We start from the raw sequence: 72089 nt of genomic DNA, 5'->3' as shown, positions 1-72089 counted from the left end.
TCCATTCTTTTCATTCCTTTTTCTTCAGTATACTCACCCTGTCATTGATGGTTTTTAGGAGTGTTCCTTTTTCATTAGTATGTTATATGTTATATTATGTATGGTTGTAGACTTGAGCATATGACCTGTATAACTAACAAGCCCCAATAAATTTATGGGCATATGACTTGCTTAGCTAGCAAGCCCCACAAATCTAATGGGCATATGACTTGTTTAGTTTATGGTGACATATGTTATGATATGTTTTAGTATATGTTGATATGAATATTATGTATATGATTTATGTGTTAGATTTTCCTTGATGGGCATTAGGCTCATTCCCTTATGTGTATATGTGCAGGAAAATAGCTTTGGTGGCGGGAAAGGTTCTTGGAAGCTTGGGGATGTGTATTGAGGCGGGATGGAATCGATGGACCGAGAGTTCGATTCGAGGATGAAGTCTCTTTAATTATGGTTTTCTATGTATTTTTCCGCAATTGGTTGTAATAAGTTTTAATTAAGTTTTCATTAAGTCAAAGTTATGTTTTGTTTCAAACAATGGGATCCCAATGTCCTACTTATGAATTTTATATAGTTTTAAACCTTTACCTTATAGTTTTGAAATAAAGATATGTTATTTCAAATGTATGTTTTCGTAAGATTAGTATAGAAATTAGTAATGGTCCAAAATCTAGAGTAGTTGGGTCATTACAAGAAGACCACAAGCTTGAAGCTTATCTTTGTGAAGAAGATAAGACAGGGAGCGCCTATCGTATGGAAGCTGAAGCAAAACTTCTTTGTGCTCCTTCATCGCGTCCGTGGGGGTAGGATGGTGATAGTTGGTTGAAGAATTGAATACATTATGAATGGTTTGAGCTTGAGCAAAAATCGAGCATGAAAGGAAAGGGAATCATATACTTATGAATTCGTCTGAATGAGTAGTATTTTGAGGGATCCAGGTCGTCTGTCCAGAAGAACACCAACTTGAAGTAGGGGGATGGTTAGGTATATCCTCGAAGATCTTCTTCTCTTTGGGATAGCTCGACAGGTAGTAGAAGCCATCTCCTCCCCGAGCTCAGGAGGGGTTGCTTTCAAAACAAAAGAGATATAAAATCTCCCTTGGCGAAGGTCATTCCCACCTCAGTTCGTGGTACAGCGACCTTAGGGCTGACAAGACCCTGTATGAATTGGTTTGGAGCTGGAAGGGCACAAGCCCAACAAAATCCAGAAAGTCTTTAAAAAAGGACTTCAAGGGCAATAAAGCCCTTGCCTTCATATGCTCGCGACTCCAAGCCACGAGCTTGAATTTATTGTCAAGGTGGCCATTGCCCGGAGCAAAGCAACTTCGCTCGTTGGATGTGGGAGCTCGACATCTCAGCGAGCCAGATAATCCTAGGCCATGGCGAGCTAGGATGTCAAAGATCTATCCGAATGACGACACCGAGCTCCAGTAATGTTCGGCCTCGAGCATTTCTCCCCTAGAAGTAGGAATGGAAGTAGGTTTCGAAGTGGAGGGACGGTTTAATGAATCCTCCATCAGTGTGAAACTGAGATCACCTGACTTGAAGGCAATAGTGACTTTGAGCTTAGGGTCAACAGGGACCGGTCTAAGTTTGGGGTCTGGATCAGTATAAATTGTGACCCGAAGTCTTTTCCTTTTCCTCTCCTCAACTTCATCGATTTGGCGTCGGAAGTGAGCTCGACTGTCTTCTTCTTCACATCTCAATTTGTGCTCGCGAATAAGCCACTGATTTCGAGTAAAGGGTGAAGGCCACGCATAAGAAATAAGAACAAAATTTTAAGTAATTCTAGCTCAAAGGCCCAAGGTCACGGAGTAAGTTCGATCGAGATCGAAGATCTTGAAGGAGCGGGTAAACTCGAGAGAACCCCTGAGCCATTGTAAGGCTCGAGCTTCGAGTGTGTATTTGACGCGGAAAAGGGAAGTGGATTTATTTTAAAGAATCCCGGATTTTCAGGGAAAAAGTTGCCAGTTACTCAAAAAGGTTATAATTTTGGGAAACTTGCAATTTAAAAACCCTAATTCCATACCCCATTTCTTGGTCTACACGATATGATATCTGAAACTTAAATAACACAATAAATGAGCCATATTTGTATCTTTTACGCAAAAACTAGGTTTGGAACCCTCAGATGAACCTCAAAGCTACATAGTATCGACTTAAACATTCTAGTTCTAAACTAGTAAATGTGCCCACAGAACAACAATACAAACGTGCACGAATATAAAAATAAAATGTATATAAACATACGAGATCAAGAACAGAAACTTACACACGGTGGACAGCGGATACAGAGAGATTGATGACTAGAGGAGTGATTGCAGGAATGATCTCACGGAGTCGGACAAGCCAAAGTTGTTTTGTTTTCTTGGTTTGAAAAACATGCAAGGACCGAATGATGTTGGGGTTCTGGTTTGTTCTCCTTTATTCTCTCTAAAAGTTTAAAATGCAAAAGTGAGGGGAAGAAGATGATCCGAGCATATTTATAGGCCCCAGGGAATGTCAAAGGTCAGGCTAATCTGAGCCATTAACTAGATTTCGTATCTGATCCGACGGTCAGGTATAAATGAAGTAATGGCAGCAAACGAATAGATGTGGGAGAGCTGAAAAGGCACTCAAGTACTCTGATTAATCAATCCCTGGCTGACGCGTGTCCACACTCGAGTACAATTAATGGTACAGTTTCCAAGGAGCGCAGTTCAAAAGTTTCCTTCTCATAGGATTCGAACTCATACTTTTGAGGGGGAAAAATGTTACACCCAGATTTCGAACATGAGAAGTTATGATCCCAAAATCTAGGCTCGTTAGGTGTAAGCTCAAAATATACACGGTTGTCATATGATCCTTCAGCCAAACCGTTTCTTTGTAAACAGCGACCTCGAAGGTTCGAGGGATGTGCAGCCTCGAATATGCTATGAGCTCGCAAATAGCATTGTTTGGCACTTGAATATATCCCAGAACCACCCTTGCTTTCCGAAATGATTCGAGCTCAGAATGTGTGAGTTCGAATGTGGCGACATCGTCAATGGATACTTGTTCCGAGCATAGTCAAAGTTAGGTGACAAGCTCATGATAGACTAATAGTCTTAGAGATGTAATGAATCCCATATCTGAATTAACCAGTTACATATGAAAATATTTATTGTTGTTCAATCCCAACGTTTAAGGGACATCATTTAATATGTTTCTGATCCCACATTTTATGGGACATTTCCGTGTACGTAGGGAATAATGCATTAAATAGAATTATATTAATTGATTCACAGCATATCTTCCCGAGATATGTGCGAATGAATTCTGCGCCCTTCTCTATAAATAGAGAAGGAAGCACCATTTATGAGGGATCGAAATTCTGATTTTTTTGGAGAGAAAACTATGGGCAACTATTCTCTAAAAAGTTTCCAGAAAACTCCCAAGTTCTAATAACATAGACTCATGGACTAAACAGATTTAACTGCTAAACCACGTAAAAATCTCTTGTGTTCATCTTCTTTCTAGTTGACAAAAAACGGCGTCAACAATAGAATTTTTATTTGTAATTTTTTTTATTCAGAAGAAACATGTCAAAAGTAAAAAAAAAAGTAACAAGAATGTAACGCCCTGGATAGCCAAGACCGTTACACTATGTATTTAAAAAATTGCAAGACTTGCTAATCAAGTAATTTAGTAGAAACGTGTTACTGAAACTATAATTGAACTAGGGTTAAAAGATTTTGGTCACAAAAGTTGCATTTCATATATTTAAACATTTTAGTACATGGGATCCCAAAAGAAATAGCATTTAAAAGACAGTTTATAGAATTTCAGGTTATAGGTACAGCTACTAGCCACTCTAAGGGCAAAACAAACATTTAGGCTTTCCCGTCCTGTACCACTCCTCGGCCGTGGCAGCCAATCAGCTGACTATGTACATTCAGCCTCAAAGCTCTCCCACTCAGGACTGGTCCACTTTACCCTTGCCTTTACCTGTGACACATAGCACCTGTGAGCCAAGGCCTAGCAAGAAAACACAATAACAGAGCACAATCATCAATCAAACAATCAGATAATTCATACAGTATAGCCATATACTTAACAGTCCAGAACATCCACATAATTAGGTATTCAGCATACCAAGCTTATCAATTAACATTAATAACCAATTCACAAATAATAACCAGGGTTGACGCCCTTAGGTCGCACCCCCTATTTATCCCACTGACTCCAGCCCGCTTGAACCAAGCTCAGTGAATATCAAGATATCCTCAACTACTAGTGGCCGAGCCGCGCCCTGTGCGCAAATATTGATTCCAGCACCCTTAGGCCATTTATCACATGTCCCATGGCATAATACCAACATAATCACGTAAGTGGGTGCAGTTTTCTTACCTTTGAATTTCGGTAGCTTTAATCAATGATGACAACCCTCAAGCATGATCCCTTCCGAGCCCTAGCGTACACCTAGTAATGGTCATAAGTTAGAACCATTACCAAACTTCAATCCCACAACCTAACCTCGGGAGCAATCCTGAGCCCTCGGGAAGCCCTAATTCCACCAAACGAGGTTATGGAATCAAACCCCATGCCCCCGGGCAAAAACCCAAAGAAATAATCCAAGAAACCTCTTCTGGAGATAGGGTAGCACTACAACGCCCTAAAGTGGGCGCTATAGCGCTACAAACAGAGCCAAAATGCCCAAACAGCCCAGACCTAGCACTGTAGCGCCCAAAGACTAGTGTTGTAGCGTTAGTTACAGCACTCCTCTTCCCAGATTTGTCTCCTTCGAACTTCCTCAAACCAAAACCCACCAAAACTCTTCCAAACCACAACTATACTCCAAAATGATCCTGCCATCATCTATATCTCACCCCACACAACCCAACCATATAGAACTTATCCACATGCACCCCAAAACAAGGAAAAAACCATGTTTGAGCATGAAGCTCAAAAACCCAACAAAAGAGAACCAGAACAGTCCAGAATTCAAGTGTTCAAGCTCATAATTTCTTACCTCAAGTGGGGAATCTGACCTTATGCTATCTTTAGTATCCTTCCGGCCCTAAGCTCATCATCTCCTCATGTTTATCTCCCTTAATTTCCACCAAAACCAAGTTTCAGAAATCCATGCCAATAAAACTCAGAAACTAAAGAAAACCTTGAAACTTACCTCAGTTGGACTGAATTTCAGTAGAACTCCTAGTTTCACCGAGAACCTCAAGTGCTAAACTTGACCTAATCCTCCTCTGAACCACAGCTCCAAGAATTCACAGGAAATGGTGCAAGAAAATGATAAACCGATAGAGGGAAGAGGGTAAGTCCCAAGTGTTATGTTTTTCCTTCTTTCCCTTTTTGTCTTTTCCCTTTTTCTTTCAGCTTCCCTCAGTTTCTAAACATTCCACTAAGTCATAAAGTAGTATAACACTTATCCCTTATAAACAAAATGACCATATTGCCCTCCCAATAATAACTAAACATTTAAATCACTCTAAGGGCATTTTGGTCACTGCTCCCAATTCCCACTAATTCCTTTAGTGTCTCTATTAATTAACCTTACATCCCAACACCTAACTAATCACCAATTATATTCCTCAATATCAAATGGTCTCCAATATATTTTCTAAATTCCCAGAAATACCCCAGACTCACCCCAAGCCAGGTAGAAATCCCCACCGTGACTTTTTCGCTAAATCACTCACTAGGATTGCCTCCAGTCACAAGTTACAAATATATCTACATAATAATGTGGTCTCAACATTTTATCACAAATATTTACATTTATGCCATCAATGAGCCAAAATTACGAATATACCCTTATAGCCTAAACATGGCCTACATGCACACTAATACTCATAGTCATGCATCTCATATATCCAAGTAATCATATAAGCATGCTTATCACATAATCATGCATTTAATCATTTAAATCACATATAATCCAGTTATGCCCTCCCGGCACACTAATCAAGGTCCTTAAGCCTTATTAGTAAATTTGGGTCGTTACAACTATCCCTTCCTAATGAGAATTTCATCCTCGAAATTTACCTGAATAATTTGGGATACTGATCCCAAATCGCTGACTCAAGCTCCCAGGTCGCCTCCTCGGCCCTACTATTCCTCAACAAAACTTTAACAAGAGGAATCATCTTATTCCATAGTACCTTATCCTTCCGATCAAAAATTTGAGTCAGTCGTTCCTCATAAGACAGATCTGTCTAAAATTCCAGATCTTCATACTTCAACACATGTGTCGTATCTGAGACGTACTTCCAAAGCATAGAAACATGGAATACGTCATGGATTCCTGAGAATGATGGTGGCAAAGCTAACTTGTAAGCCACCTGGTCGATCCTTTCCAAGATCTCAAAAGGTCTGATGAACCTAGGGGTTAACTTGCCCTTCTTTCCAAACCTCTTCACCCCTCGCAGTGGTTAAACTCGAAGAAACACATGGTCCCCAACCTGGAATTCCACGTCTCTACGCTTCGGATCAGCGTAGCTTTTCTATCTACTCTATAAGGTGAGCATCCTAGCTCAGATCTTCTCAATATCCATATCAGACCCCAAATACTTCCTCACACCCATCTCATCCCAATGAATGGGTGATCTACATCTCCTCCCATACAGCATCTCATAGGGAGCCACTCCAATTGTCGATTGGTAACTATTGTTATATGAAAACTCAATCAATGGAATATACTTACTCCTAGATCCCTCAAAGTCAATCATACATGCTCTGAGCATATCCTCCAATACCTGAATTGTCCTCTCAGACTGTCCATCAGTCTGAGGATGAAAGGTCGTGCTGAACTTCAACTGAGTCCCCATAGCCTTCTGCAAACTACCCCAAAACATAGAGGTAAAGATAGGATCTCGATCCGACACTATGGACTTGGGAACCCCATGGAGACGTACGATCTCCCTCACATATAATTCTGTATACTGATCCACAGTATATGTCATCTTCAAGGGAAGAAAATGAGCTGACTTGGTGTATCTGTCCACTATCACCCACACCGAGTCATGAAGCCCTACTGTCCTGGGTAAACCTCCCACAAAATCCATCGTAATATCCTCCCATTTTCACTCAGAAATACCCAAAGGCTGAAGCAACCCTGCTAGTCGCTGATGCTCAGCCTTCACCTGCTGACAGGTTAAACATCTGGCTACGTACTCCACCACATCTGTCTTCATCTCGGGCCACCAATATAACGTCCGTAGATCCTGATACATCTTCGTGGTACCCGAATGAAGTGAGTACGGCGTAGTATGCGACTCATCCAATATCTCTCATCTAATCCCCTCATCAGCTGGAACACAAATCCGTCCCTGATACCGTATCAAGCCAACCTCAGAAATAGAATAGTCCTTAGCTACTCCCGCTAAGACATTCTCCCTAACCTCTTGTAACTGAGCGTCTACCAATTGACCTTTTTTAATCTGCTCTAGCAGGGTCGACTGCAGAGTAATATTGGCCAACCGGCCCACCACCAATTCTATCTCCTCTCTAACCATCTCATCAGCTAACTCTCTCGAGATCTGGGTGGAACTATATAACTGACCTGGGCCCCTCTGGCTCAAAGCATCCGCAACTACATTGGCTTTCCCCGGATGGTAAAGAATATCACAATCATAGTCCTTTACCAACTCTAGCCGACGTCTCTGCCTCATATTCAGGTCCTTCTGTGTGAAGAAGTACTTCAAACTCTTATGATCAGTGTATATCTTGCACTTCTCCCCATATAGATAATGCCGCCAAACCTTCAGTGAAAATACCACCGCTACTAACTCCAAATCATGGGTAGGATACCGCTGCTCATGCTCCTTCAACTGTCGTGATGCATAAGCAATGACTTTCTCGTTCGGCATCAACACACAGCCTAAACCTAACCTCGATGCATCGCAGTAGACAACAAACTTCCCTTCCCCCGAAGGAAGACTCAACACAGACGCAGTAATAAGTCGTCGCTTCAATTCTTGGAAACTACTCTCACACTTGTCTGACCAGATAAACTTCAAATTCTTTTGTACCAATTATGTCATCGGTGCCGCTAACTTCGAGAAGCCTTCCACAAACTGTCTGTAGTAACACGCTAGACCAAGAAAACTTCGCACCTCCGAGGCGTTCCTTGGCCACGGCCAATCCCTAACTGCCTCCACCTTAGATGGATCCACCTTAATCCCATCTGCACTAACAATATGTCCAAGGAAAGTCACTTATGGTAGCCAAAATTCACATTTCTTAAACTTGGCATACAACTGATGCTCCCTCAATCTCTGGAAAATCCTTCATAGATGTTGCTCATGCTCTGTCTCTGAACTGGAGTACACTAAGATGTCATCAATGAAGACAATAACGAACTAATCCAGAAAGTCCTTGAACACCCTATTCATTAGATCCATAAAGGCTGTTGGGGCATTGGTCAAACCAAACGACATGACCAGAAACTCATAGTGCCCATACCTCATCCGAAAGGTCATCTTCGATATGTCCTCGCCCTTGATCCTCAGTTGATGATAACCAGATCAAAGATCAATCTTCGAGAACACCGTCTTACCCTAAAACTGATCGAACAAGTCGTCAATCCTTGGTAAGGGATACTTATTCTTGATAGTTAACTTGTTCAATTCCCTGTAGTCTATACACATTCTCAGAGTCCCGTCCTTCTTCTTCACAAACAAAACTGGAGCACCCAATGGTGAGTAGCTAGTTCTGATGAACCCCAAATCTAGAAGCTCATGTAACTGTATCTTCAATTCCTTCAGTTCTGCCGGTGCCATTATATATGGTGTCCTTGACATTGGCTCTGTCCCTAGAGCCAACTTAATAACAAACTGAATCTCCCTACACGGTGGCAATCTGGGTAAGTCCTTAGGAAACACATCCAAGAACTCGCAAACCAATCTGGTCTCCTTCGGTCATGTTGGCAAAACCCTAGTGGTATCTACCACACTAGCCAGAAAACCTATACATCCTCCCTGTAGTAGATCTCTGGCTCTCAGCACTGATATCATGGGTATGCGGGGTCCATGCACCGCTCCCACAAAGACAAAGGGATCCTCGCTCTCCGGCTCAAAGGTCACCATCTTATTTCTGCAGTCAATAGTAGCTCCGTATCTAACTAGGCAATTAAAATCATATCAAAGTCCTCCATACCCAACTCAATCAAGTCTACTGACGATTCCCTACCATCAACCATCACTGGAAGTGCTCTAATCCACCTCCTAGAAACTACCAGTTCTCCTGTAGGCAAAATAGTCTCAAATCTTGAAGTATAATACTCACTAGATCTACACAGTCTATCAATTACCTTACTAGAAACAAACGAATGTGTAGCACCAGAGTCAATCAATACAGTAAAAGGAGAGCCAACGCTAGAAAGTTGACCTATCACTACTGAGGGACTAGCCTCGGCCTCCGCCTGCGTCAGGGCGAACACTCGAGCTAGAGTCAAGTTGTCCACCTTCCCTGCATCTCCTTTCTTCACTGTTGGGTAGTCTTCTTAAGGTGTCCCACTACCCCGCACACATAACAGGCCTTAGCCCGAAATTCGCTCGGATGGCATCTTTTGCACCTCGTGCACTCAGAATAGATCCTCCATGAATCACCGCCTCCCTGGCGGCCACCGTGAGTACCCCGACCTCTCCTATCAGGACCAGGAGCGGTCGAAGCATCAGGGGTATTTCTCTTCAGATCACTGGGGCCTTCGTCTCTACCAAAACCAGAATATGGAGGCACCGCCCTGCGACCCTCCCGCCTTGCTGCACTCTCTCTCCATATCTTATTCTCCGCTTCCTCAGCAGTAAGAGCCTTCTCAACAGCCTGGGCATAAGTTGTCCCCCTAGGAACTTTTGTAATCCTCACATCCTGGGCTATCATAGCATTAAGCCCTATGATAAATCTATCCTGCCTAGCTGCATCAGTAGGCACAAGATTTGGTGCGAACTTCGCAAGTCTATCAAACTTTAGGGCATATTCTGTAACTGTCATGCTGTCCTGAACCAGCCCCATGAACTCACTTACCTTCACTGCCATGATGGCAACATTATAGTATTTCTGACTGAATAGATCCTTGAATCCTTCCCAACTCAGAGTGGTAACATATTTGGTCTGTGATGCCACTTCCCATCATATACGGGCATCCTCTCTCAGCATACATTTGGCACAGGCCACTCCATCATGTCCCTCTACCCTCATGAAATCCAGGATAGTAGTAATCATAGTCATCCACTGCTCGGCCTTCAATGGATCAGGTCCTCCCTCAAAGATTTGGGGCTGCTGCTTCCTGAACCACTCATACAATGGCTCCCATCTATTCTTAACCTCTACTGGTTGTACAACCGGTACCACTGCAGGTGGCACAATAGGGGCAGCACTCCCTGATGGAGCCTGCTATCGCAGAATTCAGATATGCTCATCCTGGCTCTGTAGCCGTGCTTGCATGTCTGCCATAAGTTGCTACCAATTCTCAGAGGCTGGCGGAGGGGTCTGGCCCTGGTCATCATCCCTTGCCTCAAACCTACTACCGATAAGTCATACAGATCATCTTGGATGCATAGCTATCCAAGTTAATCTGCAATCAACGACTCGGCGGTCAGGCTACGATGACAGGGTAATAATCCTTCCATGATCCACCATTGGAACTCAAACATTCATAAACAATCAAGATATAATAGTTTATTCAAATATTCATTCATATACACAGCAATGGTAATAAGCACGCCTCAATATTACCACACAGCAGTCAAGGGCCAGGTCTTATCAGTATCTCATGCTCCCTATTAATCAAGCAAATATCAACCGTCATATTCCATTATAATCATTTAAGCATATAAATACGTATGCACAATTACCAAACCCTGAGTCAAGATTTTCTTTAACGGTGAATGTACATGTCCAGCTAGTCTTCAGGAACCCTTAAACCTAGGACGCTCTGATACCAAGTTGTAACGCCCTGGATAGCCAAGACTGTTACACTGTGTATTTATAAAAGTGCAAGACTTGCTAATCAAGTCGTTTAGTATAAACGTGCTACTGAAACTATAATTGAACTAGGGTTAAAATATTTTAGTCACAAAAGTTGCATTTCATATATTTAAACATTTTAGTACATGGGATCCCAAAACAGATAGCGTTTAAAAGACAGTTTATAAAATTTCAGGTTACAGGTACAGCTACTAGCCACTCTAAGGGCAAAACAGATATTTAGGCTTTCCAGTCCTATACCACTCCTCGACCGTGGTGGTCGATCAGCTGACTATGTACATTCTGTTGGGGTTTTATGCCCTAATTAAAACCCAAATTCTTTGTAATCTCATTTTATTATCAATAAAAGAATAGAAATCATTTTTTGACTTGGTCAATCACTTTGCTCGCATGTTTTATTTTCATGATTATTTGTTTAATATAAACTTCTATTAAATCTCGAGCATATAGCTAATCTAATTTATAGTGATGTAATAACAGTGGAATATTAATATGATTATATGTTCAAAATAAGTTAGTCCTAAGATTAGTTAGTGCACAGGATTTACACTGACTTGCCAATCTATGATAAGATCAAATGTATTTGTTACATCGGACAGGATCGATATTGACAGTTGATAAGATAAGTAAACATACCGTTATTATCTATTCTAGTCATATCATATAGTTGACCATAGGTCAATTCAATCTCAATTCTGAGTAGCTAGTATTCTAACTAATTGTATTATTTGAGTTCTTTGACTTGTTCATTACCAGCTTACCCTACGAACTAGCACTACAAGAAAAAATGCTTTTAATAACACCAAAAATGTGTTATCAAAACATACCATAACACTTTTTGATGTGTTAAGACCGACTATGTTATCGTAGGTCAGGGTACTTTACATAACACTTTATCATTGTTATATAGATGTGTTATTATAATGTCAACGATAACACACTTTCTGTGTTATTTTAATAAATAGATAAGTGTTTAATTATATTATTTATAGTCGATTATATAACACATTTCAATGCTTATAAATTTGTGCTATACTACGCTTTAGTATAACACATTTTTTGTGTTATACTATACTTTAGTATAACACAATTTTTGTGTTATATTACACTTTAGTATAACACATTATTTGTGTTATATAATGAAGTTTGCATAACAAAATTCATTACATAAAAAGTGTTATTGTAATAGATATTATAACACAATTTTCGTATTATTTTAATATTTAGGTAAGTTTAAATTCTCATTATATATTCTTTTATATAACACTAATTTATTCTATTATATTTTAATTTTTTTATATAATTAAAATTAACTTTTTAATATATACTAGCATCGTCAAATGAACTTGATTTTCAAATAACAAAAAGTAAAAACATTCAACATTGTATTAACAATCCACAAATTAGTTTAAAACATTCAACACTGTCATCAACAACAAAATGTTCTTTAGGTATTCAAGTAGTCTTAAATATTCAACATAGTGAAAAGTTATTACTTTCAACACAAAATATTACACAGCTGCCCAACACAAAGCCTTCCAAATTAAGAATAGTGCAAGTGTTTTACAATAATAAGAAAAACAAGAAGAATTAGTCTGACCCTTCTGTTACATAGAACAAATATTGGGGTCACTGATTCGCCGATTCCTTGCTCATTATTAGTGTTGAAGTGAGTGAAAACATATTTGACACTAGCTCTCTCAGTGGCACCAATATATACATGCCACAAAGAAGAATCAAGAAAAGTAAGATACAGTTCTATACTTAAATAAACTATCTATTTCAACTAATTTAGGCATATAAGGTCCAGTACTAAGCTCAAAATTACTCTCAATAACTTAACTAAACTAACTGATTTAACTAAATTATATATATATAAGTTCTAGTGCTAAGATTAAAGTATGTGCTATACTTACTAATGGTGACTTTGTAGTGTACATGCATTACAGTCTCAGACCCCAAATGAAACTCTAAAAGCTCCAAGCAATAGTATAAATAGTCAAGTAGAAAAAATTGAAGAAAGACATAGTCATAAAGAATCAACATAGTCATAATCAAATCCAAATATAAACCCTATAGCCCAACATAATGTGTTTAAGTTGTTCCAATTCCAATCCTCGCCACGTAATTGTTTGCTAAGCTTCTTTAGCATCTGCATTATACAAGGATAAACAACATAAGATAGAACTTATAAAGAAAATAACATATAACACATCTCTTGTAAGACTAAAATTAGAGTATGGATGTTCATCTCTTGTAATTTTCCAAACTAAAAAACATACATTCTGTTTTAATTATAGAATTGAATCTTTGACAATAATCAGCAGCTAGGCCAATCATCCTTGTAAAGCATCAGTACTATCAAACCAAACAACAAAAAGAGAGCTCATAATCAATAATTAGACTATAAAATTGCTGTAAAATAAATAATTATGCAGTAAAGTTAAGAAACAAGCCATAAAATGAAACGCAAAAGCTAAAAACCAAGTATTTGAGCATGATGAATATAGTGTTTACAGCAAGAGAATTCAAGGAAAAGCTACTTAAATATTTTATCTCATGAATCTTGATTATCTTTGCTATGGATGAGTAACTAGCATGGATAGAAAGAATAAAAACGAATCCTTCCAGTGGATTCGGCTGGGGAGGGTGGTGTACCAAGCAAATCAGTCATGAGATGCAATTGGTGTATCACATTTTCCCAACGTAACAGTGGTTTTCCTGTAAGCATTTCAGCAAATACATCCTATGCTCCAAATATCTATTGCAGGAGTGTACTGAAGACAAAAAGTAGAGGTCTTAGACTCTTAGTATTAGAAAAAAAGTACTAAGCAACCATACACTTGGTATGATGTAGAGTAAGAAGGTAACATAAAAATTAACATTGACCAATCCCCTCAAAGATATTGGAAAATACTTAAAAGCATTGCTACTTGTTAATTGCCAATCAAAAACAATCTCCGCAACTATTCTTTTACCATAAATAAGTATGAGAGTACATAATAGATAGACTGAGCCATTGTCAATTTGTCATATAAATAAAATGAAGAGCAATAGATCAATGGTGTTGAGAGAAACATGTATTTTGGTGATTCAAGCTTATAGACAAAATAATGATGGCCACATACCAGTAGTATATATAGTAGAAGAAGCCAATACAACATGCCAACTCATATATACATATATTGCAAGGGAACAATGCTTGAAAAAAAAAAGTATTGGAGTGTACTGTGGAATCAGTAATAGAAGAAATTGAAGAAACAACATAACTTTGAAAGATCATCAAAAAATCAACAAAAAATTGCAATACTTTATGCATATGTCATCAGCCAATTAATAGAAATTGAAAATAAAATCACAAAGATCATTCCTAGCTTACTTTTGAGAAAAATTGACCCACAGAGTTCTGGAGCACGACACCATCGAGTGGCAACATAGTCCTTAAAAAAATGAAATTTTCAATAAGAAATGCAGTTTAACAGACTGCTGTTCAGATATTGGAACTAAATAAACTGACCATTATTTGAAAAACAATGTAGTTTTTCAAATAAAAATCTAATTAGGGGAAAGAAATCCAACTTGAACTTCTCATCTCCAAGTGTACTTTCTTTCACAATTTGAAAGATTAATATCAAGCTCTCTCTTGAAACTTGCCCTTTTGCAAATAGAATTTATAGTGGTTTATAGGAATGAAGCAATTGAAAAATGAAAAGCAAAACTTATTCAGTAAAAGCCAAATGTACTTTTCCTTGCATACTTTTTTATGATTAATATGAGGCTTTTTATTCCCCTTAGATTAGAAGGACACAATAAAAAAAGGAAACTCACTTTGGACAATTCCAATCACCTTTCTTCATTTCAATATCACTTCCTCCAGACTTCTTTGGTCCCTCAGCTTTGCACTTCAGGCAGCAGATATTTTGTGAAATTGCATCTGCAGCACATCAAAAGGGAATCAACCATGAGTTTAGGCAAAAACAAAAGAGAAAAAGGGACATTAAGAAATAAAAAATTGAAGAAACTGTAGCTGTGGCACATCAAAAGGGCATCCATTCCAAGATTGCATTAAATATATATGAAAACTATAAACAATATCATACTGTGTGAATTGAAAAACAGGGGTGAAAATAATACATTAATACAGCAGTTGAAAATAATAAATAGCTTATGTAAAGTCTCTTAGTTATAAAGCATAAACTTGTCTGCAAATAATTAATTTCCAAGAGAAACAAGTCAAAAACACATAATGAATGCTTAATACAGCAGAAAGAATGAAATCCTATTTCTCCTTCGCAAGAGAGAAGAATACAAAGGAAGTTATGCCTGCAAAACATGTTACTGATGCAGCTCTCACCTTGCAAAACACATAGAGGTGGTTCAGAAGTAACTACAGACACTTAAAAGTCCAAGCTAAATTAATAAACCAAAGCTTCAAGGGCTTATAATCAATCTTTAAAAATCCTACCTAAATTAATAAACCTAAACTTCTGTCAATTCTTGATAATTAATATTACAAGGGTTGTTAAACATATTAACAACTTGCAGAGAAAGAAAAAAGAATGATAATGATTTGTCTTTTCTTAGTTACAAGACTATTGGATGCAAAAATAGAAATACCAATAAATACACAAGATGAGGAAAATTATTCACCTAACTTAATGTTCATTCTAAACAAACTAGCATCTTCCCATTCTTTCAAGGATGTAAAATTTGAGAGAACTAAAAAACAAGTCTCATGCATGCATTAATTTAGATTTTTTCAACTTAATCATGGGTTGGTTTCCATTTCTGCTTTGATGTTGTGTATTTGCTGCTATGCTAAACCATCTAAAGGTTTCTCCTTTTCTTGCTTCTTCACTTCTTCTCACTCTTGTTGACTTACCAAGTAGGAGAAAAAAGATATATATAGTAAACCTAGTATTTTTAGCTTCTTTGATTTGATTTAAGTAAGTTGTAACTTGTGATTTTGGATAAGTGTGTTTGGTTTTAGTTTCTATGGTGTGGAGTAGTGTAAATAGTATAGGTGCAAACTGGGGGACAAAAGCCAGTACAGTAGTGAGGCTTCTGAGACAGAATGGGTTTCAAAGGGTTAAGCTTCTTGATGCTGAGTAGGACACTCTTAGGGCTCTGGGTAGAGATTTGGTATTGAGTTCATGGTGGGAAAATGAATATGTGCATACTTGTTTTTGTTAATATTGTCACATCTTAATCTTTTCCTGTTCCTTTGTTATTTCAGGTTTTACTCCAAAAAAATCCAAACATCACATATTAGTAGAATGGGCAGAATTTTGATAAAATATTTTTTAAACTTAGATATTAATTTATCTTCCATCAGATTTTTGACATATTTTTCCAAATAAATTCTGTATTAGGTTCTTTATTATACGGATGGATATGATGAGAAAATAATTCACGTTTTAAGAATTATTCAAGTGGTCGGGATGAGGATGACTTCATGCAATATTTGATCCTCTATCAATTTTGTTCTATTATTCCAATCTGATATATTTTAAACGCATTAATACAGTATGGTGGAATCAGACTATCCAAAGAAACAATAATATATATATCACAATATTTCTCTATTCTCTCTCTCTCAATCATGATAAGATCACTATATATAAATATGTGTGTGCGCATGCATATATATATATTAAGTATTTGTTGCATTTGATATGTCTACACAGAATTGAATTCATATAACTCAACAACCATCAGAAGAGATTCAAATGTATTAGAAAATAAATTCAAATGTGAACCATAAAAGTTTAAATCAATATTCACTAAACTGTACCTGATTTGGCCAAAATAATTTAGTATTTTTTGGAAAGAGTGGTGATATAGACAACAAAGCACCTGCAGAGCAATACCAACAAGAGATATATTAACTACAAAAATGCAATACATCCATGAACAAGATACAAAATTCCTATAAATTAGTAGAATGTAATAAAAGTAGTACACTTTGATTCATATCATTTTACTAGTAATTCAGGTTGTTGAAAATATTTTTCTCATTAGAATAAAAATACCATTTGATGAACCTAAAACTAACATAATAAAATTGACCCACAATTTTGCATACAAACCAAATTGAACTTTGAACCCAATTTCCAAATCACAAAGGCTAACCATTCTGACTCATCTCACCTCCTTAAGAACTCATTCACAACCTATATCAGTAAGCTGCAATCCATCAAACAGCCTCAAATCTGAAGAAATAGAAACATAAGAAAAAAAATCAAATAAAAGAAATGAGATAACAAAGTACTTGAGCTCTGAATTCATATATAAGGTAAACGTCATATATAAAATAAAAACATATATATATTTATATATAGTTGTGGCATTATTGAAAATTTCAAATTCTTTCATTAGTAATATCTTGGTCAGTGAATATCAGGTGTTGGCAGGCAAAGCCGTCCAGCTTTCTTTCACATTGAAACCACTATATCAAGTATGTACTAACTATTTGGTTCACCAACTGCCAACAAACACAATATATGTCCTTATTTTTCCACAACCCTCAGTTATATGTTTAGTTGATTTCCTTATTATTTGCATGTTATTTATTTATTTCCTTGAGGAGAGGAGATGAGAGAATTTCTCAAATTTTTGTTATAGTTATTATAAATGTAGTAGCCAGTATGGGTAATAGCTAGCTGTACCTACTACTGTCACAACAAGGAAAATGAATAATTTTCTCTTAGATAAACATACTAAGATAAACATACTGATTTTCTTTTTAGTATTTTGTTGAGGCATACTAATCAAAATTAGAATTACCGAATTTTTATGCATGATGCAGAGTGATTGAAGGGAGTTTCACATAGGATCGATGATATTATATGATTGACTCTCAAAGATTTCAGCAGAAGATGAGATAATGCCAACTTTCAATATTGTGACATACATATATACTTATATATATCAGCTTTGTTTAATTTGATTAATTTGACTCTTTGCTGCCATTATTATGATAGAGTGTTTAATTTGTGAGAATGTCAATGTTCTAATTAATCTTTCTCCTTTGTTTATCTCATTTGAACAAAGAATTATAATAATCTTCTTCCGTTCCTTCTGTCTTTTTTTTTTTTTTTGTGTCTGTGAGCGCACTATACTTCTAATCTTAGTTTTGGTTGAAGTATGTAGCTTCCTTTTATTGCAGCTTACATTTGTTCTTTTTACTAAATTATTTTGGGTATTTTTTTTGTTTAAGAATTCTTATTAATAGATTTGGTGATTTGCTATATGCATAATCTTATGCATTATTCACTCAAAGCACATATCAAATATACTGATCTTCACCAAGCTACTTTTATATGCACATATATACATATATGTATGTGTGTGTACTCATGTATCTATTATATAAATTCTTGACTATAAACTTGTCAACAAACACACAAAGCAATTGTCTTTTCTCTTTGTTTTTAGCTCTGCTACATTTTGCTCAAGTAAAACCAAGGCTTTCTTATTATAATATGAATGAATACCATCATTCTAATCCACTGAATACTAATTAATACATATATATAGGAATATTATCATTCCACTCAACTCCCTCCTAACTCGTAAGAAGCCTTTCTTGGCATCTTCATGGAACCACAGCTAAAGCAAATAATAATGATCCTTATTCATAACACAAATTTCAAAGAATTACCAACTTCAATTTGTGTGATGTACAATTTGGAAACACTATTGTTGGAAGAGTAAAGAGAATGCTCATCATTACATTTTCATATTTTCAGATTGTAAGAGACTTTGGCAGTAGGAAGGTGAGACAGTAAGTGTTCTTTATTTTCATGTGCTTTCTTTGATCCATGTAATGATCTTTATTTGTGCATTTCATAACAAACTAATTATAAAGTTTTCTTGTAAAAACAAAGATGTTGTAGAGTTTTATGCATGTATTGCTATATTATATACATGTTAAATAGTTTCATTGACATAGGAATTGTTTCCCATTTTAAGACATTTTTTCATCAATTTCTTTTTTCTTGACTAATAACTATGCAAATTTTTGGCCCAAGAAGGTGTAGGAATTAATAGAAAACATGGCTAAGAATTTTACTATTATGAGACAATATTATATTATTATGAGACAAATAATTATTTTTGGTTTGTAGGGTGTACATTTGGTTGTATTTGAGATACATTTTATTGTGTGATTTTGAATTATTCAGATTTCATGATTTGGAAAGAGCCTACTATGAGTTGATGTAGTAACTAAGGGGAGTGCTACCACTGGTGTTTCTTATGGTTACTCCAGATGATGATGCTGAAAAGGGATTTCAGATGAGAACTATTGTAATGCCCTGGATAACCAGGACCATTACACTGTGTGTTTATAAAGTGCCAGACTTGCTAATCAAGTCATTTAAGTAAAATCGTGTTATTGAAACTATAAAGGAACTAGGGTTAAAAACGTTTTGGTCTCAAAAGCCACATTTTCATTAATAAGCATCTTCTGTTACATGGGATCCCAAAAATATTAAGTTCAAAGACCGTTTACAAAAGACTCAGGGTTTATATACAACAACCGGCCATGCTAGGGCAAAACTAGTAGTTAGGAGATCCCTGTCCTGGTCCACTCCTCGACCGTGGCGGTCGAACCGCTGGCTATGTACATTCCACCTCGGAGCTCTCCACCTCAGGCTTGGTCCAGCTTGCCCTTGCCTTTACCTGCACCACGTAGCACCTGTGAGCCAAGGCCCAGCAAGAAAACATAACAACAGCAGAGCATGAACAACTAACAAACAAATCAACATCTCACATAGCATCACATAAACTCAGATATATCATCAGTCAGTACAATCAAGTATTCCACATACTAGGCATTTCAGTTCACAATATACACTATTCACAAACGATAACCAGGGCTAGCACCCTCAGGCTGCTCCCTCTGTTATCCCCTTGTTCTTGGCTCCCAGTGGCCAATCTGCGCCCTGTGCGCTAAATTCATGTACGACACTCTTAGACCGTTATGACATGTCCTATGGCGTAATACCAACGTTGACACGATATAACCTTCAGGAGCACTTAGTCCCATCACAACCATACAACCGGGTGCAGTTTTCTTACCTTTCAATACACTAGTTTCTGATGCCACGAAGCCACGAGCACGGTCTTCTATCCCAAGCCTCTCCAAAGACTTAATCACAACACAAATAAAACATCCTTTGTCACTAACCAATCCAAAACTACTTCCCGGAACCAATCCCACACTCTCGGAATCCCCAAATCCCTAAAACAATGCACCGAAGACATCCCCCGAACCCACGGAGCAAAGGCTCAAAATTGTAAAATCCTATGTCCTGAAATTGGCCTAGCACCGCAGCGCAGCCCTATAGGGCCGCGGCGCCCAGCAAGTCAGAGAACACACTCTGCCCAGAAACAGCCTTGCGCCGCGGCGTGCAAGAACAGCGCCGCGGTGCTCCTTCGCGAGCCCATAATTCTGGGTTTTCCCGAACCCAAACCATTCCAAATCATTCCAAACTCATACCTAAGCCCCAAAACCAACCCAAAATCCCTAATAGACCTCACAACAACCTAGAAACATCATACCCTAGCTCAATTACACAATCATTCCCAAAATTCACTCTTGAGTTCCATGCCTTAGTAACTCAAACCAGAAAGTTAAAAACTTAAACCCAAACCCAAACCACACTTCAAATTCCCTAATCCAGAACAGAAATAAGCTTTACAATTACACAGAATCCTTACCTTGAATGGAGAGTCCAACCTCTAGCTTCAAACCACCTTCTCTTTTGATTATTCCAACTCTGAGTTCATACAAAACCAGCCACCAACTTGTTTCAATTCATGCTTATCCTCTAAAAACCAGACTTGAAACTTAGACAAATCATAGATAAATCCTTACCTCTGAGTATTCTTGGCCTAGGCTTGATTGCTAACTTCAAACCCCCTTGATTCTCCTTCCAAGAGCCAAATTCAACTGCCCTCTTCTATCTTTCTTTTGCTCCATTTCTAGGTCTCCAAAATTCAGCATAAACTAATTTCCCAAAGTGTTATATGTAATTGTATTTCCCTTCAGCTGAAACTCACCTATTCACTGCCAAAAGACCACTTAATCCCTCCATAAATATCCCTTTCTAACTAAACCTCAAGGGCACACTTGTCCTTTTACTAACATTACAATTCTACCACTTTTCCAATAAAACCTATTACTCTCTATGGTTACTAACAGTTACACAAGTTACCAAATCACCAGTTACCATTATCTAGCTTTCTAGGACCGTCTCGGCACATGCATCACATTGATACCACCACACCCACACGGTACAAATCACATAGCATAATTATCACATAACATAATACACACATAGTCATATAACATGCTTAAAATCATAATCATGCATCTTAATCATTAAAATCACACATAATCTCCATTATGCCCTCCAGGCACACTAATCAAGGCCCTTAAGCCTAATTAGTGAGTTTGGGTCGTTACAACTATTCTGATTAAGATATGAAAAGATTGAACATTTTTATTTTTTTGGGGTAATTTTGTCTTCATTAATCTTTGTTTTGGTTTGACACCAAAGCCAAGTGGATTAGAAGGCCGACATGTCATTTAGTTTTGTTGAAGACATTTATGTGAAAATGGAACATAATCATAAACATAAGTCTTACTCTAAACAAACCTATATCAGTACTTTAAAAAAAAAAGAAGCTATATCACTCATTGTAACTATTGTATAAATAAATGCATTAAAGTAAGATTATATGTTATTTATATGAATATAGCTCTTATAATACCCTTAGGAACAAAAAGAGCTTCATACCAGTTGATTAAGAGCTTTTGTATCTTCTGATAGAGATAGGCGATATGCAGAAACATCATTATACTCTACAACAATGAAGTAATAGTTTACAAATGAGATATACTTCAAACTTTTACAAACACGACCATTTAACACTAAGAAAACCATGGCAAGTTTTCATTTAGACTTCAAAATTCTATTAACTTAAAACACTAATATAGCTATAATTTTTCAAGCAAGGATAGTGATAACTAAACTTGTTGAAGTAGCACTAATGAAATTTAAGTTGAGCTTTTTATGTCCCACACCATAAAAAACAACATTCCATCATTATTCTCACATAACCATCAAAATAGAAAAATAAATAAATAAAAACGATGAAAATAAAAAATTCGCATACCAATTGAACTTTTAGTTGCACCTCTCTCTGTTAACAACCAAATTCCTGGTCCTTGCACTTCTACTTGCTCATCCTATGAATATTTATTAATTATTATGCAAATATAGAAATAAAAAATAGAATGAACTGCACTTCAAATCTCAACCCTCATACATGTATTGATTAAAATGTACATGCATTCAGATCATTTCTCAAGAAAAATTCATTCAATTGCCACTCAAATTCCACAAAGCTAACATGATAATCGCATCTCAAACAAAATTTAACCAGAAAAATTACAAATAATACACCAGCTAAATTTAAGTCCCGTACATACATACATACATATATAAAAAAAAAAGAATTAATCATTTTCCGCAAGAATAGAAATGAAAAAAAGTGTGTTCACAGGAAAAACCTCGAGTGAGAATGTAGATAGTCGCAATGGTTTCTTCCACAGGAACAACCATAGTAGTAGTAGCAGAGGTCTTAGCTACGATCTGACAAAAATTGAATCATCGCAATTCGGCAAACATTTTGAGCAGAAGTAGAAAATGGAATTGCTCAAAGTAGTCAACACATTCTCTTCACACACACATATATATGTATAATTATCCAAAATTCATGACCGGATAACTTGGGAGAGAGGAGATCAGAAGAGAGAGAGTGAGTGAGTCACATTAGGAGACGTTGCTCTGAACTCTGGCTCGTCTCCTCTGCTTAGTTAGCGTTGTCCGAATGGGGGTGGTTAGAGAAACCACTAATATTAATGATTCAATCAACTGTTGAAATCCATCAAACCCATTTCAGAAATTTCCCAAAAACCATCATCCAAATTGAATAAAAACCCAATTTTTTTTCTAGAAAAAAAAAATCATCTCGTACCTCATTGAAGGATGATTTGGGTGGTGGGCAGAGCACTAACCACCGAGCTAGCTCCGTCTGTCAATCTTCTTCGGATTCCATGGAAACCACCGCACGCTGCCATGAGTGTTGTCATGGTCTCCCATGGAAGTGAGAGAGGAAGATAGGGGAGACATAGAGCTTGAGAGGAGATGATTTGAGAGAAATAGAGAGAAAGATGAAGAGGCGGCTGAGAGGAGAGAGGCACTAGGAAGAAAAAGGGATTTAGGGATTTTTACTTTATTAATATTTTTTAATATAAAAAGTTTTAAAAAGATAAGAGAGTAACAGGGAGAAACGTGAAAATTTAATGTTGGCGCCCAAAATTTTGAGTCACCCGCTTTTTACCAAGCATAATACTTTTTTAATTCTATTAGATTTTAGTGTTATCCTATGCCCTTTTTGGTGTAGTGTAGCCCATACTTACATCTTGGGAACTCGGTAGTATAATTGAGTGGGAGTGTTAATCATAGATATGAGCATCTATAGCTTCTGATGAAGAAGTGAAACGATGGTTTCCTTTTAGTTTGGTTCAAGGTGTTAAATGATAGAGATCTCATTTCAGTAATTAAATTAGTTTACTGAAATATCATTTACAAGGAACTAAGTGTTTTAAGGATAAAATACAATGAGGGGTAAAACGGTATTTTAATCCTATCTCATTGTAGACCGTCTATAGAGGATTGAGTGACAATTATGGTTGTAACAATGGATAATTAATAGCATGTCTATATTTGTTATAGAGCGTTCTATGAATTCAAGAGTGCAATTCCGAGTCTATAGTGGAGTCACGAGGAATTAATAAGTTAGTAAATTTATTTGTTAGATTTATGATAACTTATTGGCGCTTGATTTCATTGGCCCATGGTCCCCATTTTACCTTGGATAAAATTATCTAGATAGTCTCAATTAATTGATTTAATCATCAATTAGAATTATCAAAGTTGACCAGGTCAATTTTGGATAGTTTCACATAGTTGTGTAATTTTGAGAAGAAAAGAGAAATTATGGCAGATTTATTAATTAAGATAAACTAGTATCTAAATTAATAAATAAGTTTAAATCAAGGTTCAAATTATAAATAATTAATTTGATAAAGGATTTAAATAATTATTTAATTAATTAAATCAATAGAAAATAATACAGGCCTTGATTTTAAGTCCAATGGACTTATAATCAAATGGGAAATTTCATGGGCCTAAAACCCATGATAATTTCAACCTAGGGCTTCAAAATGGCTATAATTTTATTGATTTTTTAATTAAATTAATTGGCCTAATTGAGTCTATAAAATGAGTGCTTAGAGAAAAGTCAAAACATAAGTTTAATCATTGGTTTTCTGATAGTTTTAGATTCTCTCTACACACAAGTCATTTTCTAAGCCTCTTTGTTATTTTCTCTTCTTCTCTCTATATCTATCTCATGTGTTGAGAATTACGCATACTAGTCTAGGTGGTTCTAAGGATACATTGGAAGATTGTGAAGAAAATAGAAGATCGGTTCAGTTTCTTGATAATACTCTGCGCCAGAGAGAATACAAGAGTTAGAGAAACTGAAGGAAGGACTGTTTCATTCCGCTGTGTATACTGTAAGTATTCTATTCTTTTGTTTCTCTTTGAATTCAATTTTAGAAACATGTTTTAGGCTATCTCATATTAATTTGTTTAATATTAGATATACATGAAAATAAATAAAGATCATGTATAAGTTTACCTAACACATTCAGCCTCAAAGCTCTCCCACTCAGGACTGGTCCACTTTACCCTTGCCTTTACCTACACCACGTAGCACCCGTGAGCCAAGGCCCAGCAAAAAAACACAATAACAGAGCACAATCATCAATCAAACAATCAGATAATTCATACAGTATAGCCATATACTTAACAGTCCAGAACATCCATATAACTAGGCATTCAGCATACCAAGCTTATCAATTAACATTAATAAACAATTCACAAATAATAACCAGGGTCGACGCCCTTAGGTCGCACCCCTATTTATCCCACTGACTCCGACCCGCTTAAACCGAGCTCAGTGAATATCAAGTTGTCCTCAACTACCAGTGGCCGAGCTACGCCCTGTGCGCAAATATTGATTCCGGCACCCTTAGGCCATTTATAACATGTCCCATGGCATAATACCATCTATGACATCATACAGATATAGGGAGCTCTTAGTCCCAACATAATCACGTAACCAGGTGCAATTTTCTTACCTTTGAATTCCGGTAGCTTTGATCAATGATGACAACCCTCAAGCACGATCCCTTTCGAGCCCTAGCATACACCTAGTCAGAGTCATAGGATAGTACCATTACCAAACTTCAATCCCAAAAGCTAACCTCGTGACCAATCCTGAGCCCTCGGGAAGCCCTAATTCCACCAAACAGGGTGGTGGAATCAAACCCCGAGCCCTCGGGCAAAAACCCTAAGAAATAATCCAAAAATCCCCTTCTGGAGATAGGGTAGCGCTACAGTGCCCTAAAGAGGGTGTTATAGCGTTACAAATAGAGCCAAAACACCCAAACAACCCAGGCCTAGCATTGTAGCGCCCAAAGACTAGTGCTACAACGATAGTTACAGCACTCCTCTTCCCAGATTTGTCTCCTTCAAACTTCCTCGAACCAAAACCCACCAAAATTCTTCCAAATCACTACTATACTCCAAAATGAGCCTACCATCATTTATATCTCACGCCACAGAACCCAACCATATAGAACTTAGCCACATGCACCCCAAAACAAGGAAAAATCCATGTTTGAGCATGAAGATCAAAAACCCAACAAAAGAGAACCAGAACAGTCTAGAATTCAAGTGTTCAAGCTCATAATTTCTTACCTCAAGTGGGGAATTCGACCTTATGCTGTCTTTAGTATCCTTCCAGCCCTAAGCTCATCAGCTCCTCAAGTTTATCTCCCTTAATTTCCACCAAAACCAAGTTTCAGAATTCCATGCCAATGAAACTCAGAAACTAAAGAAAACCTTGAAACTTACCTCAATTGGACTGAATTTCAGTAGAACTCCTAGTATCACCAAGAACCTCAAGTGCTAAACTTGACCTAATCCTCCTCTGAACCACAACTCCAAGAATTCACAGGAAATGGTGCAAGAAAATGATAAACCGATAGAGGGAAGAGAGTAAGCCCCAAGTGTTATGTTTTTCCTTTTTTCCCTTTTTGTCTTTTCCCTTTTTCTTTCAGCTTCCCTCAGTTTCTAAACATTCCACTAAGTCATAAAGCAGTATAACACTTATCCCTTATAAACCAAATGACCATATTGCCCTCCCAATAATAACTAAACCTTTAAATCACTCTAAGGGCATTTTGGTCACTACTCCCACTAATTCCTCTAGTGTCTCTATTAATTACCGCTTACATCCCGACATCTAACTAATCACCAATTATATTCCTCAATATCAAACGGTCTCCAATATATTTTCTAAATTCCCAGAAATACCCCCAGACTCACCCCAAGCCGGGTAGAAATCCTCGTCGTGACTTTTCCGCTAAATCACTCACTAGGATCGCCTCGAGTCACAAGTTACAAATATATTTACATAATAATGTGGTATCAACAATTTATCACAAATATTTACATTTATGCCATCAATGAGCCAAAATTACGAATATACCCTTTATAGCCTAAACATTGCCTACATGCACACTAATACTCATAAGTCATGCATCTCATATATCATTACAAGAAAAAATGCTTTTAATAACACCGAAAATGTGTTATCAAAACATACGATAACACTTTCTGATGTGTTAAGACCGACTATGTTATCGTAGGTCAGGGTACTTTACATAACACTTTATCAGTGTTATACAGATGTGTTATTGTACTGTCAACGATAACAAAATTTCTGTGTTATTTTAATATATAGATAAGTGTTGAATTATGTTATTTATAGTCGATTATATAACACATTTCAATACTTATAAATTTGTGTTATACTACACTTTAGTATAACACATTTTTTGTGTTATACTATACTTTAGTATAACACATTATTTGTGTTATACTACACTTTAGTATAACACATTTTTTGTGTTATACTACACTTTAGTATAACACATGTGTTATATTAGGTTAGAGAAACATAATCTTTTTTTACTTACAAAAAACTAGGAAAACAAATATGAAAGTTGAAGCCACATAAGTTAACATAAATAGATTTTTATTAATTACTCAAAATGTAATTACAATATTTAGTCTACTAATCTAGGCTTAAGAAATCATATTACAACATAATTTATGCCCAATTCAGATTCCTTTATCACTAAATACAAAACAAGAAATGTATAAAAAAATTAGTGAAATACATTCTTCCATTCTAAAGGCCTCAACTACAAATGTTGTCAAGAATTGCTCCAAAGAAATCATCTCAATATACCTGCACATTGTAAAAAAAAAAGTCATTTTATTATTAAGAACATAAGACTTAAGCTAGTATCCACCTGTAAGCATATAAAGTTTAAATTAAATTTGCAATAACTCCAAAACTTGACGAAACAGCAGGGTATAGCAAGATGTACTACCATGCAAAACAACGACTGAAGCAACAAATTATATTGCTTCTTCCCTCTAAAATTAAACAAGAAATACAGAGAAAAACTCAGAACCTGCATGTATTAATTTAAAGAGCATTAATTTAAAGATCCAATCCTAGGAAGCCACAAACAGATAAAAACTCAGAACCATCATTAAATTTCTGGGAAGTACGAAGCATAAATGTAGAAAGACAGCTCTGACGTACTGACCTGTTCAAAAAATAAAAGTGTTACTCAATTATCAACACATAAAAAGCATAGAACAGCAAGATTCAATTGCTACCGCAAAAGCAGAAAACATAGAAACAAATGACCAAGGGATGATTAGAAAGTTGCTCTCTTCAACACCAAAAGCTAGTTTCTTATTGTTACTAAAATCACTCCCATAAAGAAATAATATAAATCAAGAAAAACAAAAAGAACAAAGAACATAGAGAGAAACTAATTTCAAAGGAAAAATAAAACAAATAAGGTCATTAAATACAAGAATTGAAACTTATCACATTTGAGAGTAAGGGAAACCAGGAAACCAGACCTATGCAACTCAGGAGAAAAAGAAAGGGAAAGGACAATTCATACTAACTAATTTATCACCCTATATTCCATAAGAAGAACCAATATGAAGAAACAATTCATACAGTTTCTACTAAATTCTATCCCCATTTATTTCTTCTCTAAAGACCTAGCAAGGTTAATTCCTTTCTGTAAAGTTCAATACAAACATAGCATTGATGTGTAAATAGCTTTGGCAAAATTCTCTCTGTGATAGGTAACCAACAGAGCATCAAGTATGGCATCCAAATTAACAAGTAGAATGTGAATATGGCTGTTAGAGGTCATTTATGAAGCCCACGCTATTCCTCTTATTCGAGCAGTTAACAATAAGTTCGAGTGGAATAGACAGATCACCACAAACTGATAAGAACATATACAAACACGATGGCCATAGATAACAGAGATACATACTAAACATCAATGTGTATCTGGGTGTTCAGCGTTCAACCTCAGTAGTTGCTTTACAGCCTGCACTCCAAAGACAATTTAGTCATCAGTTGGCCTTGTGCAGCTCAAGACAAAAAGAGGGTCAAAATAAAAGCTTCTCAGCCACACGCTTAAACAAAAGCTTACCTGAAAGGCAAGCAAAACCTTTTGTTTTCTCACATTCACTTCAAAAGAAAGCAAGTGTGTTTCTAACGAATCGGGGGAGTTCTTTTGAAGCAACTTCAAGTACTTTGTAGCTTCTAAAAGTGGATCTTCTACCTGAATAAACACATTAATATCAGACAGGGCAACACTTTTCCTAGAGATGTCCGACAAACAATTAAGGAAAATAGAAAACACAATTCAGGAATCTGAGAAATAAATAAAGGCACACAGAACCTGCTATTTCCCATGGACAACATAGCTAAAGATACAACTCTAGTTAAACTGCTCCCAGAAGATATCTGCCCTTCACAATTAAGCTAAACCGGTTCACACAAGTAAACCGTAAAAATTCCAAGGTAAATGCATGTGAAAACCTCTAGACTATAAACAAAAACTTACTAAAGATCTCAGATATTGTGGCCACTGACCAACAATATCAAATCTCTTTAAGAAAAGAATAAACCATGAAAGATCATTTCAAAATATATCGTCAAGTGTATCTATAGATACAGACACGTGCACAAACTATACCTTGTAGTATAACATTGATTTCAATAGCAAAATATCTCTGCTACAAGATTAAGATGGGAAAAAAATGATAAGATTATATTAAGAAAAAAATCCATAAAACTTATTCGAGAAAACATTTACATTAAAAAAAATTTCATTAAGAATCCTAACCAACCTTGCCCGAGTATAAATCAATCGCGGTTAGGGTGTGCTCAATGGCCTCATCAATTTTAGAAAGAGTGATTTCATATTGTCCCCTTCTGTCGTAATGCTGGATCCAAACAGAAATTCTAAGAAAAAACAAATATCCCAACAAAAAATATTTAAGGGGGTAGCAAAAAGAAGAAAAATAAGGTGGCTAACCTGTGCTAATTGGAATAAGGTCCACATAAGAGTTGAAGGAGGTTCTTTCTCTGACCTGTATTTAAAGTAAATATTTGTTTTTTTAAAAGAGACATCATCAATAAGAATTACCAAAATAATGCCTCTGGCAACAAAACCATGCGCCAGACTAATAAAACACTTGCAAGATAAAAAATTAGAGCAAATCAAAGCATTCACCATTCACAACTAAAATCTAAAAGCAAGGAGATAGTTTTATAATATTATGACCCGTTCAGTGACCACAAATCTAAAATCATGTTGCTTAGATCATCTGCTTCAGTATAACAGAAACATGATTGACTGTTCATATATACAGTATATAAAGATAGCAGGAAAAAGATAAGTCTAATTCACTCGACAAAACCAAAACAAGGAAAAACAATACAGAAATCTATAAACTGTAAACAACCTCACACCATGAAGAAGCAAACCACAAGCTCCACTACCCATTGGCTAATCAACTAAACCACACCCGGAAGACAACTCTTATAAATAGGCATCACTGAAGTGTATGAATGTTTCAACATGATTTGCATTAATGCAAATAAGTGCTACTGAAATAAAATGCAATTTAAAAGTTCTTCCACATACTTTATAACATAGTTGGCCTTGACCATATTAAAGTAGTGCAGAATCATTTTAGGTCCTAAAAAAATCAAAAAATTAATGTGTAAAACAATCATGAAGAATGAGGAGCATACCTTTCCAGGATGAGTAACAGCTCCAATACACACAAAACTTCTAGACAACTACAAAACCTAACAAAAGAGACAACTAATATTGTTTGTATAAATATATAATACTTAAACACATGTACAAAAGAGAGGAATAACATTTTCTAAAAGCAACGGATGGACTGTATTAACTTCCACATGATTTATTTGATCTAGATTCTTAAAAGGTTCAGCTTACATCACACTATGTAACAGACTTTTTGACAATAAAATCAGAACATGAATTACAAGTGTAATTTTTTACTGAGAACAGCTGCATGAACCATGACAGCGTATTAGCAAAAAATTAACAGCAATGGCATGACCAATGTCAAAACCACTGTTTGAAAATATGAAGCCATAGATCTACAGTCTATAGTCTATAAATTTCCAGTTGTGTTTAAAGCATGAATCAATTTGAATTATGAATGAGAGAACATAAGTTTGGAAACTTCTTGGTTGTTTATATCAAACATTAAGTATTTGAGTAACATTAGTAAGTGGGACCAACAAGAAAAACAATTTAGGTTTGTCACTATAAATGATGGCCACTAGAAAGATAAATATATATAAATAAAGGATCAATAAATAAGGTCAAATTCGTACTTTGAGTTTAAATGATGAGCAACAGCAAAGCCGATCCAATTCATATGATGATTTGATTTTAGAGACAAGAGTTGTTGTTTTGTCTCGACAAACCCTGCCAAATCTCGCATTTGTGCATGTACCTCAATAGATAAAGAGCCATCATTAACCAAATCAAATTAAGGATTTAAATCAAGAAAAAGGCACTACTCACAAAAAATGATGTAATAAACAAGCATGATATTAGCAACTATATTTAACAAGTGTCATGTATTCCAGTTAACTTTGAAACAGAAAATATAAGTGCTAAACTTCAATATTGTTTTTAAGTTACCAACAGAGCATATGTCTCTAAAAGAAGAAAATTAACATCAAAAGCATACCTGTAACAGTGACAGATCCCGCAAAATTTCAATATTGTCTGGATCGAACCTCAGTGCATTTCTATAGCATTTGATTGCCTCCCTGTATTCTCTATCGGATAGATAAAGAAAACCATAAACATGGCAGCATACATGACTTTTAAGATCATTCTGCAAAGAGACAAAAAAGCCTTAGAGAACTAAAGACCCTACTGATTTTGAAAACAAAATAGAACATTAAAATTTTAGACAACACCCTCACCTTTAATCCTTGCCGAACAAGCTCATATGCTTCAGATTTACGGTCCATGCAATTTAATGTCAACCCCTTCATTTAGACTTCAAAATTCTATTAACTTAAAACACTAATATAGCTATAATTTTTCAAGCAAGGATAGTGATAACTAAACTTGTTGAAGTAGCACAAATGAAATTTAAGTTGAGCTTTTTATGTCCCACGACATAAAAAGCAACATTCCATCATATGCAAATCAAACCTCATAATACCAAATTTCTATATCAAACCTAAAAAGGTGAGAACAATTGGAAAGGAAAAAAGAACTCTTATAGATTTAGTGCCACGGGGAGGAAGAGCACATAGCATCTAAAAGATGGAGCTAAATGCATACCCTTAATTCATCATATGCCCAATAATATTGAGAATGCTTTCCTCCAGGCCCACCAAAAGCTTCTTGCCAAGAGTCAAGCAAGACCAAGATTTTCTCCGTCACTTGCATATCTGCCTGAATGTTACAATCCACGTGTTTCAAAAGTTATAATCCATACAAATTCTTAATCAGAGAAAATAATTTAGATGCATAGAGAACTAGAAGAGAACACAATTCCACCAATAAAAGTTTGGAAAACAATTACTAAACAAAAAGACGGGGAAATAAACGCCTATCCAACTTTGTTTGGCAAAAATAATATCCTTAACAATTCTGACAACTTAGAGCAATGCGAACAATGCTCTTTTTCTCACTATCTTCTACAATTTACACTCCTCTCATTACCTGACAAGAGCAATAAAAAGTTAATGTCTTAATATTAATTTTCATCTTATGGTAATAAGATTTCACATGTCAAGCAATAAGAAGGAATATAAAAGAGGGTGAGAATAGAGTGCTGCTGGTACTTCATTACACACAAACAAAGCACACTCATAAATGAAACTTGAGCCTATGCTTCAATAAATTACCAATTTCCTTGAACAACCAAACTCAGTATGGAATGGCCAAATGGAACATCAAAAAGTCTTCCAGATATCCATTTTATCGGTATTGCACTTTAAATAAAGGCACCTTTAACAAACATAATAATTATGCAATTTTAACCTAATTGAATATTTACTTCTATAAAATAATAATATTGTCTCAATAATCAGATGTTACTGTAATCTCCACAGTTCTTTACCATTGTTTTTAATAGCTACAGAACTCGAATTAATTCAACAAACCACTTCGAAAAGATTGACCACAAAAAAAGGGGTTTCTGGTAGAATATACATATATAAATATATATACATATTTATACATATAAAAATACCAGATTTAATTCAAAGAAGAAAGAACTCAAAATATGTAGTAAAGCTTTAGCTTACCATCTTAATACTGTGTCTAAGGTTTTTGCTGACTCTCTGCTGCAGATAGTTCGTCTTCCAAAGCTCCCTATATATAGAAAATTTACAGTTATAGAGCACAAGTATTCAAAATAAAGGTTGAAAATTTTAATGAAAGCCCAAGAGCCTAATTAGTCTCACTAGGAGTCCTAATTCTGATGCTAACTAATTAGACTCCTTAACTACATATATAAAACTATCTTGAGTGGTCTTATGAAGTAATGCATTGACTATGCAGTCAGTAGACACAATTTAACCATGTAAGAGAATTTACTAAAAACTATCAGAAACATTATGAATAAAAGCAGTATAAACTCCAGCTAAAAAATTGATTTTTATCGGATTAAATTATGAAAATTCATTAACAAGATATGAATCAAAATGCTGCATTAATAAATGGAAATTCACATAAATATAAGTTCAGAGGCAATAAAATTAACTTCAATTACATAAGAGATCAATAACCCAGAAAAAAAAACCATATTAAGCAATTATGGTGACTGAGTGCCACGGGGCTGAAAGAGCACTTGACAATGGTCCCTTCATCTCCTTCAGCAGCAACTGCTACAACACTTGATTCCTCACTAATATCAATAACAGTGTCAATAAGATGCTGATTTATTTCCCTAATTTCGTCTTTAAGAGCATGAATTGCCTGCAACAAGATCACCATAGTCACTTCACAGGTATAAGTTTCTGAATGGATATGATAAAATGAACTCTCAGCACAGCACACTCATAATAAGCATATCTTTATGTGTCTCAGTATATGCTATCAGAAAGTCACCAAAATCACTTCCACTATCAGTCAAGTGACTAAATCAGATCTTCGATTGAGCTGAATGTCAAACATGGATCTTTGAAGCTAGAACCATGTTTAAAATAGGTCCAATTCATACAAACATCCATTTAAGCAAAAGAAAAATACCTCTAACTTACACCTCTTGATACCAGATGTTGCAGTTAACTCTAGTTCTGATATTTTCGAATCATTAATACTACTGGTTGATGATACGACATTTAAGGCCATGCTCTCAACTTGACATAAAAATAAGCTCACAAAAAATCACAATAAAATCCAAACTGCAAGCATTGCACACAACAAGCATAAGCATGATTCAAGTTAGATCTGAAAGAATAGAATCATTTTTTGATCAATAGATAATTGAGATAATTATATGCAACTAAATACTTGGTCACATTTATAGAGGGTTTAAGGTGATAAAAATAATTTCAAAGCAATTAATGATCCGGATTTAAGACATCTCTCACATTTAATAGCAGTGAGAATAGAAATTATTTAGTCAAAACTATGAAGAGAAGATAGCGTAAAAGTGAATTACAAGTCCAGGAGACTAGATGATTTCTTAAGAGAACACACAATGAGCACCTCCATTCCTATGAGGTGTTTATCAAAATTAATAGCTGCTGAAATAAAATGCAATTTAAAAGTTCTTCCACATACTTTATAACATAGTTTGCCTTGACCATATTAAAGTAGAGCAGAATCATTTTAGCCACTTTAGACAAAAAAAATCACCACATTCAAAAACATACTATTAACACAACAAGAAATCAAGCAAGCATGGCACAAAAACTTGACTTAAGTCATATCATTATACATTATGAAGCAAACATCTAACTAGGTTGTAAACAAAGACATGTCAACCAAATATTATTATGCTCGATGCAGTCTTACAAACATAAGAAAACTTTTTTGCATCATCTGAGTAGTGCCATTTTAATTTATAAATTATAATGACTATTCATGAGCATAGCAACAACATTGGCAGCTGAAATCCATCAAGTTGCAGCTAGCTTGACATCCTTACCATGTATTTAGCATCAATAAAAGGATCATTCACTGCCACCACATCAATATCAACCCTGAATATTGCTACTTGTAAAACCAATCTTCCAATCCGACCAAAACCTATATGAGCCAAGAATTGAAAAAGTAAGGAATTAATAAACTTTACCATTCTTCTTTCAAAGAAAATAAACAAGTTTAAACCGTAAAATAGAGGAATAAATTCAAAAGAATATGTAACCAAGACAGGTTTTTGAGGAAAATAAAAGAAAACTGCATACAAACTTATATACACACGTGAATATATATAAACACGTTAAGCTCAACTAGACAAAATAATAGCAATAAAATGGTCCATTTTATGGTTTCAGGTTTTAGTGATTTTAAGCAAAATCTTTTCTAAGATTTTGGATAAAAATGCTAAAAATAGAGGAAAGAGTTTGGAAAACTTACTTAAAAGGTACAATAGAAGCTTGGAATCACAAAAGATGCGTTGAAGGAGTGTGGAATTTGTGGGCACCTTTAGACTTGGGAGAGCCTTGACGATGACAATATTTATTGGCGACAAAAAGGAATTTTCTGCTCAGTAGTAAAACACTGAGTCCTACTCGAGCCATATGACAAATAGATCAACAAGGGGATTTCATCAAATTTATAAAGCTTCTCAAGGAAGCTTCGATGTTCTTCAAGAACTCAGAAACCCAAGAACTAAAATTGGGATTTTGAGTCATTTTTTCACAACATTTCAACAAATCAGAGGTGAAATTGGTTAACCCAAAGCCTAGGCTAAATCAAATCAACATAGAAATGCTAGTTCTACCTATATCAAATCAGAATGAAGAAGGGAGAGAAGAAAGGGAGCTAGAGAGAGAGCAAGGGAAAAGCATTTGGTGATGGTGACGAGAACATTACCTGATTTCAAACCAAAGCCTCCAGGGAATATCGTGCCTCCTATATCGCCTTCGAATGTGGTGTAGCCCTTCTCAGGATTTGTCTTTCGTGAAGGGGAGTGAGAGACCGAGAGAGATAGGTCTCATTTAAATGGGTATATGGGAAATGAGACACGGGAAATGGGTATACCAGGAAGAGAAATAGAGAAGAAAATGAGACACGGGAGAGTATACCAGGAAGTGAAAGAGAGAAGAAAATGAGACGGGAAATGGGTACTCGGGAAAGTCTACTGTAGAAAAAACTTAGTTTAGTGATTTGGCTCTATTTTATTTTCCCTTGCCGCCTGAAACTTTCCTAATATACAATAACTCTTTTTAAATAGTATTATAATGATGTGTTATGGTAATGGGTGTTTGGTGTAGTGTATCCAAGTAATCATATAAGCATGCACTACAAGAAAAAACAGTATTCATAACACTTCCGAAAATGCTAACATAGCCCCTGTTATTAAAAGTCCAGTCTTTTCTATAACAGTTTTTGAATGTTATGTTCGGTGTTATCTTAAACTATTCAATAACACATTTTTAGGTGCTATAATATTGAAATAATAACATTTAGATAGAGTTTTTGATTATAAATTTAAAATTTAATCTTGTACTTTTTTCATAACACTTTTCAACTGTTACATTTGATTATTTTAATAACATTTTTAATTTGTTATATTATATAAACCATAACGATTTTTTACGCTTATAATATTTTTCTAAATCATAACATATTAAGGTTTTTTATTGTGATAATGGTACTTATAAGATTTTTTTTAATTAAAAGATTTTCATTATTGTATTTTGATAAAAAAAATCAAAATTAATCATAAAATATAATTCTCAATAGATTGATAAACCATAAGTATTACATTAAACAATAACTAATTCAAACTCTGAATGTGTCTATTTCATGAGATCTTAGTTCTAACTTAAGTTTGAAAGCATAACATAATAAAGTTTTATAATCTTGAACATTTTTTACTTCAAAAATGAAAAACAAAAAATTACAAGATACACAAAAGTAAACCATGCATGAAACTTGCTCCATCATTCAATTCATCATCCTTTGTGCACTTGTCTTTGTTGTGAGTCTATTTATTGTGCACTTGTCATATACCTGTTTCCCTTTCCTCTTTGCAATAAAGCTAGTTGTAGTCCACAAAAGGCCTATTGCTGTCAAATCTGACTTAAACAATAAAAAAGAAGGAGATGAGAAATCATTAAAATTCCAGGGAAAAAAAATATCAAAAGCATGAGCACTTCAACGAGGGTAGGCAAAAAAAACAATACAGCATTATTAACAAAGGAATTGCAGTCTTACATTTTTCTTCCATTGAGTATGGCTGAATTTCAAGTGCCGACTCATTCTCAGAGTCGTCATCATCACTAAGAGATAAATCAAGAAAATACAAACTATTAATAGAAACTAGCGAGATCTCTAACAATCAATGCAATATCACATACCATAGAAATATCATAGAAGTCTGTCATGAATACACAACAGCTGAATAAAACTTTTGATGATAGAATAGGGATGCAAAACTTGAATTGATAAATGGAATACAAGTAACGGAAAACAATCAAGGCCAGTTAAATGCATACCTAACAACCATATACTTCACACTAGTTAAAACAGAACATTTCACAAATGACAAATATGGAATAGAATATAGAAATAAGTTGAGACAACTGCAGTTATATAAATATATAGAGAGAGAGAGAGAAAGAGACCTTTTCTGAACTATGAGAGTCACTAAGGAAGGACAAGTGACTAGCATAACAACCAAATAATAATTGCACCACACTTAATTCATAGTAACTGCTCTTTAAAAGTTCTATGCATTGTCCTAATGGGAATTTATATTTGGAAAGATAACCAAAGAAAAAAAGTTACTTTTTGTAAACAAAAGTAGACCCTACAAGCAAACAAAATTAACAGAAAACAGATGAAATATTGAATACACCATAACAGATGGAAATACACATCACAAGCTAAAATGACATGGTGAAAACTTATAAGAAATCAAGCTATAGAATCATGCCTTGTGTAGTCATGATAGCAACAAAAAGGATTATGCCAACAGGTTGCACCTTAAAAAAATGCCAAGCTTTATGCATTTTAATTTCTCATTAAGACCAGGCTAAAAGCATTGAAGCAATCAATACAAAATATTATATTACCACTGTGTCAAAAAGCAATTAGTTGAATATTTATATTAGATGAAATTAGCGCATAAATGATCAACTCTTAATAATGGACCCATTCTAAAGATACTTTCATCTTTTACCAAAACATTGATAAGTGCTTATTGTAACTCTTAAAAAAACCATATTAATTATCAAAAGCATCAAACAAAGAAGCCTAAATATGATTTTGATTAAGAGCTTATCCAATTTTAGTTTAAGGATCAAGTTGTTTAGTTCTACCTCTTTTTATGAATTCCTACTTTGTAGGACTCAGCTAAGCGGCTGAAGCTATATATAAACTCTTGTAATTCTTTTGTTTCTTAGTGAAGTGGATTTAACAATGTTTAGTGTTTCCTTCCTTAACCAGCTTTACTCGTTATGTAATCTTCCTTTCATCTTATTGTTTGTTTTATCATTTTATTCTTCTTTTGACGATATGATTTTGACAACTTGTAAGTTTCAAATTAACCTCATAGCTATTACTAATTTTTTAAAGAAAACATACTAATCTATATACTAAAATTTATCAAAGTGCACCAGACACTGTATAAGACTAAAAATATTCCTGTCCAGTCATTTCTACTGAAATCCAGTCCAAAGGTTTATTTAAATAACTAACTTCTTCGTGTGACTGGAGAATACATACCACAAGCGTAAAGCAAGCAACTAATGGCATACAAAACAGTTAGCTGAATACAGTAAGTTGTCCCCCGAAACCTATGCACACAAAGGAGCCAAAGACAACATATTATCAGGCAGTATAAAATGCTCCGAACTTACTTGCATTTTGGGTGTTGATCGCAGCCAATAAAGTAGCCGGCACCGAATCGACTGACTTTAAAAACCAATGTGCCCTCAAAACAGCTAAGAAGCAAAACCATGAAATAGACTAATTAAAATTTAAAAATAAATAAATAAGCATTTAATTAGGCAGCATAGGCATTCCCCATTAAAGAGGAATAATAGAAATCATGCCCCCCCTAAAAAATGATTAGCGCCAACCTTGAAAAGGAAAAAATTTAAAACCATCTAAGAACCATTATGCAAAGAAGGAAAAATAAATGTAGAGAACTTTTGAAATGCAATTCAGAAATGTAAAATAGAGAGGACAATAATATTTCTACACAATACATTTTGCATAAAACTTTGCTATTACTTAATGTTTAAATTATCATTGATTCTAGGTGATATTACAGTCGTATTTTACAGCTGTGATCAGTTATTAATTTTCTCATTTGTAATAATGTTGATAGTATGCTATCAGAATATATCTTTATAAGCAATTAATTAGGAGAAAACTCTTATATATTCAACCTTAAATGAATGAATAAATTGCCTGCATATGGAAGCGAATTTTCAATTATCAAATGGCCAAATTCTCACAATCCAATTTGGTTGTATCCTCAATTAGACAAGTGCCAATGATCTCCATTTCATCATTACAAAAAAAGACATAAAGGTAGTGTGCAAAACATAGTATTTCAGGCAAAAAAATAAGTAATAAAATAGAAGAACAAATTTACAAAACATGCAAAATTTAAATCTAATTTCATTTTTTTCACTTCTGTGATCAAGAACCTAAAATATGCAAATGAAATACAATTGCAAAAACTGATATGCAAATAATCATAGTTTAACTTTAAGAGAGTAGAGCTTCAGATCACACTTATAATATACTTAATAAGCTAGCTATAACAAATAAAAACACTTAGTGACACTATAATAAATAAGAGTTCAAGCAAATGTTTTGCAACTGTTAATGAGACAAGAAAACAACAACAGAACAAAAACCTGAACACCAGGATGTGTCTCATGCATGAACTCAAACAATTTGTTCACAACAGTTTTTAGGAACTTCCAGTGAGCTCTTAGAAACCTCGGGTACTGTCCAACAACATACCTGCAGAAAGAGAGGAGGATTATGTACAATATTTCAAAAAAGTACTGGTTGTATACCTCCAACCAAGTTTCTCATAGTTCTCAAATTTACTCAATTAAAATCAAGTGGCTAAAATTCATGGTTTCTACAAATGACCAAAGAATCTGGATGTAATGAGGTGTTATGGCCTGGGGCAGATCTCAAAAATTTGAACACGAACATGTAAACATATGCGAACACGGACATCATATTGCCCTAGTAGTTTTTTTAGAAACAAAGGACCACAACTTGTATTATTACTGACAAGAATAATACAAACAGAAGAAGGTGTACAAAGATATTGCCCTAATAGTTAAGTGAAAAAATTTGAACCAATTCATCATAAAGTGTTTCCTTTAGTCCAATTCATCTCAAACATAGGTTTTTACAATTATTTTGATAATAGAAACTGAGCTAACATCAAAGAATTAAAACACACAAAAATAGATACATTAATTAAAAGTGAGAGAAAAGAAACCTGAGAAGCAGTTGGTGCAACAGGCCTAGGGAAAAATACATTTCCTTTGCTTTCTTCCCCTCCATGCTGCAGAGAATGCATCTCAGATTCAGACTTGCTTGTGTTTTCCATCCAATCTGCTGAAAGGGTCCGCATATCAGAAAGAATCCTGAAAATTAGCAATCAAATCAACATATATGTTTTTTGGAACATCCTACTCGTAATACAACTAATATACATAATAGGATATTAAATGAATTAGCCTTGAAATTCAGGAAAGGAAATATTTTCATTTGGAAATTTGTTGTGTCTTACTAGTGTAATGATTCTAGGCATAGTGTATATCAGGGTAGCATCAACTTTTTAGATGGAATGTCCAATTGAGTCAATCAGAGTAAATAACAAATATGTTAACCATTTAAATAACTAAAACCAAAGTAAAATCCCACCTAGAGAGATCCTTCTTCTTCTTAAAGGTAGTCCTCAACATAGTAGCCAATGTATTCTGGACAAAATCCTGGACCTCTGCATGAAAGAGCTTTTGCACGTAAATATTTGTCATACACCTGCACAAACAAACCATACAATAGAAGATAAAGTGGAACTCAGTGTAATATGGTTTTCCTTCTATCAACCAGAAACTAAGAATGTAAAGAACAAAACTTTAACAATGAATACCACTAGCATGTCAACACTATAATGTTCAATGACAATTGCAAAAAAAAAAATGGAGCCTTCTGCCCACAAATAATGGAAACTATTTATGCAAGCCACCAAATAATAGTTCATTAACTCTAGCACAATCTATGATAATCTTTTAAAGGAAAAAAATCAGAGAGCACAGGGAAAAAAAATTCATGAGCATAAAAATTCATTTTCATTTCTACATAACAAAATCATGTAAATACTCGTTGTAAATCATGATTTTTTCTTAAGAAAATTGATGATTAGCACAGAATAGCCATCATCTTTAAACAAATAAAAAAATAACATGGACAACATAAATGAAAATCAAACCCATAAATTAATCTTTAAGGAATTACCCCATGCATTTAGCTTTCAAATCTTTCTAGAGCATATCGTAATATATTGATTGTTGAGTATTGCCAATTAATATTTCAAATGAATTTACCTACTGTTCAGCTCACACAAGAAAAGGGAGTGTTGTGTCGGAGTATAGACTTAACTTTGCTCACTTTCTAATAGATTAAGCTTCTGAGACAACTACTAATCACTATGCATATTACCCACCTTTAGCTAAAGAAATAAATAAGATACCCAGAGATTGCAAACAGACAAAAATGCAAGTACGATTCAGTCATTTGGTAAGCAATTTAAACTTTTACTTGAACCATCAAATTCCTCGCAAAGTTTTGACATAAAATTCTCACTCATTTGGCCTCTTTACCTCACTCATTTGTTCAATAAAGCAAATGACTCAAAATTAACATTGTTATGCACATGTGCAAATAATAATGTGAACTCAAAAGCATAATTGACTATTTATGCTTATTTCAGATTTCCTTAAATAACACCCCTTAAAAAATAAAATAAAATTAAAATTAAAAAACATCAAAATACACTCAATATAGGATTCTAAAGAGCTGCCAAAATGGGAACCAAAATATAACACAAACAAACCTGAGTGGATGAAACAATAGTAAGCAAGCATGGGAACAAAACAGGTACTAATGTGGGCATCACTTTATCGTCCAAGTCATCAGAGAGAAGAGCCAAGCACCTTAAAGCTCCATGAACTACAACATTTAGAAGCAAATCATGCATCTTTCAGATGTAAAAGCCATAAAACTCTTAAATATGAAACAAATAACAAACAATAACTTGCAACACTTGAGCAAGTTAAAATCCCTAATAGCCTAGATTAAAAATTGTCAGAATATAGTACACACTTAGAGGTTATTGTTGTCAATCTAACATAAGAGGTAATAATAGAAAAACAACAAACAAGATAGCTCAGCACCAGCTGCTGCTGGACAAGCCTAATAGATGATGTGTATGTTAAAAACAGAAATTAAAATCACAGCATATGACATGTGATGCATTTTTGAGCTTCCTGATTCAAGCCAAAGCTTATATTGACGCAATAATTGAGGCCATCAAATACTTTGACTTGGCCAAATCATGTAACTAAGGAACCTTATCAATTTCTTTCAAAATGATTTTAAGGAGAATGTGACAACAACCTCATAGTAAAACTTGAAATCCTGAGAGATTAATATATGTTCGCAAAGCAAATATTTAAAATTGAAAAAGCATTCACATAGACCAAGTAGTAGAAAATTATTGTATTTAAAACCACACAAACAAAGGCCAGTAAGAACAATGACGGAATACTTACCTCCATCCCTTGCATTTTTCTGAGAAACAGGAAAATGTATTTTCTAAGGGAAAAAAAATAGACAGTAGCAAAAAGAGTAGAATCCAGTGACTTTATGAATCAGATAGCGCAAGATATAAGACAAACCAATATATGTCATCTACAAGCTGTGCCACCTGTTCCTTCCCCACAGCATTCTTCTTTGCCCACAATTTAGAACTCGCATCCCTTGCTATCATCGGTTTGAGTCCCTTTACAAACCTCTGAACTCGCATTGCATCAGTCGGCACCACTTCAGGGGCAAACTTGGCCAATCGATCGAACTTCTGTGCGTAGTCGGTGACCGAAAGGCTCCCTTGAACCAGAGTTATAAATTCATCAACCTTAGTTGCTAGCACTGCTGGACTATAATACTTCTTACTGAATGCCTGGACAAACTGCGCCCAAGTCATGGTATTTGGATCATGGGTCTGTTTAGTCACGTCCCACCAAATACGTGCATCCATCTTAAGTAGATAAGCTGCGCAGGAAACCCTTTGGCGATCATCTAACTCCATATGATCAAAAATAGCCTCAACAGACCTTAACCATTCTTCTGCCACCATTGGATCAGCTTTCCCTTCAAACGTCGGTGGGGCTTGTTTCCTGAAGCGTTCATATACTGGTTCAAACCCATAGGCTACAGGTTGTGGTGCAGGTGGTGGTACTGGCTGCTGCGGTTGTGCCACTGGTACTTGAGGTATAGGGTGCGTTTGAGATGTCTGTGGTGCTTGTCTAGCTTGCGCTAGCTCCTCATCTCTTAGTCTCAACTCTTCTCTTAACCTTGCCACCTCTGCAGCTAGGTCCACAGTTGGCGCTGCTGGAGCTGCAGGTTGAACAGTTGGCACTTCAACATCAGGGATGGCCGTAGTTTCAGACCTTGTGGAGGCACCTTTTCCTCTGCCTCTACCTCTTCCCCTTCCTCCTCTTCCTCTGGTTGACATGATGAAGTTCTAAGGCAATCACAGGAAAAATCGTAAGGAAGGAACTTGCATACCGATGGATATTCGTAAATCATGCATTCACATCACACCAATAAATTTGAAATAAAATATCCATAGCATTAAAAATGTTTTAAATATTTCAAAATTAAACAATCCCAAAAGTGTTTAATTAACCAAAACATGTTTCCTTAAAGTCTTAGGAAATTATTACTAATCCATCTTATTTATTGGCATCCCCATGCGACGATCACGAAGTGGACTCTAGTCCTCGATGGTGGACTCGTCCCCTGAATCATAGTTGAATATGTCCTCCGGTATGTGGTAATAGTCAGGCGCGCTTGCCATAATCTCCATCCTCGGGGTCGGACGCGGTATAGCACGCAGTACTTCTTCCACGTCATATATCGACTCTAAACGCTCCTCTATTTCGCCATCATCCGTCATTACTAATACCAGCTCCTGATGATCTAGCTCGTAACTTACCAAAAAGTCGCGAATCGTAAACTCCATAGTGCTAAACTCCATGTCATCTATCACAACGTTATTCCATGATTGATTTAACTGTAAAAGAGCCTCTGGGTACATTGACAATGCCTCACTCATTACCCAGTATTGTTCTATGGGCCAAAGCAAGGCTCCTCTCTTATTCATCATTCTTTGTATACGTTCGCAAACCTCCTTCGTCGTCTTTAAGACCGCTACCTTCCAATCGTAGTAGTCTTCGTCAAGCTCAACTTTAGGAATTGCATGGATCTCCTTAATCAATTGTCTCTTTGTTGTTCTTAACACAGGAGGCATATTTACTATAGCAGTTAACAAATAGAAACATTAAATAAAATAGAAACAAGCAATAACACATAAACAAATACTTACAATGCGGTGAAGTGAGATTTTCCCATCTTTAGCGTGTATGGGGGGGGCTCCTTGGAAAACATGGACGACCTGTCTCTGATACCATTTGTAAAGAACGCCCTAGACTAATACTTACAAAACATTTGCATAACATGATTTATAAAAGAATACCATCCATTATTAAAGTCTCAGGGGGACTTATTTAAAATCATGCAAGTTGGCGCCATAAGTTTAAAATAAAACATAGGTTTTTATGCAAAGTTCAAAGAAAAACCAAATAATTTAAATACAGAGTCCCACTGATAATTTTAGGAAAGTCTCTTAAAAACAAAACATAATTTAAATGGCGTTCTACGTTGATCGTTTTATCGTCCATAAGATTGCCCCACGCCATACACCCCATGATGAAATAACTCCTCACGTCACCACGCGTGCCATAGAGAAAACCTATTTGCTACCTGGAAGGAAAGTAAGGGGGGTGAGCTAGAAGCCCAGTAAGGAAGTAGTAAGAAAACAACAAACAACCAAACACTAACGTTCATCTAAAACATCATGGTATATCATAACATAATCGTAACATTTCATCACATCATAACATAAACGTAACGTTTCATCATATCATAACATAAATGTGTCATATCATCATATCATAACATAAATGTGTCATATCATCATATCATAACATAAATGTGACATATCATCATATCACAACATAAATGTGACATATCATCATATCATAACATAAATGTGACATATCATCATATCATAACATAAATGTGACATATCATCATATCACAAACATACAGCATACATGATGAGCATGGAACGCTAGTTGTCCATGTCACCCTATGAGGTAAACAGGAGATCACTGGTCCTTGAATAACCTCAGCGCGTCCGCCCTAGGAGTCACGTCTCAATGTCCTTAGTAACTCGTTCGATGTATCTGACATCGAAATCTGTTTGATGTATCTAACATCCATACACATATCACATTCAACAGATCATCACATTAAGGCATTCATAATTTCATAACAGTGCATTCATATAACAGCCTTACCATTCATAGCATAAAATCATAAAATCTATCTAACTTCCTTACCTCAGGTCCAAGCTAAGAATTTCACAATCTTTCAACGAGCCTATATCATAATCAAAATAACGTTTCTTAGGTTCATAAAATTACTATTTTGCCCTTCCATACAACTCATGTGTGCATGGGCCATGCACTCATGATAACAGTTACACTAAGCATGCAATTATCGCCAAAAAGAATAATGCTCGTTCTACCCATTTTACTAGCATGATTGTTTTATAAAAATCACATAGTTGAATAATAATCATGATTTTGGACGTAAAAGTTGATTTGCATGTAACATGCATACGTGGGAACATTGCGTAATAAAGACGATTTCAAAAACGATAATTCTACATTTCTTTTATTATTTTAAAATCAATAGACATATTACACGCTTTATTTTCTTAAAACTTCTAAGTTGATTAAATTTCTCAAAAACTTTATTTTATTTTTATAAATTTATTTTATTTTAGCTCAAAATAAAATATGTGACATTTTCATTAAATAAATATTAATTTACCAAGAATTACCCAACAAGCTTGGATTTAATTAAAATACCTATTTTAATATGTTTCTTTAGAAAAATATATTTTATCATTGTGTTACAAAAATGATGTGAAACATATATTTTAAGTGTGGAATAATACATTTTGATTTAAATTACTTAAGACTTAGTTTTTAAGTAGCAAAAATCCATATGTGACAATTTAATAACAATTGTTAACCTTTTTAAAACAACTTTCAGCCACTAATTATTCTATTAAAAAATCACAAATAAATAGAGTCTAAATATATTTCTTAATCAAAATAAATGAAAAATCATTACTTATCAAAATATGCATTCATTCCATTAAAAATATCATTTTTCAATATTACCATAACTTAGGAAAAATAATTTATTCCAAAAATTAATCAAATTCATTTTTAGTGAAACTTACTTCATATTTTATTACAAAATTCCAGCAACTATTATTATCATTAAAAATCACCATATTCAAGTTTATAAACCCATATTTTCCCAAAATTCAATAAAAATTTTGTAGGAACACAACAAGAAAAAAGGGCTTTTACTTCGGTTTTTAAGCTGGATTTACTTCGGTTTTCGCTAAAATTCGCAACCACAGTAGTTCGGAGCGAAGTAAAAAGTAGTTAAAAACCGAAGTGAAAAATAGGCTTTCTACTTCGGTTATTATGTAAAAACCGAAGTAGAAAGTGGGGATTCTACTTCGGTTTTTACATAATAACCGAAGTAGAAAGTGGGGTATGCTTCCTTGTTGGGCACTTTCTACTTCGGTTATTATGTAAAAACAGAAGTAGAAACCCCACTTTCTACTTCGCTTTTTACATAATAACCGAAGTAGAATCCCCACTTTCTACTTCGGTTATTATGTAAAAACCGAAGTAGAAACCCCACTTTCTACTTCGCTTTTTACATAATAACCGAAGTAGAAACCCCCCCCCTTCCCCCCCCCCCCACCCCATTTTTTTTTTAATAATTATTTCTAATTATTTTTAAATGACCCAATTCTATTTTTTTTCTTTTTTTTTTTTTTGCCCTAATTATTTTAAATAGTCTAATTATATGAATTTATAGTTATATATATTTTTACAATTGGAATTGGTTTATTTTCATTTAATTTATAACAGAAATAAAAATCACAAAATTTATACACTTAGAATTAAAATTCTTATAAAATCAAATATTTATACATTCACATAATTGTTAAGTAGAATAACATAATCATTCATATATACATTCACATAATTGTAATTAAGTAAAATAACATAAACATTTATATATACATTCACATAAAACTAAAGGTGTGTATAAACAAAATAGTCTTACTAATAAATTTAAGTCATCAATCGGCTTAACTATTCTTGTTGGATTGGCAAGATGTCCTCCCGATCCTTTGCAACAATTTGACTACTAGTAACTTTGTCATTTAGTTCATTCTACGAAACAAACCAATGATAGATTAAATTAGTAACTTGTAACAACACTTAAAAAAATTTCTTACTTTGCTTTAAAACACTCACATCTCTTTCTTCAATTTTTTTGTCCAAATTATCTTCGACAAGAGTCTTCTTCGTTTCTCGTGCTCTGATCCAAATTTCATATCCATCTACATCTTCCACTCCTAGTTCTTTTTTCTAGGACATCAAACATAATTGAAGTTTAATTATTAAATTTTCCTAAGTCTAACAAAATTTCGGCAGCATAACAACTGCATTTTAACATCTCCAAAAATTTTAAAATCTGTAAATAACACACAAAATATATCGACATAGTGTACAAATTGAAAAAGAAAAACAATTAATAAAATCTATAAAAAATTGGCAGAGTTTCCTTTGTTTTTGTAGCATATCCCAATTTTATAATTATATATAAATTCAACACAAACAAACACAAAATCAACATACATAATTCCATCCTTATATCACCGCCAACAACAAATTTCCCAGAACCTACTTCACTAAAGTAAAACATGCAAGATTTAACTCTAATTTTATAAATAAATATTGCAATAGTAATAAATAAAATTTAAAGATTACTCACCTCCAATATTACTCTTGAAGTCACCCAAAATCAATACCGAATTGGCAACTAAATCAACAACCCTACTAAAAAGCTTAAACAAAAATAAATAAAAATCAATTACATAATTAATTAAACTAGCTACATAATCATCAAACAACATATCAAGCTAGCTAGTTATAGAAAACAAAAAACAAATGTCACTAATAATCCAAACATTTCAAGTTATAACATTGGCAACAACATTACTTATTGAAGCTATGTTTAGAAATTTAAATAGCAAGTCACAACAATTTTTAAATTTTACTAATATATATATATATAATTAATAAAATTATATAAAATAACAAAATAAAAAAAATATAACACAAATATACTAAAAAACAAGTATTAAATTCGAAATAATATAAAAAAATTAACACAAACAAAGTTTTAAGGTAACAAACCTTCTTTGATGCTCAAAATAACCTCTAAATCAATATTAGCAACTCTAAAACCTATATATAATAAACACATTATATCTATAAGAAAAAAATCTGAAAATATTATTGAAAATAAAAAAAAAATCATACAAACAAAGATTTAGTGATTCATACCTTTTTTGAAGCTCAAGAACTTATTTTAATGTAAGAAAACCAGCCAAAGTCCAATAACAATACCCATTTTCGAACCCTAAAAATACCCACCCAAAGTCTTTATTTTCTTCCTCAAAAATAAAAATGGAACTAATATTTCTGTTTTTAAGTAAGAAAAATGGTTTCAAATAGTAAAAAAAACATAAAAAATGGTATATTTTGTGAAACCCTCATGGGAGTACGACAACAATGGAGGTTTTATGGGTTTGGCGTTTGGGATTTTTGCTTCAGAGAGACGAATGAGCCATGGGAGCTATATATTAAGGGTATTAAAACTCTTTCACTTCGGTTCTTATACAAAAACCGAAGTAGAAGGGATACTTTCTACTTCGGTTTTTGTATAAGAACTGAAGTAAAAGCCTTCAGGGCCGCGTTTGGTTGCTCCACTTTTCACTTCGGTTTTTTCATAAAAACCGAAGTAAAAAGCCCCGATTTAGTGTGCAAACCAAACATGGCCATTGTCTATTTTCTATTTTAACTTCGTTTTTTTAAGAAACCGAAGTAATAGCCTTTTTTTTTATGTACTACCATTCCTAAAAGCGAAGTAAAAACCCATTGAAAGGCTTTTACTTCAGTTTTTTTATATTCTATGTGTAAAAAATGAAGTAAAAGCCTATATTTCTAGTAGTGGAAATTAATTGAGTAAAATATCATAACATGAGACTTAAAATCCTCTTTTAATTTCATAAAAATTAACATATTTATCAAGAACATTATTTATGCATGCAACTCATCTTTTTAGCAACTTTTACCCAATTATTTACAAAAACACAACAAGCTTAATTCTTTATAAAACTCAATTTTTGTCTCAAAAATTACATAAAATCATACATGCTTAAAATCTCATTATACTCTTATAATATGCACGATTCTAATATCACTAACATATTCACATGAATCCTTTTAAAAACCATTTGTTGCAATTCCATGAAAACCAACAAAACACTATCAATAAAATAACATATAGTAATTTATAAGCACCATATTCACATATGCCTTATATTAACCTAACATGTTTCTATCATTATTTTCATGCATCTTATAATTTAATCATTCAAAATATAACATGCATCTAACAAAATTTCATGATCAAGATATCAAGATTGCCACTTATTCTCTTACCCATATAACATAGGTCCTAAAACATGGATCTAATATATTGTAAATCACACAACATATCAAGAACACCCTTGGGTGTACCTAGGCCGAAATCACCAAACATGCACTCATAGATTATCACAATTTTTTTATGCATAGCAAAATCAACATCACAACCCTTTAACACAAATCATACTCTCACAATATCCAAATCCTATACATCAATCCTACCAAAATCAACCATTAGCATTATTAACAAAACCTCATAGACAACCCATCAAAAACAAATATAAGGGCTAAGAAAAGGCCATTACCTCTCTTGATTGTAAAATCAAGAACACAAAAGATCAATACCCAAACTCCACACCCTTGTTCAAGCCTTCTCCTTCCTTCTTCCTTTCTTTCTTTCTTCCTCTCTCTCTCTCTCTCTACACGCCACTCTCTCTCTCTCTCTCTAGGTCACGGCAGCCACACACAAGAGCAATGGCTCTTCTCTCCTTTCATAACCCTTTTATCAAAAATCCTCCCATAAAGTCTCCCCTAACACAATAAGGTAAGTTTCCATTTCCCATTTATTTTCTCTTAATTCCTCTTTATTTTAAAAAGGCATAAAGGAACAAAATGATCATGCCTATCCCCAAAATAATTATGGTCTTCAATTTTTGATTTTTATCATTTTAAGGAAATCCTTCCTTTCCCACTAGGTCACACGCCCAAACACCCTATTTCCCTTTTCTTTTCCTCTTTTTTTTTTTATAAATAAATTAACCCAATAAAATCTAAAATAAGGAAGTATAAAATGTGTAGAAAAATCTACACATGTGCACCATGCTACCATGCACTAGCACACACTAAATCACTAGGGTGCATTACTATCTATCATGCACCTTAGTGCATTCCACCATAGCTCACATAATTACCTCATTTGTCACACTTAATTAAAATGTAACACTAATAGTAAAATAACATGTTACACAATTATTCACTTATTAAAATTAATTAACCAAACAATTCTAACAATTTAATAAAATAATAAACAATCAAATAAAACAAATAATCAACCAAATAAAATAACAACACTTAAATAAAACAATTCATCACAATTAACATTTAAATCAAATAAATCACAAAATTTAAATAATCAAAAAAAAAAAAATTGGTGCACTACACTGTCACACTGTTTTCCTTTCTCCCATAATTGCGGGAGAGGCAGATAAATAAGAAAAAATTAAGATTTATTGAGGAGAATACACACCAATACAAAAATCAATTGTGTATGAATTCTGTATTAACTGAATAACCAAAAAAAAAATAATACCAGTACAACCTTTTCTCTTACTAGTGGATTACACAACAGGAGGTAACCCTCTCCCTTGCCCATAATCCCTTCCCATGAGAAAGGCAAAATTTGACCTGATGTTCTGCGACATGAAACCAAATGACTAACAACTACCAATTAAACTAGCTAGCACCTTCTCAGTAAAACCTTTACAAAGCCAACATCACAACGAAGTTATTGGATTATGCATACCAAAAAACAAAAAGTGCTACTCCTAATCAACAAAAAAAGGAGCAACATGTAATTTTTAAACGTTGAAGCCAAAGTGTGATAAATTGCCAAATCCACATGCAGGCAACACCCAGCACAAACAATTTCTTTAGCATCTCACCTGCTTCTTCCCCTGCTTTGAAAGACCTAAGTGAGTGAGAACATCCTTAAGCTCTTTTATTCTAAAATATGCCAACTTTTCCTGCAACAAAAACAAACACATCAATAAACCTTGAATGCAACATCAACAATTCAACGTACAAACACTTTCAAATAATTTCATCACAAAATAATTTCAACACCCAAATGATTGAAATAGAGAAGTACCTGAGAGCCAGCAAGCTCCTCAAACTGCTTGACCCAATCATCCATCATAGCATTATTACCCACGTCCGGAACAGGTGGCCTGGCAAATAATATTGAGCATAACATTTTCTTACTCAATATACAATACTCAGATTCAAGAAATCCACAGATAATAACAAGATTCAAAAAGAAGATATACCTAGATTCAAGAACAAACATTTGATGTGGTAAACAACATATGAAAATTAAACACTGTAAAAAATTAATACCCTCATACGAAGACTGCGTCCACCACAAATGGCAAGGTCAGCCACCAAAAGAGCACATATATATTACTCGGAGATCGTGAGCTCAAGCATCGCCGCACCCACGTCATAGACCCACCGCCGCAAGCACCGTTGCACCCACGAGCGAGCCACGCCGTAGACCCACGAGTCAGGGAGGCAGAGAGAAAGAAAGAAAGATTGAACGAGAGAGTTCTGAGAGAGAAAGATAGAGCATGAGAGAGAAACAGAGGAGGCGTAGGGTTATTAGGGATTTTTTGCTTTTGTCTTTCATTTGGCGCCTAAGTATAATTTACCGCCTAAAATTTTTAGTCGGGTCAAACAATAGCTTTTTTTAAAATATGCTATATTTTAATGTAATATATGGGCATAATTGTTGTAGTGATGCTTATCACATAATCATGCATTTAATCATTTAAATCACAAAAAAATTAATATTTTTGAAAAACTCTTACGAAGGCCCACAAAAGGGCAAAAACCTATTAACAACCCAACCTCACTCGAAACCCACTCACCCAATCCGATCCCACATAAACCCGAAACTCGAAAATCACCTAAAATCCGAAAAAAATTCGAGCAAATTCGGTGCGCCATTTTCCCACCCAAAATTCACAAAATCAGAACCCGATGAACCTAAAAGCTGACTCGTCTGCACCCAGCTAATAGAGACTAATTAAATTGAGTTGAGATCAATGGGCTCCAAAACTCTGGGCACAATCACATAAACTCTGGGCCTCCAAAACAACTTTTACCCACACAGACCCATACTTATCAGCCACGTATGGTAACAGACTAGCGTATGATTAGTGGACTTAATCAACCTAACGTTGGAACTTTATAATACGTAACCGTTAACTCCGTTCTAATTCCAAACCTCTACAAAACCATATATATATCTCTATATATAATAAGTGTGTAGATAACAGAAATTCTTGGTTTTAATGGTTTTTTATTTTTTAAAGGTTAAGTTTAACGGAATATTCTTATGTTTAACAGAATATTCTTATATTTAAACACTTAAACTTAAATTAAAAAAAATTAAAGTATGATATTTTTTAGATGTTTTACAATGATAATTATTTAAAAATAATATACAATTAAACAAATTAAAATATGATATTTTTTTAGATATTTTACAATGATAATTATTTTAAAATAATAAATAATTAAATAAATTAAATATGATATTTTTGAGATATTTTTTAATGATAATTATTTAAAAATAATAAAATCATATATTTTATAACTTCAATAAAATTTAATTAAACTTAAACTCACTTATTATAATAATATTATATTAAACATGTAATATAATTTACTGTGAATTAGCAACAAATTGTTTTTTAAAAAAAAAACTAGCAAGAAACTTAAATTTAAAATCCACGCATAATATTTAATATTACATTAAATATATAATGTAATCTATTGTTCTCACTTCCAAATTCAAAAACTAGAACAAACATAAACTTCAACAAAAATAAATAAATTATTTAATTAAATTTGATAAAAATAATTAATAAATTCTATAAATAAAACTAAGCAAACTTGCATATTGCACGTTGTTTGTATCTAGATATATAATATAATATCAATTAGTAACAAATTGATTTTTTTTTTAAAAACTAGCAAGAAACTTAAATTTAAAATACATGTATAATATTTAATATTATATTAAACATACAATATATAATTGTCACTTCTAAATTCAAAAACTAGAACAAACATAAACTTAAACAAAAATAAATAAATTATTTAATTAAAATATGATATTTATTTGAAATTTATATGACATTAATATAAATTTAATAAAAATAATTAATAAATTCTATAAATAAAACTAAGCAAACGTGTATATTACATGTTGCTTATATCTAGTATATATATATATATATACCAATACTTCAAAATCTAAATAATTGGACTTTTTTTTTTCTGGTCGTTAATTCGTCGAACCCTCTCCTTTCAAGGTTGGATCGTTTAGGTTTCCTTGTGAGTATATAATTTTTGTTATCTTTAATCTAATATGTTTGATAATTTCACTTTTGTAATGGAAAAAATGTATACATGAATTTGTTTTATGATTAGATAAAATATTTGGAAAGGAAAACAATGTTTGAAGGATCGGAAAGTAGAAGCAGCAACAGTAATAATAATAACCATAATATTAATAATATTGGATTTTCTGGAGGAGTAATGGAAAGAAATAATGGTTGTATACCAATGGAGATGGCGTTAAAGGGAACTCTGTTTAAGGGGTCTTTGATTGATCGTGTTGTATCTCTTGAGAGCAGGCTTTTTCAGGTGATGATATGTTTTGTCTTCATTTCTTATATAAAAAATATATATTTAATTATATATCGATCATGTATGTGCCTCCAAGCTAGTTAGCTAGTTCTCTCTAAATCCCATAGAAACTTAGAGTATTAAAATATATACTAAGTTTTATATTATATTACATGCAAGAGCTTCTCTATTTTGTCTCTCTATTATTTAAATACTATATTTCATTTCAAATATTTTCTATAACTATTAATAATATCCAAATATCTTTTAATATTTACAATATCTAACTATATATATAATATCACATAATTATATTATAATTTAAATTTATCTAAATTTATAAGATGAATTAAAATATCAATTAATCTAAAAAAATTACAATTTTTTTTAACATAAATAGGTTCATTTAATTGACTTCATAATACTTAATATGTTGTGTAGAAGTGAAAAATTAATAAAATATTATTTTGAATGATGAATAATAAATATTAGATATAATTTTGTATTATAGATCTATCTAAAAATATTTGTAAAATGAATCATCTATATGCCTCTTTTTACTTAGTTTTTGCTATTTCTTTTCAATTTGGGGGTAATATATCTCACAATTGGGAGTGCTTTTAGATTTTACAATTAGAATCTACAACAATATTGTCAGTGTAGTAAGTTATATATCTTAATACTAACACCATATATTCCCATATAATAAACAATTAAATTGTTATTTATATATATACAATGGTAAACATGTTTTTTGTACTTTCATTTCGTTTCTTAGTGACAACAGTTTTACTATTATTACACGTCTGTATTTTCCTTTACGAATAACCATGTATGCAATGCAATGTTATTTACTACGGGCCTGTTTGGTAAACATTTTTTAAACAATTTTCTATTTAAACAAAAATAAGAAACACGTTCGGTAAAATATTTTTACTTTTATTTTTTAAAAATTTTAAAAATTTATAAAATTTTGAAAACAACATTTTATCACTTTTAAAAAATTTTAAATTTTTTTTCAGATGGTTCTTTCTCATTTTTTCACGATTAGGGTTCAACCTCCTCAATGTTCAGCCTCCTCCATGGCTATTCTTGCCCTCCATGACCTCCTCTCTTCCACATGTGAGTTCTCACTCTCTTCTCCATTACTCTTTCTCTCACTTTCTCACGTTATTTGATTTTTGCCAGAATTTTTTTGATTTATTTTTGTTTATGTGATGGGTATATTTGGATTTCTTCTCTGATCAGAAATCAATCGATGATTTCCATTTTCTTTGCCTGCTTGTTTGAATTTGGCCTTTGTCTTGGTTCTCACCACACTCTGCTCAGTTACATGGTGCTTCTTCTCCATCACTGTTGAAGGCTATCACTCTTATGTGCATGCTTCTTCTTCTTAACCTCATTTTTCTTTTTTTCAATTGCCTTCTCATCTGGTTTTTGACATCTCTTGTCTGATATGTTTCCTTGCACTGCATTGTACCGTGTGATGTACTTGATTAAATTGATGGGTTCATAATGCTTTGTTAATTTATAATATACAATGTTGTACTCTAGTATTAAAACTCTCTGACTTGTTCTGAAACCTTTTGCTTGTTCCAATAGGACAAGGGACTTGTTCTAAAGGATTTGGCTCTTGTCGTTGGATCACACAACAAGTATGCCCAACTATCTCTTTCTTCTTTTATTTTTCTTTTATTTATTTATGAATCAGGATTAGGAATTTAAGGTAGAGTTTTGATCTGGGGTTTGAAAGATTGAGTATTGTTGTGTTATATATGGGATTCTGGTTTTGATCTATGTTTTGATTCAGCATACTTGAATGACTACTTTTATGTCCTTTTTCATGCCTCCAACTGTTCTCATAGGCCACTTGGCTATAGCTGTAGGGGGAAAATATCATTTTAGCAGTAACAAAGCCAGCCTTGATGTCACTCCTAGGACTTAGAATTGTTTCACTAACAAAGAATTGGGATCTTGCAAGAGTTTTGTAAACAAATTCTTGTTCGAATTCAAAATCTCTAAAGCATCCAATAACTGGTTAGACTGCTGGTTTATTCCATCTCTGTTGAGGTACTTCCCTTCAATAAATTTCTGATTCACAATTGCCTCAGCATATTGACAATTCTATTGTGCTCAATTACAATCACAATAGTTATATCATATGCTTATTTGAAGGTTGCATAACAAACACTGATTTTGTTTGATTATAATTAAGGAAAAACCCCAATTAGTGACTTTAAACCAAATATGGGTGTAATTTTACAGCGAGTGAAACCAGCTTTCAATATGAGTTTTTCCCAATCTTTCTGGCTTCTCTCTCTCCCAGGGAGACAGACTATAATTAATAAATCAAAAGTGAGCTTAGCTTCCAATACTTCCTGTTCATCTGTTGTGTTGTCTATTACAATGTCTATAATCACAACCTTTCCTCCATTGCTTGGAATAACTTCTCTACAATTCTTCAAAATCGTCAGGCTTTCATCATCACTACAACCACGTAGAAGAGACTATATATATATATATATATATAAAACAGTTAAGATATAGTTTTATACACCGAAATTCTTACAAAAAAATAAATAAACAATAGCACTGTATATGTATATATAACATTAATGTTATGGCAAACAAACACCTTGAGTAGAATTGCATCAGCTTTGAGGGATTTCTTGAAACATGTCACCCTCAATAAATTTCAAGTTTTCAGTATTAGGCAAATCAGCATCCACATGTGATAGTTCAAGCACTGAGCATTTCAGGTGAGGAAATGCTTCAATGAGAATCTTACAGACGACTCCTGTATTGCCGCCCACATCGACCAATGAAGTTAGTCCCTCAAAAACAGGCTTGAAATCTTTGATAACAGCCTTCAACATTCCTGAATCACTGGCCATTGCATCATTCAAAAGGTCACCGGATTCAGTGTTCTTTCCCCAATAATCATAAAAGCTCATCCGATCATGAGCTAACTGAAATGACATTGTTGGACTTGGAGTTGCATCTTTCTACTGGAACCAACTTCCAAGTATGCATCTCCTTCTTCTTCATTTTGGTTACTGACTTTTTGTACTGTGATTAATCTTGTTGAGCTCATCATAGTTGACAAAATCGATATTTTTGCAACCGCAGCCTCTCCTTTTTTTGAGACGCGCCTTTTTACCAATTCCTTTTCCTAATTCTACCTTATCTACAGGTTTAGCCACTGCATTTTTATAAAGAAGGTGCTTCTGTTTTGCTGAATCAATTCGACTGTAAATAGGAACATGACAATGTCCTTGATCTGTTCCACTCGCCTTTCAATGATTCCTACCTAAATAACCATGTTCAGTAGTAGAGTGCATATACTTTTTATGCATCTGCTTCTCAGTCATTGAATCATCTTCCCTTCTAAGCTTGTTTTCATTTGGCATACTGGGCCCAACAAAGTTCTCATTTCTATCCTGAAACAATTGAAGATGTCATTACTAAGTATTGACTTCTATAAAATTTGGCAATATTACATTTTGTTACATACAAAAAAAAAAAAAAAAAGAGATTAAAGTACTTAATCATTGATAGAATCTTACCAAAACCTTCTCTTTTGAACAGCTTCTAATCTGAAATCATCTTCCTTGTTACTTGAATTAATGAGATTACAGTACTTAATCATTGATAGAATCATGCTTATTCCTTAGCTATGAAACTTTACTTTTCATTCACCTACATTTGCAAATTTTCATCGTCAGTCGGAAAAATAAAAAGAAATCGAAACCACAGCACTAAGAACCAAAGAAGATTAATTATGCAGAATCCATATATGAGACCTTCACAAATACAAATTGTAAGAGAATAAAATACAAAAAGACCAGAGTCTTTTTCAAATGAATATTGACAAAATGTTATGGTCTCTGCAAGTAGTAATTTGAGGTGCATAACAACAAAACAGAGAAAACATCCAAAAACTTTCAAATTCAAAAACCACTTTGTCCCTTTATGAGAATGAATGATCTAAAAAAGTGCTGTTTTAGAGAAAAAGATAAGTGATTTGGGTCTCAATGATTTTGAGTGGTTTTCACCTTGAAAACCTGAGATTAGTCAATTATATTTAAAACAAATGTATTGAGACCTTTAGGCAATTATATTGAGAGAGATGAGTACCTGAAACAACCTTGTACTCTGCTTTTCTTTAGAATGGTATAAAGCTTTTTGCTTGAACTGAAAAAAGTGATAAATATATGTATACTTTAAGGAGATGAGACCTTTAGGCTTTAACCATATCAATCTTGAAGTCTTCACTTTCATTTCCAAGATCCCTTTTCAAAATGTTAAACTATGTGCCAAATGTTATGTATACATAAAAATCACATAAACAGCCAATAAAAAATTGACCCTCATTCAAGTTTTGATAAAAAAAACATAAATGGCATGTACTGGTGGACCTCTCACAAGTCACAACTAAAAATTTCTTAAGTTATACGTACTTGAATATATTTGTTTGTGTTAATCTATTGACAATTAGTAGAAAAATATTGTTAAATATAGATATAGCTATAATTGGTGGGTATAGTAATGCTGGCACTTATTTTGTTGCTGAAATTTTAGACAAAATAAAGACACTAGTAAAAAATATAGAAGATCCAAATTAATGCTGGACATGCACTCAAAACCTAGTCTATATATATAGTCCACTATATGGAATGGAGTGGGTGTGTGAATATGTATGTATAATCTGTTTAGAAGAAAAAAACAAAGCGTGATATAAATGAATACAATAAATAAATAAGTAAAGAGGGTGTGACAGCTAGCTGCAGCAGCAGCAGTGGATATTAGGCTTTTACCATATCAATGTTGAAGTCTTCACCTTCCTTTGGCCCTCAATGTATATTCTAGATTCACTTCTCTTAGGATGGCTAAAATTCGACAAATTCGAGTTTTCATGAGCACTTTCTCACCTGGAAGCAGTTTCTTGTCTAATTCTTGTTTTGTTGACTTAGAATAATATATACAATTACAATTGAAAACTTTTATTCACTGTGTGTAAAAATTATGCTTATGAATGAAATCTATTTAGAAAGTTTAATATGTTTAAATTATGTTTTAAACATGCCTCTGCAATGTTGTTTATATTATGATTTTTAAGAGTGATTTTTTATTTTTGTTGTGTCTATTTTAAATATTTTATCTTGTTTGTTCTTGATCTGGTTAGTTTCTGGTATTTTTTTTGGATAGCAAATATATGACATAAATCTAATTTCTTATTATTGTTCTTGAAATGGTTGTTTATTTAGGAATAGTCTTGTATTTGCATTTAGAATTCTTATTGAATCCGTAGGTCTTACCTAGATGGTAGGTGTTGATAATGAAGTTCTTATTATTGAGAATAATGATGAGGCATCTGTTTGGACTCAAAAGCATGAAGAAATTTTCATTGAACTTATGGAAGAAGAAGTCTTAAAGGGAAATAAGAACACCACAACCTTTACCAAGCAATCATGGAAATATATAAAGGAAGAGCTTTGTGCACGAGCAAAAAGAAATTATAGTGATATGCAACTAATGAACAAATACAATCAATTAAAGCAAAAGCATAAGGATTTTAAGTCTTTACTGAAAGAGACTGGTATGGGATACAATGCAGTGACTGGAGAAGTTAGTGCGACAGATGAAGTTTGGGATAAACTTATTCGGGTAAAAATGATTTAAAATGGATTTTATGCTTGTTTTATTTTGATAGGTATTGGTATATTTTATCAATATAATTTCATTTGATGTAGGTTAACAAGTCTGCTAAAAGATTTAGAAAGAAAGGTTGTAAGTTTTATGAGAAATTATGCACTATCTTTGGTGATACTACTGCAACTGGTTCCAATGCTCATCCTTCAACTCGAAGTCCTTCTAATGATGGAGATAATAATGATGATGATGCAACGTCGATAAGTCCGTCTACTAGGAATGAAGAAAGTGGTTTTGATGAGGATGGTAGCAGAAGAAGAGGTAAATCAACAGCCACTTCGAACTCTCGATCAGTAAAAAGAGCAAAGTTCTCATCAGCTTTGGCAGATGCACTGGCAACATATAATGAAACTGCAAAGCGAAAGACAGAATTGATAGAGAGATCAATGGCAACATCTGCATCACATTACTTATTGGATGAGAGTGTTGAAGCTCTTAATCAAATTGATGGAATTAGTGGAGAAGTATACGCAAAAGCTATTGAGAAGTTTGAGAACGAGGTGTCCATATCATTATTTCTAAAGATGCCAGAGCATAGAAGAATAGATTGGTTGCTGACTTTGAAGTGAAAAAGTTTAGACTTTGTTTAGCTATGAACAAGATGACTTTATTTAGCTATTAACTTTAGTTTTGTTTAGCTTTTTACTGGATGACTTTGTTAAGCTATTGACTGGATGACTTTATTAGCTATTGACTGGATGACTTTGTTTAGCTATTGACTGGATGACTTGTTAGATATTGACTGGATGACTTTGTTTAGCTATTGACTAGATGACTTGTTTTGCCTATTTTGTTTTATGGTTTGACTTTGAATTTGAGTGTTTATATATTTTTATATATTGAATGTAAAATTTAAAAGTTTTTTCTACTATTAGGATAAAATGTCTTTAAACGTTGCTCGGTTCAACAAGGATAATTTACTGGACGATTCAGATGATGAGTTTGGAGAGATTTTGCTTGCGAGGAATATAATCAATTATATCTTTCTAAGCAACCTTGTAGAAATTCAGCTCTTTCAGGCCATGAATACGTTATGGAAGTATTGCACGGGCATTGGAGTAGGTGTTATGATTTGTTCAGAATAAACAAAGATGTCTTCAAATTATTTTGTGGTGTTCTAAAGGAAAAAATTTTATTGAAGAACTCACGATATCTGTCTGTTGAAGAACAAGTGGCTATGTTCTTATTTGTGATTGGCCATAATGAACGACATCGTGTGGTTGCTGAACGATTTCAACACTCCATCTCAACCACATCACATTATTTTAGGAAGGTTTTGAAGGCAATATGTTGTCTATCCAAAGAATTAATTACTCCACCTTCATTTGATGTAACTCCTCCACAAATTCCATTCGATCCAAGATACTATCCATTTTTTAAGGTACAAAAATTTGAATTATTATTTTTTCCTTTCTTTCAATATTCAATAAAAAAATTTAATAATTTATTTTGTATTTTAGAATTGTGTTGGAGCTATAGATGGGACTCATATTTCTGCGCATGTTCCAATTGATGAACAAATACCATATCGAGGTCGAAAAGTGGATACAACTCAGAACGTTATGTGTGTATGTTCATTTGACATGAAGTTCACATACGTTGTTCCTGGATGGGAAGGATCAGCTAATGATGCACGGATTCTTCTAGGATGTGCCACAAACCCAGATTATGGATTTCCAATGCCGCCCCAAGGTAAGTATTTATCAAACTTATTGTGTTGATTGACATTATTTTATATTAAACATCTATAAGTAAAAACTAACATAAATTATCATTGGATCAGGAAAATATTATCTTGTTGATTCTGGCTATACAAACATGCCTAGTTTTCTTTCACCATATCGAGGAGAAAGGTATCATTTGGGCCAGTACACAGATCTTAATCCCATAGGCAAAAAAGAGCTCTTCAATTATCGACACTCTTCCTTGAGAAATGTCATTGAGCGGTGTTTCGGCGTGTTGAAGGCTCGCTTTTCAATCCTAAAACAAATGCCTTCATATGATCTAAGAATACAAAAGTACATTGTCATTGCTTGCTGCGGGATTCACAATTTTATAAGGACAAATGCAGAAGCAGATGTATATTTTGATGGAGGTGAAGAAAATTCTGAAGTACAGGCCACTACTTTACAAAGCACGGATGAAACTTTGACTGATAGTGTAGAGTTCAGTATGTCTAGAACTCATATACTTGAAATGACTCATGTTCGTGATGAAATTGCTTATCATATATGGAGAGTTAGTCGACGATAGTGAGATTGAGTAAAGACATTAGTTGATTGTTACGACTCGTTTAATACTTTACTTTAAGTTTGGACAATTATCAGTACATACGTTTTTTATTTTACTATGTAAACTTTCTTGGATAAATATTAAGTTTTGAAATTTGAGATTACTTGAATATTATTAATATAATCTTTTTTTACTATAACTTTCTTATTTTTTATTTTAAAATAATAAATAGTGGTCACAAAAAATATTTTTATTTTTTAGTTTAGAAAATGAAAATAAAAAATAAAATTTCAAAAAAAAATATTTACCAAACATGTTTTTTTTTTTTTTTTTTTTAAACAAAAAATAAAAATAAAAGTTACACCACACATTTTTATTTTTATTTAAAAAAAAACAGAAAACAAAAATGGTTACCAAACGCATTTTTATTTTATAAAAATAAAAAAACATAAAACAAAAATATATTTTTATTTTTGAGTTTAAAAAATTTAAAAACAAAAATGTTACCAAACGCAACCTACATTATTACATTCATATTTCTCTTGCTGTTATTTCTTACAAACTTCGCTAAATGTCATGATTACTAGCTAGAATCTTTTAGGATCCAGCTGTTCTGTTTGGTTTTAAAAGTTTAACAAATACAAAATAATATTAAAATTTGTAAATTAATAACGCACCCGGGTTGGGTAAAATTTTTGTTTTTTAATTTTTTAAACACAAAAGTAGAAATATTACTTTGTTTTTATTTTTTTATTTAAAAAAAATAAAAATATGTTTAGTAATTATTTTTGTTTTTTATTTTTAAAAATAAAAAATAATAAACGTGTTTGATAACTTTTATTTGTATTTTTTGTTTAACAATACGAGGTGTTGGTTTGAAGAAGATAAGAAAAAAATGAAAGGAAAACATAGAAAACTGTTTAAAATAAATTTGAAAGTGAAAATTTTTTATTTTCAAAATTTAAATTTTTTTTAATTAAATTAAAAATAATAATAAATAAAAATAGAGTGATCAAACATATTTTATGTTTAATTTTCAAATTTCTAATTAATTAAATAAAAAAATATTTTTTTTAAGTGTTACCTAACAGTCCCACATAAATCAAATCCAATCAAGCAAAATTAGCTCGTTTAAAAAAATTTAAGAGACATTTAGTATTTTATTATTATTTTTTGCGTATGTAATAATACTACATGTGGACATGGGCTGAGCCAGAGATTTGCTTCAGGGTCCAAGTGCAAGATACAAAAAATGGTTCAGGGAGTGTAAACAAATAACTTTTGAAGGGGATAAAGAGTATCATATAAAATACTATATAATTTATATTTTTTCAAACATGTTTAGGGCTCGTCTGTCCTGCATATTGATCTCTTGAGAAGCCCATTGATTATATATTACATAACTGCAAATTGCTAGTATTATAACTAATCATCAAGTACTTTGAAGTTACAAATTTATAATAGATCGCAAGAATTTCAAAGCCCTTATCAGTATGATCGTGAACACCAAAACACATTGACTACAAGTAATTTTGTGCTTAAGAAATACATCACTTAAATTGAAGCAATTAATTAAAAAATATTGATTACTTTTCTTCTAATTTTTAATAATAATTTATACATTAATTGTTCAGCTATGCTTGGAAATGGAATCAAGTAGCGCGTCGCACGCTTCATCATCATCAGGGGACACCTCTAGCCATCGATGCAGAGGAGAATCCTCTTCTTCCTCATTCCCAACTTTCAACTTAAATCCCAATTATGCCAATACAAGAATATCCCAAGTTCAACTCATGACCATCACTACTCATGAAATTGAGGTATTTAATTAACTATTAACACTATTGCTATATTGAGCTTCGAATCATATATATCTATTTATATATATATATATCTACATATTAGGGATGGTAATTCATGTCGAGACTCTTGTATTACAAAATAAATGCTTAACTTATTAAACCCAACTCATTAATTTATTCATCGCGTTGAAAATTAAATCAAAATCTGACCTATTTATAAATGGGTTGACGTGACCCAATATGTGTAAAATGTTTATAAAATGACCGTGTTAAATTTGGGTAAACTACTTATTAACTCATTAACTTATTTATAACACATTTACAACCTTTTTATGGCACATTTAACACGTTTATGACCTATTTAAATAATTTAATATATTTTAAAATGAATAAATATAAGTGATAATTTTAAATAGTTCCCTGTTGTATTATTTTTGGATTAGGTAGGTTAACTTGAAAATAACCCGTTTAATATACAGGTATTTGTCGTCAACCCAAAATAATCCAAACCCATTTAAGAAAAAACTCAAACTCATTTATTTAATTTATGTAAGTTTTGGGCCCCTATTATATACAAATAAGATCAAGACAATTTTATTTTTGATCATGTAAGATCATGGCACAACTTTATCATCAGTGATTGACATTTTTATTTTATTTTTAGAAATGACAAATATTGTACTACTATATATGGTTGACAAACTTCTGTATCTTTTATAGGAGAAGGACAACGGTATTTATATAAAACAAAATAAGAGAATTTGAACCTAGACACTTTATCTCCACACCACTGAAGCTAACCTCAAGTGGCGACCAAGATTAGTTAATTTTATTTTCTAATTCTATTACTACAATTTCCAATAATTGTGCAAAAAATCCTTTGAAAACATCGAACATATGTACTTTATTTTTCGTAAACATATATATATTTGTGTTCAAATATCATTGTTAATGATAGTGGATGATGACGATATATACATATAGCTTTATGGTCACTTTTATTGTTTGTTTCTGTTTCATTTATATTAATTGTGTATTCTCTATGGAGGATAGAAATAATAAATATATATATAAATATTTATATGGCCACAATGAACAAACATTAGTTTTGCTTTGGGTCACAACAAATTATTCTCTCGTCAACTGCCCACTAACTAGGGTTACAGAAAGTAAATGCAGTTCACATCAGCGTCTACTTGGAAAGCTTTGCTTTTCCAAATTCCATACATATCACATATAAAAGCTAACCTTAATAAAGAGTGGCCGATGTCCTTTCCGAATGAATATCTTGTTTTTTTCTTTTTCTTTTTCTGTGATTTATATTTATTTATTTTTGTTTTATTTGGCAGGAAAACTCTGAAAGTGAGGAACACAACCATCCAAGTGCACTTCCGGAGCAAAAACTTATTAAGAAGAAGAATAATAATAATCAAAAGAAAGATGACAACTCTTGCAAAAGAAAGAAGAAGAAAACTCCACCTACTTGGCCACATTTTAAACTATTAGGCTGCTAATTTGCAGTGCTCTTTATTTAACTCTCTCTCTCTCTCTCTCTCTCTCTCTATACATATATATATTATTCTAGTTCATCCTTATGATTAATTAGATCTCCTAATTATCATTAAAGTGATTTCTCTTATATGTATTTTTTCTTTAATTATTCTCCCTTGAAACAATATAAGTCATGATGATGATCACCAACCTATACACGATTACATATTTACTCTTATATTAATAATGAGCATGATACACTAATACGATGTCTATTGCTATACTACTATATATATATATATGTATGTACGTGGTGTTTAGAAGCAACTGTTTAGCAAGTTGGATTGAGATATAAGTTTCATTATTTCAATAAGAATATATAAATATTTATAATTAAATATATTTACTTGAGCCTTTTCAATCTGAAATTCTGTAAAGTAGTTTTCCTTTCACAGCGTTCTTTTAAAAAAAAAATAAGTGAAATGTTTTGGGCTGGAAATCTTTCTTCTCAACCACCATAAAGACCATAAGAAGTAGCTAATTAGTATACGGTTGTTGTTGTCATGTTCATACTGTTTTCGAAGATTTTAGACTAAGCTACTTTCCAAGTTGCTCATTGATTTCGGTGGGACATGATTTTGTTTATTGGTTTTTGGGGGCGTCAAATTAATTAATTAATATACAAAACAAACACTGCGAAAAGACAAAAAAATTCTTCTAGATTCGAATAATTCGAAATTTTAAAATCACAACTATATTATTATTATTATTAGACAGCTATCAGCAGATGATCACATTTATTATATTTGCTTAAACATTTTCATATTCAATTTCATACGTACTACACACATGTATTTATTTATTTTTGTACAAACTTATATAAAATAATCAAAGTCTGACGTCTAATAACATATAATATGGCTCGACTCAAGACTCACTAATAATAGAAGCCATTCAGCTTCTAGATCACTGTTAATCAACAATAATATTATAATGTTGCATACTGAGAATCAAATTACGCTAACAAATATGATTTAAAAATTGTAACAAATCATGATTTACACCAATCCACACAACTAGAAATATAGGTTTTTGCTTCGTTTTTTACACATAGAATATAAAAAAACTGAAGTAAAAGTCTTTCAATAGGTTTTACTTCGCTTTTAGGAATGGTAGTATATAAAAATAGACTATTACTTCGGTTTCTTAAAAAAACGAAGTTAAAATAGAAAATAGACAAGGACCATGTTTGGTTTGCACACTATATTGAGCATTTTCACTTCAGTTGCACCTCATTCGTCTCTCTTAAGCAAAAATCTCAAACGGCAAACCCAGAAAACCTCCATTCTTGTCGTACTCCCACGAGAGTTTCACTAAATATACCATTTTTTTTTTATTTTTTTACCATTTGATACCATTTTTCTTACTTAAAAACAAAAATATTAGTTCCATTTTTATTTTTGAGGGAGAAAATAAAGACTTTGGGTGTGGGTATTTTTAGGGTTCGAAAATATGTATTGTTATTGGACTTTGACTAGTTTTCTTACATTAAAATGTGTTCTTGAGCTTCAAAAAATATATGAATCACTAAATCTTTGTTTGTATGATTTTTTTTTTATTTTCTATATTATTTTCAGATATTTTTTCTTATAGATATAATGTGTTTATTATATATAGGTCTTAGAGTTGCTAAAATTGATTTAGAGGTTATTATTTTGAGCATCAAAGAAGATTTGTTATCTTAAAACTTTGTTTGTGTTAATTTTTTTTATATTATTCCGAATTTAATACTTATTTTTTAGTATATTTGTGTTATATTTTTTTTTATTTTGTTATTTATATAATTTTCTTAATTATATATATATATTAGTAAAATTTAAAAATTGTTGTGACTTGCTATTTAAATTTCTAAACATAGCTTCAATAGGTAATGTTGTTGTTAATGTTAGAACTTGAAATGTTTGGATTTTTAGTGACATTTGTTTTTTTATTTTCTATAACTAGCTAGCTTGATATGTTGTTTGATGATTATGTAACTAGTTTAATTAATATGTAATTGATTTTTATTTGTTTTTGTTTAAGCTTTTTAGTAGGGTTGTTAATTTAGTTGGCAATTGTGTATTGATTTTGGGTGACCTCAAGAGTAATATTGGAGGTGAGTAATCTTTAAATTTTATTTATTACTATTGCAATATTTATTTATAAAATTAGAGTTAAATCATGCATATTTTACTTTAGTGAAATAGGTTATGGGAAATTTGTTGTTGGCGGTGATATAAGGATGTAATTATGTGTGTTGATTTTGTGTTTGTTTGTGTTGAATTTATATATGATTATAAATCATGCGGTGATATGGGAAATGTGTTTGTTTGTGTGTTGATTTAATTAATATGTAATTGATTTTTATTTGTTTTTGTTTAAGCTTTTTAGTAGGGTTGTTAATTTAGTTGGCAATTGTGTATTGATTTTGGGTGACCTCAAGAGTAATATTGGAGGTGAGTAATCTTTAAATTTTATTTATTACTATTGCAATATTTATTTATAAAATTAGAGTTAAATCATGCATATTTTACTTTAGTGAAATAGGTTATGGGAAATTTGTTGTTGGCGGTGATATAAGGATGTAATTATGTGTGTTGATTTTGTGTTTGTTTGTGTTGAATTTATATATGATTATAAAATTGGGATATGCTACAAAACAAAGGAAACTGCCAATTTTTTGTAGATTTTATTAATTATTTTCCTTTTTCAATTCGCACACTATGTCGATATATTTTGTGTGTTATTTATAATTTTTAAATTTTTGGAGATGTTAAAATGCAGTTGTTATAGTGCCGAAAGTTAATAATTAAACTTCAATTATGTTGGATGTCCCAGAAAGAAGAACTAAAAGTGGAAGATGTAGAGGGATATGACATTTGGATAAGAGCGAGAGAAATGAAGAAGACTCTTGTCGAAGATAATTTGGACAAAAAAATTAAAGAAAGAGTAAGTGTTTTAAAGCAAAGTAAGAATTTTTTTTAAGTGTTGTCACAAGTTACTCATTTAATCTATCATTGGTATGTTTCGTAAAATGAACTAAATGACAAAGTTACTAGTAGCCAAATTAACGCCAAGGGTCGGGAGGACATCTTGCCAATCCAACAAGAATAGTTAAGTCGATTGATGGCTTGAATTTATTAGTAAGGCTATTTTATTTATACATATCTTTAATTTTATGTGAATGTATATACAAATGTTTATGCTATTTTACTTAATTACAATTATGTGAATGTATATATGAATGATTAGGTTATTCTACTTAATAATTATGTGAATGTATAAATATTTAATTTTATAAGAATTTTAATTCTAAGTGTATAAATTTGTGATTTTTATTTCTGTTATAAATTAAATGAAAATAAACCAATTCCAATTGTAAAAATATATATAACTACAAATTCATATAATTAGACTATTTAAAAAAAATCAGGGCAAAAAAAAAAAATGAAAATAGAATTGTGCCATTTAAAAATAATTAGAAATAATTATTAAAAAAATGGGGGCTTTCTACTTCGGTTATTATGTAAAAACCGAAGTAGAAAGTGGGGATTCTACTTCAGTTTTTACATAATAACCGAAATAGAAAGTGACCAGCAAGGAAGCGTATCTCACTTTCTACTCCAATTATTATGTAAAAACCGAAGTAGAATCTCAACTTTCTACTTCGGTTTTTACATAATAACCGAGTAGTAAAAAGTCTATTTTTATTTCGATTTTTAACTACTTTTTACTTCGCTCCGAACTACTGCTGTTGCAAATTTTAGCGAAAACCGAAATAAATCCAGCTTAAAATCGAAGTAAAAGTCATTTTTTCTTATTGTGCCAATACATCCCATTTGCTTACTTTTTTTTTTTTTGAAAAGAAAAGCGCTCAAACAACAAGAACCACATATATATGGTTTACACCAATCCAATATATATAATTATATATATATATATTTATATATATTTTGGAGGCCTGGGGAGCAAGAAGTGATGGACTTGGGTGAATATATTATCAAAGGTTGGATGCTTATTGTGAAAGTGATGAGAAAGTAAACTGGCTTTGTTTAATTATAATAAGTGGGAATGTATAATCTATTGACCATGTCAAATTTTAATGTGTTATATGCTAAAGGGGTCAACTTTTGATCAATTCATAGCGCACCAATTTTCGGGGAAACTTAGTATATAGTATTCATATCATATTTATGTATATAATATATATATAGTGATGTAAGTTGCGGATATGCATACAAAAGAGGAATGGTTTGCTCAGCTGGATTGGCCTTGAAATGAGGTGTACATTTATGAACATCTATTTCTTTTATTATAGGAAAGAACCACTTAAACTCCCGAGTCTCTCTTTCAATGAATATTGAATCATACCAAGGACTTTGGACTGATCAACCTGCCAAAATCAACTTGCCAATGCTTGAAAACGAAATTATGAACTCAAGTAATTAGATTCCATACTTAATAATAATAATAAATAGATAATAGATTTAGTGATATCGTTTGGGACGGCGTCCCAAGGCAAAAGATTTTAAGTTTTAAATACAAAAGAAATTCAATTTCATACATAATAAACTTATAAACATGTACACTAGCATTACTCTTAATGAGTTTTCTTTTAGAAATAAAATACCATTTAGAAAAAACAAGTATCTCATATAAAATCTAACATAACAAAACAAAATACATTTTCCCTCTCACTACTACAAATATAAGTTTTCTCTGCGGTTTTTTTTTAACAATTAAAAAAAGCGCAGATAAAAGATTTGAATGAGTTGAAAATATTATATTTAATATTCGCGCCCTATTTTATTGCAGTTTAAAAAAAAACGCAGTGAAAAGTTTGAAGTGGGAACTTTTCTCTGCAGTTCTTACTAAAGAACCGCGGAGAAAAGTGTAAGGGTTTTCTCCGCAGTTATATATCCAAAAGATCTTTTGAAACTTAATTAAAGGAAAAAAATGAATTTGAATTCCATTTTATTTTCTTTGGATTAAAAAGTATTACTATACATTTTTTTCGCCCTATTTTTGACTTGTCGGCCACGTTAGCAAATGACGACACCTGGAAGGAAGTAGGACATGTAACCCGAAGAGTCCTCGAAAGGGTGATCTGTCGACGTCATACTAGCGAGCCCCCGTCACCTGAGGAGAGGTCTTGCGAACTCCCACGAACCCCCGATGATTGGCTTCTCTAGAGGGTTCTGAAGTCAAGCATCTTTAAAGTGACTCCTCCGGGCGCCGAGAACTCCCCATAACAGTTCTGCGAGATTTTCGAAAATTTGGGGACCATTTTCTTCAAAGGTGGTCCCCAGCACCTTTTCTATTGGAGATTTCATACCACCTACTTTTTAGGCTAGATCGCTGCCCTTGTGGGCCTGTGATAGAGTAGCACGTGTAATGTATCTTTTTCCATTTTGAATATTCCCCAAAGAATAAGGGAGGATTTGCATTCTAATAAAGGCTGACAACCTATCACTCACCCCTCATGCCGACTATAAATAGGAACTGAGAGGGTCATTTGAAAGGATCTAAAACCCTATTTTCCGGACTCCTATTTACCTTGTTATTACAACAAGATTTTACAATATAAGTGACTCGTGGACTAGGCCTCGTTAACCGCCGAGCCACATATAAATTTCATAGCTCATTATTTTTTTTTTATCATTCCTTGTTGTTGTTTATTGAGTTGACGAAAATTTTCATCAACACTTTTTATTTTGCAAAATTTAAAAATTAAATTTAATGTAAATTTATAATATTTAGAACCTTTATAGATATATTAAAAAATAGTGTCAACTAAAGGTATTAAAATAGGCTGAACTCCACACATTTTTCTATTGAAGTGGACATTTTTAGTGATAAAAGTGGTCAATGTTGTAACTAAAGGTTAGCCATGACAATTTTTAATTACTAGAGATATAAGCTTTTACTTCGTTTTTTATATGCAACATATAAAAAAACTGAATTAAAATCCTTTAAATGGGTCTTCACTTCACTTTTGGGAATGGTAGTACAAAAAAAAAGCTATGATGACGAAGGTTTTTTAAAAACTGAAGTTGAAAGATCAAATAGGCTAGGGCCTTTGTTTGGTCTGTACACCATGTTGGGACTTTCCACTTCGATTTTTATGAGAAAAAAACGCCAAGTGGAAAGTAGCGCAAAGCAAACGAGACCGTGAAGGGTATTAAAACCCTTTTACTTCGGTTCTTAGATAAAAATTGAAGTAGAAAAATGGTTGTGATGCCCTTCATGCCTAACCTCTGCCTAATTTGTCTCTTTGAAGAAAAAATCTCAAATGTCGAACCCAGAAAACATGCATTTTCTTCGTACCAGAGGGTTTCACTAATGTTGTACCCTGAAATCCGAGATAACGTGTTCAGGTCGGGGTACAAGATGACAGTTCAGATAAATTGTTAAATTCACATGTAAGAGAATAATAACGATTAAAGTTGTTTGGATATGATCGAAGGCGAGATGAATGATCATCCCCATTTGCTCAGTCAGAGTTCAAGATATTTTGACATGATCGAAGCTCGGGTCTCTAGGCCAGAGCATGTGTTATGATTCAGTTCGAAGTACCATGATGCGGTGGGAGCTTGGGAAAGATAGTTAATAAAAGATACTCTCCAATCTCTGAAGTTTCAAGATACTTTCTTGATAAAGA

General features: G+C 33.2%; 1 protein-coding gene and 2 long non-coding RNA genes across 8 annotated transcripts; 1 reads left to right on the top strand and 2 right to left on the bottom strand.

Annotated features, from left to right (window-relative positions):
* Nucleotides 1-13526: 13526 nt before the first annotated feature.
* On the bottom strand, nucleotides 13527-14892 carry LOC133833852 (uncharacterized). The gene is made up of 3 exons (XR_009893171.1): nucleotides 14790-14892; nucleotides 14341-14401; nucleotides 13527-13738 (listed from the first exon to the last, which is right to left on the bottom strand). It is a non-coding gene; the product is annotated as an uncharacterized LOC133833852 (long non-coding RNA).
* A 4499-nt stretch (nucleotides 14893-19391) lies between these two features.
* On the bottom strand, nucleotides 19392-23245 carry LOC133777892 (uncharacterized). The gene is made up of 5 exons (XR_009868900.1): nucleotides 23013-23245; nucleotides 22546-22909; nucleotides 22149-22221; nucleotides 21770-21834; nucleotides 19392-19646 (listed from the first exon to the last, which is right to left on the bottom strand). It is a non-coding gene; the product is annotated as an uncharacterized LOC133777892 (long non-coding RNA).
* Nucleotides 23246-55144: 31899 nt separating this feature from the next.
* Nucleotides 55145-62286, top strand: LOC133777891 (L10-interacting MYB domain-containing protein-like). Of its 6 annotated transcripts, XM_062217646.1 has the most exons (6): nucleotides 55156-55274; nucleotides 55401-55488; nucleotides 55755-55807; nucleotides 60740-61245; nucleotides 61325-61556; nucleotides 61648-62286. In XM_062217646.1, the coding sequence occupies exons 4-6, from the start codon at nucleotides 60898-60900 to the stop codon at nucleotides 62115-62117; spliced, it is 1050 nt and encodes a 349-aa protein (XP_062073630.1). In that variant the 5' UTR covers nucleotides 55156-55274; nucleotides 55401-55488; nucleotides 55755-55807; nucleotides 60740-60897; the 3' UTR covers nucleotides 62118-62286. The 6 variants fall into 6 exon arrangements, with proteins under 6 accessions (XP_062073628.1, XP_062073630.1, XP_062073632.1 ...); XM_062217644.1 differs by lacking the exon at nucleotides 55401-55488 and having other exon boundaries at nucleotides 55145-55274; XM_062217645.1 differs by lacking the exon at nucleotides 55156-55274 and having other exon boundaries at nucleotides 55282-55488.
* The last annotated feature ends 9803 nt before the right edge of the window (nucleotides 62287-72089 follow it).

Source organism: Humulus lupulus, chromosome 5 (assembly GCF_963169125.1).
Source record: "Humulus lupulus chromosome 5, drHumLupu1.1, whole genome shotgun sequence".
NCBI classification, from domain to species: Eukaryota; Viridiplantae; Streptophyta; class Magnoliopsida; order Rosales; family Cannabaceae; genus Humulus; species Humulus lupulus.
The sequence above is the reverse complement of the archived record's forward strand: the minus strand, read 5'-3'. Positions and strand labels throughout refer to the sequence as shown.

Coding starts and splice junctions, on each gene's coding strand:
- LOC133777891 (XM_062217644.1), top strand. CDS start 60,898: ATGGAAGTATTGCACGGGCATTGGAGTAGGTGTTATGATTTGTTCAGA. Junction 61,246..61,324: donor GATACTATCCATTTTTTAAG/GTACAAAAATTT, acceptor TTTGTATTTTAG/AATTGTGTTGGAGCTATAGA. Junction 61,557..61,647: donor ATTTCCAATGCCGCCCCAAG/GTAAGTATTTAT, acceptor TCATTGGATCAG/GAAAATATTATCTTGTTGAT.